The sequence below is a fragment of the Elaeis guineensis genome, chromosome 1 (assembly GCF_000442705.2).
Source record: "Elaeis guineensis isolate ETL-2024a chromosome 1, EG11, whole genome shotgun sequence".
NCBI classification, from domain to species: domain Eukaryota; kingdom Viridiplantae; phylum Streptophyta; class Magnoliopsida; order Arecales; family Arecaceae; genus Elaeis; species Elaeis guineensis.
Window position 1 is genome coordinate 16,839,016 of NC_025993.2, and position 72,089 is coordinate 16,911,104.

The 72,089-nt window shown below is 39.1% G+C and overlaps 2 protein-coding genes across 3 annotated transcripts; one reads left to right on the top strand and one right to left on the bottom strand.

Annotated features, from left to right (window-relative positions):
• Positions 1-22,078: 22,078 nt before the first annotated feature.
• On the top strand, positions 22,079-43,390 carry LOC105037978 (mitochondrial import inner membrane translocase subunit TIM44-2). 2 transcript variants are annotated; one of them, XM_010913623.4, is made up of 14 exons: positions 22,079-22,481; positions 23,505-23,611; positions 31,350-31,424; positions 31,564-31,639; positions 32,520-32,564; positions 32,659-33,096; positions 33,174-33,242; positions 33,374-33,438; positions 35,045-35,113; positions 35,208-35,280; positions 35,435-35,539; positions 39,616-39,687; positions 39,825-39,887; positions 42,893-43,390. In XM_010913623.4, exons 1-14 carry the CDS (start codon positions 22,419-22,421, stop codon positions 43,022-43,024), a joined length of 1,452 nt encoding a protein of 483 aa, XP_010911925.1. In that variant the 5' UTR covers positions 22,079-22,418; the 3' UTR covers positions 43,025-43,390. The 2 variants fall into 2 exon arrangements, with proteins under 2 accessions (XP_010911925.1, XP_073107121.1); XM_073251020.1 differs by lacking the exons at positions 22,079-22,481; positions 23,505-23,611 and having other exon boundaries at positions 31,358-31,424; positions 31,507-31,639.
• Positions 43,391-66,207: 22,817 nt separating this feature from the next.
• On the bottom strand, positions 66,208-70,263 carry LOC105037977 (uncharacterized). Its single transcript, XM_010913622.4, has 3 exons — positions 69,668-70,263; positions 66,766-66,956; positions 66,208-66,617 (listed from the first exon to the last, which is right to left on the bottom strand). The coding sequence occupies exons 1-3, from the start codon at positions 69,786-69,788 to the stop codon at positions 66,357-66,359; spliced, it is 573 nt and encodes a 190-aa protein (XP_010911924.3). The 5' UTR covers positions 69,789-70,263; the 3' UTR covers positions 66,208-66,356.
• Positions 70,264-72,089: the final 1,826 nt, after the last annotated feature.

The window sequence follows — 72,089 nt, forward strand, 5'->3', positions numbered from 1 at the left end:
AGTCAAACTGAATGCTTCTTTTGCAAGAAGCAGGGGCATTGAAAGAGGAACTGTCCTCAGTATATTGCCTCCCTGGATCCGAACAGGCAGAGAAAGAAGCAAGCTGTTGCTGGACAAGCTATTTATATGATAACTCCTTACAATTTTTCTATTTGTGATATAACCAACTGGGTATTTGATACCAGTAGCTCTTACCATATTTGCAATTCGTTGCAGGGGTTGCAGGTCAGTAGGAGATTCGAGCAAGACGAGAGGTTTTTCAACATTGGATATGAAAGACCAATTCCAATTCTAGCATTAGAAATCTTGAAACTTGTATTTGAGTCCCATACCGTTGTTTTTAATGATTGTCATTTCTGTCCCAGTTTCTTTTTAATTGTTATTTCTATAGGCCTTCTGGCCAAAAATGATTATGAAATTTCAATAAAAAATCAAGTTAGTAATATCATTATGAATGGTGTTACTATTTTTTATGGATATTTGAACAATGGTGTGTATATATTATCACAACTTGTTAACGTAGTCTATTCTACTGGCAAGCACCCTAGATTAGATAGTGTATCAGATATCTACTATGGCACTGTAGGCTAGGTCATATAAACAAGAACAGGATAAACAGGTTGACTCAAGAGGAAATTCTCGAAGTCGGTGATTGTGAATCACTTCCAACCTGTGAGTCCTATCTTCTTAGTAAAATGACCAAGTCACCTTTTATTGAAAAAAGTGAGAGAGCTACTGAGCTCTTGGGCCTAGTACATACTGATGTATGCGGGCCCATGAGCATAAGTGCTAGAGGTGGATATTTTTACTCCATCACTTTCACGGATGATCTATCTAGATATGGATATGTCTATCTGATGAAACATAAGTCAGATTCATTTGAAATGTTCAAACGATTCCGAAGTGAAGTAGAAAAATAAATTGAAAAGAGTATTAAAACTCTTCGGTCTGACCGAGGATAAGAATATCTTTCTGGTGAGTTTCTCATATATCTAAGAGAGAATGAGATTCTCTCCCAATGGACTCCTCCAGGAACACCACAGCATAATGGTGTGTCTGAAAGGAGAAATTGGACTCTGTTAGACACGGTCTGATTCATGATGAATTTTGCCAGCTTGCTGATATCCTTCTAGAGATATGCACTCGAATCGGCCAGTTATCTGTTAAATAAGATTTTAAGTAAGTTTGTAATTAAGACTCCATATGAGATATGGACAGAACGTAAGTCAGTATTTTCACATATTAGGATCTGGGGGTGCCCGATCTATGTCAAACGGTTAGTTACAGATAAACTTGGATCTACGTCTAACAAATGCACATTCATAGGGTACCCCAAAGAGACCAAAAGATATTTTTTCTACCATGCTGATGAACAAAAGGTGTTCGTCAGTCTTAAGGCAACCATTTTAGAAAAAGAGTTTCTTGATGAAGGAACTGTTGCATCTAAGGTTGAACTTGATGAAGTTCAACAGGTAGAAGGACCGACACCAATAGTTGGACCTTAGTAAGATTTGAATAGATCAGATTCGGAGCCCAATATACCTGCATCCTTAAGGCGATCCGATAGAGTACCGCATCAACCGGACATACACTACAGTTTTTTGGTCCAGGATGGTGATCCCATCGAACTCGATGAGAAAGATGAGAATCCAATCACCTATATGGATGCAATGCAGAGATCTGATTTTTAGAAATGGCTTGAAGCCATAAAATTCGAAATGGAGTCCATGAAGATCAACGATGTATGGACATTGGTTGACCCACCTGAAGGAGTTAAACCCATTGGGTGTAAATGGGTCTTCAAAAGGAAGAGGGGTGCAGACGGAAAGATGGAGACCTATAAAGTCCGTCTGATTGCCAAGGGGTATCATCAACATTATGGTATTGACTATAACGAGATATTCTCCCCTGTGGTAATGCTCAAATTCATTCGGATAATGCTTGCAATAGCTGCCCATCTAGATTATGAGATCTGACAGATAGACGTAAAGACAGCTTCTCTGAATGGAGAGCTGACCGAAGAGATGTATATGATACAACCTAAGAGGTTTACATCCACAGATGAGTCCAAGGTGTGCAAGCTTCAGAGATCCATTTATGGATTGAAGCAAGCTTCTCGGAGTTGGAACATACGTTTTGATAAGATGATCAAAATGCATGGCTTCGTTAAGAACGGAGAAGAGCCCTGCATCTATAAATGGGCATATGGTCCAGTTGTGGTATTCCTTATCTTATACGTGGATGACATTCTCTTAATCAGGAATGACATCCCCGCACTACAGAGAATAAAAGTTTAGTTATCATCGCAGTTCTCCATGAAGGACTTGGATGAAGCATCCTATATCCTAAGGATGAAGATCTATAGGGATAGATCTAAAAGAATGCTTGGGTTATCCCAGTCTACGTACATAGACACTGTGCTGAAGAGGTTCAGCATGAAGAATTTCAAGAATGACTATTTATTGATAGGTCATGAAATTTTTCTCTCTAAGAAGGATTGTCTGACAACTCCTGAAGAGAGAGAGCATATGAGTAGAATCCCATATGCTTCGACCGTGGGATCTATCATGTATGCCATAATATGTACAAGACCAAATGCGACATATTCACTAGGAGTAGTGAGTAGATATCAATCTGATCCTGAAAAAAATCACTGAAAAGTGGTTAAAACCATCCTTAAGTTTTTGAGAAATACTAAAGACCAATGGTTGGTTTATGGTGAGTTAGATCTGAAACTTGCAGGGTTCACAGACTCCAACTTTCAATCTGACCATGATAACAGCAGAAGCGTGTCGCGTTATATCTTTACTCTGAATGGTGGAGCCATCTGCTGGAAGAGTTTCAAGCAACATATTGTGGCAGACTCTGTTTGTGAGGTGGAGTACATCGCAGCATTGGATGCCGTGAAGGAAGCTGTGTGGATGAGAAAATTCATCATCGAGCTTAGAGTAGCACCCTCCCTCGATGGTCCGGTCTTGCTCTACTACGACAGCACTGGTGCCATAGCTCAGGTGAAGGAACCCAAAGCACACCAGCGGACGAAACACATTTTGCACCGCTTCCACTTGGTCCGAGAGATCATGGATCGAGATGACGTCGATCTTCAAAAGATTGATGGAAAGGAGAACTTGATCGACCCCTTCACTAAAGCCCTGACGATAAAGGAGTTCAACAACCACAAGTCGAAGATGGGTATTAAATACTGTACTGAGTGGGTTTAGAACAAGTGGGAATTATTGAAAAATATGTCCCAAAAGTCAATCATCAATCTGTTGATGGTTGAGCAACCTTGTATTGTAATTAATTTATTAATAAATAAAATATATTTTTATCATTTTCATCATATGTTTTCATCTTCTAATGAACTTCGTTGTTGTGATGAAGTCCTTAGGACTATTTAGGTTCAATAAAGAGAGGATTTATCGATTAGTCCTTAAAACTATTCACGACCAAATGATAGACTGTTAATAAGGACGACGGCTTCTATCGAGCATAGGTCGCTGTAGTCCATATGGGTTGGTTGTCCTCTTAATCAAGGAGTGTGGAGATACTGATATGGCATACAGGTGAGATGTAAGCATACATCGTCATTGAACGTGATCAACTACAGAGCATTCTGCTGTCGAGAATGTCTCTGATGGGATATAGGTATAAGTGTCCCTTAGATCTGAGATCGCTTCAGTGACTTGCAAGCAACTCACTGTACTTTGGTACTGGACTAACTGAATTTCTAATTCAGTGATGGAATACTTCTGGGCACAGTCAAGTACTTGCAAAGTCGGAGTGTGATCAAGATGGGATTGACCACTCTAAGAGTTGGAGAAGAATGAGTCGCTGTATTTCAATTTAGCAAAATCTTGGCCAGGATAATCCATCAGATGGATTTGATATTTTGAAATACAATGTGGACAACCTGATCAGAGTTGACAGTTGAACTCTGAGGTGTCCTATGAGCATTTTGGTCAAGAGGATGAATTATATGAAAACTATGTCCGTATGGGTTCTAAGGATGTTGTTCTATACATTCGACCTATCCGACCGTCGGGTACCATTGCTAGATGGTCACTTCGATTGGTACAAAAATTTATTTCTATACTACCGGCTTAGGTTCGGACCTATGAGATCATACACATTAGAGTTCACGATTCGATCGGATAGTTGATCAATGATTAAGAATCGTTCTAGGGTTAAACGATCAATACGATTGACATTTAACCTAGTGCAAGATTGCAGAAGGATCGATTAGCAATTCGATTGCTAATTGACTTAATTTGATTAAGCCAATGAGCTAAGATTAAGTCTAATTGAATATGATTTAATTAGATTTAGTTTGTACTTGATTGGATCAAGTCCAATCGGTTTATTGGATAAGCCAAGTGCAAGAAAAAACTAGTTCTAGTTCAATTAGGACTTGGGTCAACCTAATTTTTAATTCGATTAAAAAATTAAATCAGATTTAAATCTAATTTAATCTGATTAAATTAAGTTTTTAATTGGGTTAAGATCTATTTTAATTGGATTGATTTGGTTTTGGTTTGATTTGATTTGAGAAACCAAATTTGAATAAGTCATAGATTGAATCCTAGTAAGACTAGGATTCCACCTTGCGCCACCTTAGCCCCCCCACGTCCACTCTCTCTTATTTTATGTGATAAAACCTTCTCTCCCAGGCCTTCACATATGCTCAAATCTTTCCACTCTTTCTCTCTTACATGGAATGTGGTTGTGGACCAAGTCAAAGTAGGAATTAGTTTGGATTTCAAATTCTATGAGATAGAATTTTAGGAAACCAAAATTCTTTTCTTATGGCACTGATTTTATTCAGATTTTTTCTGAGATTGTCATGGATTTTATGGCACATATTGTGCACCCTTGGCTGGTGGTCCATGGTAGAAAAGGAAAGAGGAGGCGCCCATGAGTTGGGCACCCTTTGTCTTGCCCTATTTGGATTTTTCTTGACTAGATATTTGACCTAGACAAGGATTCTTCATATCTCATTATTTAAGATGAATTTCTTCTTGAGATTTTTGTGGATTATAGAGTATTGATAGACCTTTGGGATGTGTAAAAATTAGAGAGAAAGAATATTGGGGCATAGAGATATAATTGACACAAAACTAAGTGTCTAGGTGAGAGCAAAGAGAAGAAGAAGAGGGTCTTCTTCTAGGGTTGCTGAGTTCACCTCTTCTCTTCCTCCATCTATGAGTTTTCTGAGAGTGTCTCATATCTAAAACTCTTTCTCTTACTTCTCATCTTTGAAAGAATCCAAATCAAGAAGACGGCATCTGATCGACCATCGAAGAAGGATCAGCACAATACTAGCATATTGTACTGATTTTCTAGACCAAGACTTCTGATCGTGATTCGTGGGCTCGTGTGGACGACTCCTAGAGGCCGGACGCGTGTGTGGCTTACAACATCATCCTCAAACCTGGATCAGTAAAGTTAGAACGTCTAACTTGCAAAGTAATAGATCTAATCTATTATATTTTACATACATTAGATGTAGTATAGAAACATGTTGATATGATCAACATGTAGTTCTTGCTCTTTATATTTTAATTTCTGATTTAATACTATGTAATAATTATGTAATAGGATCTTAATCTAGGGATTCTCTGATTTTATAAGATAAATTTTTATTTATTTTAGTCTTCCACTGTCTGATCTTGAAAAAGTTTCAAGATCTAACCTTGAAACCCTAGATCTGGTTCCTTCATCCCCATCGTCACCCACCCCTCCCCGATCGACCCCCTCTTCGATTGACCACGGCCCCCTTCCCGCCCCCCTGTCACATCTAGCCACCCCTCGACCCCCCCTCCCCGACCACCCACGGCCCCCTCCCCGCCCCTGTATCGCCCCCAGCCACCCCCTGACCCCATCTCCACCGGCCGACCCCCTCCTCGGCCCTGTGTCGCCCCCGGCCGCCCACAGATGCCTCCCCATCCCCGTGTCGCCCCCGACCGCCCCCCGACCCCATCTCCATAAGCCGACCCCCTCCTCGGCCCCGTGTCGCCCTCGGCCACCCACGATCCCCTCTCTGCCCCCATGTTAACCTCGACTGCCACCCGACCCCAGCCCCACCCTGATGTCGCTCATGGCCCTCTCTGCCCCCAGTGGCCTGATCAACCAAAAAAATAAGTGTTGGAAGTACCCTTACCTCCGACAGACAGTGGATGGCAACAGCAACGGCGGCATCGGAGGTGGGGAAGGAAGAGGGTTTCACGGACGGCAACAGCGATTGGGGGTGCGGATGGCAACGGCGGAGAGGGGAGAAGGGTGCAGACGGCGGTGGCGATGGTGGAGAGGCACTCGTTGATGGGAAGAGAGGGGAGAGCATATGGAGAGGGAGAGGGGAGAAGGAGATCACGATTAGAGAGAGGAGAGGGGAGAGGGGAGAGGGGAGAGTGGAGAGGGAGAGGGGAAGGAAGATGGTTTTGTGCGAAAGGACGTCGAATTAACGTGCATTGAATGCAGAACTATTAGCGACGAAAATTTTCGTCACTAATACTATTATTAGCGATGAAAATTATTTTCATTATCAATAATTTCTATCAAAAAAGTTTTTTTCACTAAAATTTTTTTTTTTAAAAAAAAATTCATCTAAAAAAAATTATTGGCAATGAAAAAAAAAATTTATCATTAATAAATTTATTAGCAATAAAAATTTTATTTTCATCATCAATAATTTTTATCAAAAAAAATTTCTCACTAAAAAATTTTTTTCTATAAAAATTTCATCCAAAAATAAATTATTGATGATGAAAAAAAAGTTTTCATCGTTAATAATATTATTAACAATGAAAATTTGATTTCCATCACTAATAAATACTATCGAAAATTTTTTTTTCTCTTTAACAATTTTTCCTTCAAAAAAATTAAAAAAACTTATTTTTTCAATGAAAATAATTTTTGTGACTAATAATTTTTTTTTCAATTAATATTTTTTTATTCATAAAAATTGATTAAAATAATATTTTTAAAACATGATTATCGATGAAAAATATATTTACGTCACAAATATATATTATTTAAAATTTGATAAAAAATTTAAAAACTATTTACAATGAAAATTTATTTTACATTACTAATAATTAAATATTTTTTCAATAATAATTTCATAAAAAATTAATTTTAAATTTTTTCCATTGAGAAAATTTTCTATCCAAAAAATTTAACAACAAAAAATGACATTAAAAAATATTTGTGATGAAAAATAAAATTAATTTTTTTTAATCTAAAAAATTTTTGGTCTAAAATTTTTTTTCAAAATAATTTCATCAAAAAAAATAATTTTCTATTAATCAAAAAAATTTATATAAATACTTAATTTATGATTTTTTTCAAAAAAAAAATTTCTTTCAAAAAAATTATGTACATAAAGAATATAATTTTGATAAAAAAATTAATTTACGTCGCTAATAATTGTTATAAGAATAGCTCTTCGACTTTCGTAATAGAATAAACACTATGGGAGATCGATAGCTTTGAGATTTTTGATCTTCAAAGGGCTCATCTTCTTCTTGGAGTTTTCATTTTGGAAGTCGAAGTACGAGAATATCGTGGTAATTCTGAGATCGTGAGAGAAATCTATCAAGATTGAGATTTGGAGGATAGGATAGGGACAAAAAGTTAGAGGTCCAAAAGCTCATATATTGTATGCATGTAAGGATCGTGCTTGAGAAATTCGTCAGAAATTATGTGAGCATCCAAGATATAGCAATTAATCAGAATCAAAACAGACCTGTAGATAGTGCAAGTTGTGTTATAAAGCACAAGTTCATATTATGCTTTGCATTGCTAGGAAGATGAGTGCTCGTATTATTTATTTTCTCATGATTGGAACCCCTACAGAGATATATTTAAGCGTCAATCGATACAGAAAGTACGGTACCTTTCGAGATCGTGGAAGTCATACTAGAATGCGCTGCTTAACTATATAGTTTCTGCATAAAAGAAGGCTCCTTTCATGCAGCTTAAGATAGACACTCCATTAGAAAGATTCATTGATATCACTGGTAATAGTGACAGCGATGAACAGATAAATTTTACGTCACAAATAAATGTATAACTCATTTTATTCAAAAGGATCTATTCATTTTAATCCATAAATATCACCCACTTTCATATGATTTTTTCATACAAAAAGTTCGGTCTAGATCATAGCTCACATTTGCTTTTTTATCATGTAAAAGGATAAAAAATGTATACAGCTGCTACAAAAAATAGATGCAGTTATCTTACACAAAATCAAAAATTTAAATTTTATAATTTTTTAAAAATTTAATTTTTTTAATATTGATGATGAAAATATTTTCTTCGTAAATAAATGTATTTATAATGAAAATAAAAGTTTCATCATAAATAATCATTATTTACGATGAAAAATTTCATCACAAATAATAAGCAATTTTTAATTTTTTTTAAAATACTAAATTTTTTTAAATATTTATGATAAAAATAATTTCATCATAAATAATCTAGTATTTATGATGAAATATTTTTTTCATCGTAAAAATAATTTATTTATGATGAAAATTTTTGTTGCAAATTATAATCAATTTTTGATTTTTTTTTAATTTTTGATTTTTTTAACTATTGACGATGAAAACTTTTCATCGAAAATAGTAAGTATTTATGATGAAATTTTTTTTCATCATAAAAAGTATTTATTTATGATAAAAAATTTTCATCATAAATAATTAGTAATTTTAATTTTTTTAATTTTTTATTTTTTAACTATTTATGATGAAACTCCATAAATAATCAAGTATTTATGATGAAAATTTTTTTATCATCGTAAAAAATATTTATTTATAATAAAAAAAATTTATCACAAATAATGAGTAATTTTTTATTTTTTTAAATTTTTTATTTTTAAACTGTTTACGATGAAAATATTTTCATTGTAAATAAGAAGTATTTATGATAGAAAAATTTTTTCGTTACAAATACTCAATTATTTACAATGCAATATTTTCATCGTAAATAATCTGTAATTTTTAAATTTTTTATTTTTTTTCAAATATTGACGATAAAAATATTTTCATTGAAAATAATTTTATTATCGATGAAAAAAAAATTTCATCGTAAATACTTAAATTATTTACAATGAAAATATTTTTATCATAAATATTTAAAAATTTAAAATTAAAATAAATGATGTATTATTTATGATGAAAATATTTATCTCAAATAATTCGTATTTATGACAGAATAATTTTTTTTATCGCTAATACATGATTATTTGTGATGAAAAATTATTTTCATCATAAATATTTTATTATTGATGATCAATTTTATTTTTCATCATAAATACTATTAATGATGATGAAAATATTTGCATCGTAAATAATTCCATCGTAAAATTATTCTTTTCTTGTAGTGATAATTTTCTCAAAAAAAATGAGTGTTCAACCAAATATAAGCTACTTTGCAATAAGTCACTTTTTTTATGATCAACTAAATATATCAAAATTTTATTTTTAAAAAATAATTTCTTAAAAAAATAATTTTTTAAAAAATTATTTTCTGTAAAAAAAATTCTCCGTGGGTCCTTAGAGTAAACTCCCAGATAAAGAGGAGGCTGAGTTCTCTTATCATAACTGTTGCTTGGGGTTTGTGGACAGTGTGCAATGGAACGTTATTTGAGCAACATTCATGCTCGCCTATACATGAAATTATCTGGAGATGCCATTGTATAGTTTGGGCCCCGTTGGGCATTAGGCTATAAGAGAAAGTCTTTGTGCACCACACGTGATGTAGCAAAAATACATCATCCTATTTTATTGAACTATGTAATCATCATTTTTTAATATATATTTAATATCTATAATTTTATTTTTTTATTTGAAATTTTGAATAATGAAAATATTCTTCTTCTTTCGAAAAAATTATGACATTTTGTGGTATATTATGATATCCTGCAGTCGAATTATGACTTCCTACACAATAGCAAGCCGTAACTTGGTCACATGATGTCATAAGAAAAGGAGGAGTATTTTTATCATTTAAAAATTTTATAAATTTTTAATGACGAAAATATCTTTCTCTCTTTATGATTTCTGGAAGAAAATTATGACTTCCTGCTGTGTAGCATGTCATAATATACTTACAGAATATCATAATTTTTGTTACACCGTTTGTGGTGCACAAAGTATTACGCTAGGCTATAAATATAAATCCTAGGCTAAGACTGTCAGGATTTCTTTAGTGGGCTTGGACTAGCCAACCCCACTGATAGCTTTGGGATTGCGTTTCTACTGTAAGCTACGATGATAGATCCAAATTTTTGCATAGAGATTTATGTTCAAAACATGGCATTTTCCTCTTCTTGCAATGATGTATTAAGACACCTAAATTCCAGTATGATAGGTAGAATTTATGAGGGCCTCTTTTTCACCAGCAATTGCAAACTCTGCAGTCTGCAATATGCTTGAGTTCCACCTATTGGAGCATATAAGATGCCATGCATGCCATATAATCACGTCAATTAGCACTAATCATGTCGATGTTGGGTTAGGAGGGTGTTTGGGTTTCAAAGCAGGTGGTCAGCCATCCAACCGGATTAGATTCGATTGTCTATAGAGACCGGTGGATCAGGTTGGATCAAAAGTTGAGCCCAGTTTGGAAACCAGATTGTTTGGGTTTTAGCCCAACCCGCTCCAATTCCAATATCATATCAATGTTATATAAATCCCCTTCCACCTAGCTCTTAATATCTTTCAATTTATTGAATGAATATTTTAGGTTGGATCCGGAATATGTTAGATTGGGTCTGAGCCAAGCTTGACCCAAACTGACTGAGAAGATTGATGGCGAGTAATTGAGGTGCAGACCCAATGGCGAATTGAGATGCATTTTGACCGAAGTATCAACTTCTGGTGTGAACACCTGTCATGTAATTATTGACCATCTCTAAATCTAGGTTCGGATGGTAAATCACAGGAATAAATGTTCAATTCCAAAAGATGTTGACCCTTGCTTTGATTTTGATTACACCAAGCACTAAATCTACAGGTTATGACCCAAGTTTGCGGGCAAACTGGCGCTCCTACATGGTGGATATAGGGTCGTGGCTGGGAATAGCCCAACCTGGTCCTAAAGAAAATTGTGAATCTTGTGATCAACCCATAAGATCATGATCTAAAATGATGTTTTATAACATTATAAGATCCGTTATAATAGTTTAGAAGGAAGTCTGTCATATTATAAAATTCTATCCTATATTTTTATTAACTAATAAATTAATATCCATATAAATCTTCATCTTCGCAACCTCTTCATTTAAATTAAAAATATGGATATAAAAAAAATGTATGAGAGTACTATCGAATTGAAAAAGTTTCACAATAAATATAAATCAAAATAATGAAAGAAATAAGTGTAATATTTGAAATTAAATTATCTCCAATAAAATAAAAAAGAAAAGAGAAATGACTAATAATTAATGTATGTCATCGATTTTGCTCGATGTTTTTTTGGAGGTGTTTTGTAAAAAAATCAGTATGAATCTATTTTTCAGTGGTTGAAATTATATTTTTTTTTGAATATAAAATGAAGAAGGTTCATAGCCAGATTTTTTTAGTAAATCATTAAGCCCATATTCATTTTCTGAAAATATATTGGTGATCTTAAAATTATACATGCTATTATTGAGACTTTGTAAACTAAATATAATGTGAAATATGTAAATATCATTGAGGATATTTTTGATAATAACCGGTACACTAGATCTGTTATATTTTGTATCTATTGTAAAATTAAATATTAGGATATCAATTAGTTGTTGAGTTAATTTTTAAAAAAATATAAAGATCATTGTACCGATTTCATCATCAATAATATTGTTTAATTTATACCTTGAGATAATAGATATATTAAATTTTTTTTAATAAAAAATATATTTATTTTTAGCAAATAAAATATAGTATTAAAAAATATATTATAATTGTACCATCATATATGTGGCTGATCATTTTTATCGTATCGATCATATCAAAAAGTATCACTATAATTTTTTATTATAGTCTTGCAACTGTAGCATATTTTATATCACCATCATAAAAGACGTCAATTAATTTTAAACTTACTTGGCAAGTAAATTTTATTTTTTTAAAAATTAATTAAATAATTTAGATTTTTTTTGCATATGCAACTTATTGAACATAATAAAATATCATCTTGAACCTCAAATTTTATCAATCCAACTCTAAATTAATCCTATTTAAACCAATAATATATCTAAATCAAATTTAAAAAATAAACAAACTTCATATTTTAGTTCAATCTTGGCCATTAATTTTTTGAGCCTAAGCTCTAATATAATATTGAACCGATTCGGCCTACTATGTATTGAGCTGATGCAATCTCATAAATAGATTATTTATTACTAAATATTAAATCTTAAAATCAATAAAATATAATCTATAATTTTATTTTTTAGATTTCAATTTTTTAAACTAAATATATATATGTTGGTGCAAAAATCCGCTTGCGCCGGAGAAGCTGGAGTCGGGGAAGCCGCGGTCGCCGCCGGGACCTGCAAGGGAAGTCTAAACCGGAGGTGGGGTTGCTCCGGCAAGACCCTCCGACGCTCAAGTCAGTTCTCTGCCTCAACAAGAATGGAGTGCTCGAACGGAGAATTTAGCAGAGTTTTGAGATAAAGAAAATGAGCTTAAAGAATAACGTATCTGGGTCCCCCTTTTATAGGCGGAGGAGGCAACGGACTGATGGCGACGTTTGTAACCGCCTGGTAGTGAGCCGTCCATGGTCAGGGGAATTGATTGTGAAAGATAGTGGAGCGGACGCGTGGCCATCACCTCGGTCCGCCACGTAGAATCTGTTATGAGGGGCGGAGCAGCGTCCGTTGTCAGCGGATAGGAGAATCGCATGGTATCCGTCGCAGGAGGTGGAGCAGGTTCGTGGCCGTTACTGTGGCCTGCCAGGGGATAGTGGAGCTGTGCGGAGTCCGCCACAGGAAGTGGAGCAGGGTCGTGGCCGTTTTGAGGGCCTGTCAGGGGGCGTGGATCTGTCGATTGAAACTCGGCAACGGTCGGAGCCCGATTTCTGTTGAGGTCCGGGAGAGGTCCTCCTGACGGTTGGGGTCGTGAGCGGAGCCCGGCTCCCGTAGGAGTCCGGGCGGAGCTGCACTTGCGGAACCCGGCTCCCGTAGGAGTCCGGGCGGAGCTGCACTTGCTGTCGTCGGTGGAGCCCGGCTCCCGTAGGAGTCTGGGCGGAGCTGCACTTGCTGTCGTCGGTGGAGCCCGGCTCCCGTAGGAGTCCGGGCAGAGCTGCGCTGCAATCAAAGTTAAGGGTGAAGTCCGGCTCTGGTAGGAGTCCGGATGGAGCTTACCAGTAGTTGATACTGAGAGCGGAGCCCGGCTCCCGTAGGAGTCCGGGCGGAGCTGTTCTGATGTGGGCGGCGGAGCCCGGCTCCCGTAGGAGTCCGGATGGAGCTGCACTTGCTGTCGGTGGCGAAACCCGGCTCCCGTAGGAGTCCGGGCGGAGCTGCACTTGCTGTCGGTGGTGGAGCCCGGCTCCTGTAGGAGTCCGGGCAGAGTTGCACTTGCTGTCGGCGGTGGAGCCCGGCTCCCGTAGGAGTCCGGGCAGAGCTGCGCTTGCTGTCGGCGGTGGAGCCCGGCTCCCGTAGGAGTCCGGGCAGAGTCGCACTTGCTGTCGGCGGTGGAGCCCGGCTCCCGTAGGAGTCCGGGCAGAGCTGCGCTTGCCGTCAGTGGTGGAGCCCGGCTCCCGTAGGAGTCCGGGCAGAGTTGCACTTACTGTCGGCGGTGGAGCCCGGCTCCCGTAGGAGTCCGGGCAGAGCTGCGCTTGCTGTCGACGGTGGAGCCCGGCTCCCGTAGGAGTCCGGGCAGAGTCGCACTTGCTGTCGGCGGTGGAGCCCGGCTTCCGTAGGAGTCCGGGCAGAGCTGCGCTTGCCGTCGGTGGTGGAGCCCGGCTCCCGTAGGAGTCCGGGCAGAGTTGCACTTATGTCGATTCCGTTGAGGGTTTCGGCTGTGGGTATTTTATACCCAACACCAGTCCCCCTACATCCGAGTTTGAATTTCAAACGAAGGAAGTACACAGAGGTACAGCCGAAACCGTCCCTTCGAACCCCGCGCCCTGCCGCTCCCAGATATTTTGGGCATTAAGTGAGCGCGTGCCGGAGTCTTTTCGAATTGGGGCGGTACGAGGGGACGCTTCGAAAGCCCCGCAGGTACGCTGGCCTAGGTACGGCACAATTATGATCCTGCCAACCGCCAGCCGCCTTTAGCCGTCTGCCACGGGGAGTGGGACATGCGTCGGATGTGGACTGGCCTGGAGGGATTCGCGATCATTATGGCGCCGGATCCCAGGGTCTATTTAAACCCGTCCTCCCCCCTTCAGGCGTCCTACTCCATTTCTGATTTCTTGCTGGCATCTGTCTTCTCCCCGAGAGCCTGCTCTAGCGAACGCCCTCTCGAACCGTAGGCGCCTCCTGCTTCTCGCTCTCCAGGTCCCCAGAGCAAGATAGATTAGTGCCAACCTTCTTCTTCTTACCGCCTAGGGGCTTCTCCTCTTTTCATTTCTTTTGTGTCTTCTTCTGAGTTGGCCTTCGGCGTCTCGTTCCCTTTTCGGTTTGCCTTTCTAGGATCCTTTAGGTTCTCCCCCTGAAAAATGTCTTCCGACTCTTCTGCCCCCGTCAGTTCTGGGAGTTCTTCTGCTTCGAACCCCCAGGCCCCTGTCTCTGCGGACGAACCCGCGTCCGGGGCAGGGCCCCGCCCGGTTTTTGCACCGGGCGCCATTCCATGTTCGTCGACTCCGGACGAACTCCTCCTGATAAGGGCTCGGTATGGGGTTCCTTCGGAGTACGACCTGGAGCTACCTGGCCCCTCTGACCGGGTCAGCGCTCCCCCTCCTGGTCGCTTTTGTTTGTACCAGGAGGCATTCCGTGCCGGACTCCGGCTTCCGCTTCCTGTCTTTGTTGTCGCCTTCTTTCGCTTCTTAGACATTTCTCTCGCCTCTGTGGCCCCGAATTTCTTTAGGTTTTTGATAGGGTTTCTCTCTCTCTGCCATATAGCCGAGGTCCAACCATCCCTCTCATTGTTTAGGCATTTCTACACCTTCAAACGCCATCCTTCAGCGAAGGACTGATGGTACTTCTCCCCCCAATTCGGTAAGAAGGGGTTGCTGAAGGGCGCCCCTTCTTCGATTCACAACTGGAAGGGAAAATTTCTCTTTGTCTACTGCCCGACCCTGGAACTAGGTCTGCCCCCTTGGGGGTCTCTGAGGGATTCCGTCCGTCGGGCTCCCAGCCTGGGAGAGGACGACCTCCAGGCTGCCCAGAAGCTCTTGAGTTATCCCGCTCCTTCCCTTCCTAACCTTCTGAAGGAGCAGCTTCTTTTCAACATCGGCCTGAGCCCTCAGGATCCAGCAAGTATTTATCTTTCCTTTTCTTGCCTTCTTCTTCTCTTTTCTCTTTTCTCTTTTCTCTCTTTTTTTTTTCTTTTTCTCCTCTCTTTTTTTTTTTTTTTTGACTCTAGACTGATCGGTGCTGCTTCTTCTTTCTTCTTTTCTTTTCCTGTTTTCTTTTTTTTTTTTTTTAGCAATGGACGCCGAAGCCACGCGGATGCTCGCCAAGGCTATGAGAGCTCAGAAGAGGAAGGGCGCGACGACCTCCGGTTCGACGAAGAGGGCCAAGGTGGAGGAGACGAGCTTGGCCGCGCCCGTCCAGGCGATCCCGGCCATCGACATTCCTTCGGATGCCGAGCCAGCGGCCCCCCGGGCTTCCTCAAGGAGCCCACCGACTGGGGTCCCCGTTCCGGGGGTTCGCTCCATGGAGGCGCCCGCCACGGGGAGGAGGAGGAAATCGGTGGCCCGCAGGGTGAGCAGAAATGGTCGCAGAAGGTCTCCGACCTCCAGAAGCAGCTTCAAGATGCTGAGATGAGCCACGATGTGCAGCGGGCCAGCTGGCGCCGGTAGGTAGAAGAGCACAAAGGGAGATTCCGTCAAGCGGCGGACGAGGTCGTTCGCCTCCAGAGGCAGTTGGTAACTAGGGCGCAGCTTGCTAACGCCCAAGATACCGAAGAGCTCCTAGCCCTGAGGGGCACTGTCGAGGGGATTTCCGTCTCCCTTGGGGAGAAGACAGCCGAACTTCAGCAAGTGAAAATCCAACTGGCGCTCGAGCGGAAGGCCGTCACGGATGCGGAGGCGGAGTCTGAAGTTCTGCGGAAGCGGCGTCGAGAAGCAGAGGCAGAGAGCCGACATCTCCGTCAGATGCTCCAGGATGCGCTGCGGAAGAAGGAAGAACTAGAAGAAGCAGTGGAGAACCTGAGGCAGTCCTGGTTGAGGGATGGAGGTGATAACCCTAGGTCGGAGGGAGCAGGACCTCCTTAGAGTTCTTTTGTAGTCACCCCCTTTTTGTAGCTGCTTTCTTCTTATCGTTTTGTCCCTCTTTCCCTGGCCGTCCTGGCCTTGTAGTACGTATATCGGAAATGAAAAAAAAGCGCTTTGTGTTACCTTGCTCACGCGTAGCACCGATATTGTCGTCCGTTGACCCTTTCTCGTCGTTTGGCTTGTTTGGCTTAGATGTCGTCGTGGGAAGGGACCCTCCCCTTCCCTCCGATCTCGTCATGTGGCCAAGTCTCGCCACCATTTTTAACCCTTGCTGGCGAAGTAGCGGATGGAGTCTGACTTCCTTAGGAGTCCGGGCGAAGTCTTTCTTGGCGGCGGAACCCGACTCCCGTAGGAGTCCGGGTGAAGCTTTCCTGGGCGGCGGAACCCGGCTCCCGTAGGAGTCCGGGTGAAGCTTTCCTGGGCGGCGGAACCCGGCTCTCGTAGGAGTCCGGGTGAAGCTTTCCTTGGCGGCGGAACCCGACTCCCGTAGGAGTCCGGGTGAAGCTTTCCTGGGTGACGAAACCCGGCTCCCGTAGGAGTCCGGGTGAAGCTTTCCTTGGCGACGGAACCCGACTCCCGTAGGAGTCTGGATGAAGCTTTCCTGGGCGGCGAAACCTGACTCCCATAGGAGTCCGGGTGAAGCTTTCCTTGGCGGCGGAACCCGGCTCCCGTAGGAGTCCGGGTGAAGCTTTCCTGGGCGATGAAACCCGGCTCCCGTAGGAGTCCGGGTGAAGCTTTCCTTGGCGGCGGAACCTGACTCCCGTAGGAGTCCGGGTGAAGCTTTCCTTGGCGGCGGAACCCGGTTCCCGTAGGAGTCCGGGTCTTCCATTTTGCTTGAGCCGGCACGAGGTTCTCGTTATCAGCCTGGCTTGTGGGGGCGCGTTAGGGCACTGTAAGGCCTCTCCCCCCTCCGGTCTAAAAGAACCGGGCCTTCAACTTTGCTCATGTCAGGACGAGGTTCTCCTCCTGTTCCTGACATGGCTGTGGGGGCACATTAGGGCGTTGCAAGGCCTCTCCCCCCATCTGATCTAAAAGAACCGGGCCTTCAACTTTGCTCATGTCAGGACGAGGTTCTCCTCCTGTTCCTGACATGGCTGTGGGGGCACATTAGGGCGTTGCAAGGCCTCTCCCCCCATCCGGTCTAAAAGAACCGGGCCTTTGACTTTGCTCAAGTTAGGATGAGGTTTTCCTCCTATCCCTAACAGGGCTGTGGGGGCACATTAGGGCGTTGTGAGGCCTCTCCCCCCATCCGGTCTAAAAGAACCGGGCCTTTGACTTTGCTCATGTTAGGGCGAGGTTTTCCTCCTGTCCCTAACAAGGCTGTGGGGGCACATTAGGGCGTTGTGAGGCCTCTCCTCCCATCCGATCTAAAAGAACCGGGCCTTCGACCTTGCTCATGTTAGGACGAGGTTCTCCTCCTGTTCCTGACATGGCCGTTGTTTTTGGAGGGGTCATATCCAGTCATAATACATCCACGTTAAGTAGGAGGAGCATGTTAGCTAAAAAGAAAAGTAGATTCAAAGCGAAATAGTAAGCGATACATTTACAGTATTTCCGCTCCTTCTTGAGGCCCTCCGGTGATGGAGTCGATGGTCCCGATGGACGACCGGTCCCCGGGCTGCTCCTCCCTTTTCTGCGGTTCAGGCGGCGGGAGGGCTCTTGGCCGGTCTCTTCTATCCTCAGGCCTGCGGCGGATGAATCTGTCGAGTCGACCTCGCCGAATGAGCTCCTCGATCTTGTCCTGGAGCTGGATGCATTCCTCCGTGTCGTGGCCGTGATCGCGGTGGTAGAGGCAAAACTTGTTGGGGTTGCATTTCTCGGGGTGTGTGCGCATCCTCTCTGGCCTAGGGAGCTGCTCCCTGACCTCCATCAGCACCTGGGCCTTCGAGGCGTTGAGGAGGGCGTAGCTGCGGAATTTCCCTGGAGGGGAACCCCGCCGAAACCTGTTGTCCGGGCTTCTCTGCCTGCGTGTCGGGGGGGAGTATGGGCGCGCTTATGTCCAGGAGGGGATCGAGAGCGAGGCCGGGCTTCCTTTGGCCTCTTCTCGACTGTGGGCTTACTAGAATCTTCCGCCTGACGCTCCCTCGCAGTCTCTTCGTCCTTCATTTTGAAGGCCTCTTCCGCTCGGGCGTATCCTTCAGCCCGAGCCAGTAGATCAGCAAAATCCCTAGGGTACTTCTTCTCCAGGGAGTATAAGAGGTCATTCTTCTGAAGGCCACCTTTTAGGGCGGCCATGGCAACTGACTGGTCCAAGTTCCGGACCTCCAACGCCGCGATGTTGAAGCGGTTGACGTAGGCCCGTATGGACTCCCCTTCCCTCTGCTTGATGTTGATGAGGGACTCCGAACCTTTTCGGGGACGTCGGCTGCTGACAAAATGGGCCACGAATTGGTGGCTCATTTGATCGAAGGAGAATATGGTACCCGGCTTCAGAGCCGAGTACCAGTTCCTCGCTGCTCCCTTCAAAGTAGACGGGAAAGCCCGGCACAAGATAGCGTCGGGAGCACCGTGAAGCAGCATCATCGTTCGGAAGGCCTCCAGATGATCCACCGGGTCCGACGTCCCGTCGTAGCTTTCAAACTGGGGGAGCTTGAAATTCGACGGGATCGGTTCCTGCATAATCATTTGGGAGAAGGGAGGGTCAGTGCAGATGTCCTCACCATAAGCGGGAGGCGCATGGCGGAGTTCTTCGATCCGTCGGTTCATCTCCTGGAGCCTCCGGTCTAGGAAGTCCTCTCGACTCCGAGTCTCGAGGGTCCTTTGGCAGAACGGGGGCAGGGATCTCTCAGGGGTGGAGCCGTGGTCCGATTGAGGGCTCTCTACCATCGAATTCGCCTTCCCGGGAAGGACGGGGCGGCTGGCCCAGGTGGCCCGCCCCACCGCCGGGTTCTGGCATTCCGGAGATGCCCCCTCCGGATGCGCCGACGCCTACGATGGCTGCTGCTGCATTGCCTGTACGGCCTCGACGAGGCCTTTGACCTGCTGCACCAGCAAGTCAAACTGCTCCGCACCGACCGCCGTCGCCGGAGGGGGAGGAGGAGGAGGCTGAGAAACGGGAGGGGAGGCCGGAGCCTGAGATCTGGCCGCGGAGGCCGTAGACCGCCGGGTGGATGCCCTGCGCGGAGGCATCGGGTGTCGATCTTGCGGGGGGGAATTAGGAGTGGATGACGGAGAAACGGTCGGAGGCAGCTCCGTTGAACACTCCTTCAAGAACAAGGGTGCTGTGAAGACACAGGCCCCTTCCTCTAGCGCCAATCCTGTTGGTGCAAAAATCCGCTTGCGCCGGAGAAGCTGGAGTCGGGGAAGCCGCGGTCGCCGCCGGGACCTGCAAGGGAAGTCTAAACCGGAGGTGGGGTTGCTCCGGCAAGACCCTCCGACGCTCAAGTCAGTTCTCTGCCTCAACAAGAATGGAGTGCTCGAACGGAGAATTTAGCAGAGTTTTGAGATAAGAAAAATGAGCTTAAAGAATAACGTATCTGGGTCCCCCTTTTATAGGTGGAGGAGGCAACGGACTGATGGCGACGTTTGTAACCGCCTGGTAGTGGGCCGCCCATGGTCAGGGGAATTGATTGCGAAAGATAGTGGAGCGGACGCGTGGCCATCACCTCGGCCCGCCACGTGGAATCTGTTATGAGGGGCGGAGCAGCGTCCGTTGTCAGCGGATAGGAGAATCGCATGGTATCCATCGCAGGAGGTGGAGCAGGTTCGTGGCCGTTACTGTGGCCTGCCAGGGGATAGTGGAGCTGTGCGGAGTCCGCCACAGGAAGTGGAGCAGGGTCGTGGCCGTTTTGAGGGCCTGTCAGGGGGCGTGGATCTGTCGATTGAAGCTCGGCAACGGCCGGAGCCCGGTTTCTGTTGAGGTCCGGGAGAGGTCCTCCTGGCGGTTGGGGTCGTGAGCGGAGCCCGGCTCCCGTAGGAGTCCGGGCGGAGCTGCACTTGCGGAACCCGGCTCCCGTAGGAGTCCGGGCGGAGCTGCACTTGCTGTCGTCGGTGGAGCCCGACTCCCGTAGGAGTCCGGGCGGAGCTGCACTTGCTGTCGTCGGTGGTGCCCGGCTCCCGTAGGAGTCCAGGCGGAGCTGCACTTGCTGTCGTCGGTGGAGCCTGGCTCCCGTAGGAGTCCGGGCAGAGCTGCGCTGCAATCAAAGTTAAGGGTGAAGTCCGGCTCTGGTAGGAGTCCGGATGGAGCTTACCAGCAGTTGATACTGAGAGCGGAGCCCGGCTCCCGTAGGAGTCCGGGCGGAGCTGTTCTGATATGGGCGGCGGAGCTCGGCTCCCGTAGGAGTCCGGATGGAGATGCACTTGCTGTCGGCGGCAGAGCCCGGCTCCCGTAGGAGTCCGGGCGGAGCTGCACTTGCTGTCGGTGGTGGAGCCCGGCTCCCGTAGGAGTCCGGGCAGAGTTGCACTTGCTGTCGGCGGTGGAGCCCGGCTCCCGTAGGAGTCCGGGCAGAGCCGCGCTTGCTGTCGGCGGTGGAGCCCGGCTCCCGTAGGAGTCCGGGCAGAGTCGCGCTTGCTGTCGGCGGTGGAGTCCGGCTCCCGTAGGAGTCCGGGCAGAGCTGCGCTTGCCGTCGGTGGTGGAGCCCGGCTCCCGTAGGAGTCCGGACAGAGTTGCACTTACTGTCGGCGGTGGAGCCCGGCTCCCGTAGGAGTCCGGACAGAGCTGCGCTTGCCGTCGGCGGTGGAGCCCGGCTCCCGTAGGAGTCCGGGCAGAATCGCACTTGCTGTCGGCGGTGGAGCCCGGCTCCCGTAGGAGTCCGGGCAGAGCTGCGCTTGCCGTCGGTGGTGGAGCCCGGCTCCCGTAGGAGTCCGGGCAGAGTTGCACTTATGTCGATTCCGTTGAGGGTTTCGGCTGTGGGTATTTTATATCCAACAATATATATATATATATATATATATATATATATATATATATATATATATATATATATATATATAAAAGAAGCATATCAAATGAGAAGAGTGACTTAATATGAGATGTGAGAGAACATTATAATAACCCTTAGATCTATGTCAACAGTTTAGATAATTTGGATAGGTCGGATAACCGCATTCTCATATGGATCCTATTACGATGTCCTCTCATCTTTTACATTAAGCTATTCCTCTCATTTGATACGCTATATATATATATATATATATATATATATATATATGATTTGAGCTCTAAATCTTCGATGGCCTAACCATTATCTTAATGAATAAAATTATATCTATTTTTAAATTAATTAATGATATATTTATCCCGTTTAGACTCTTATATATAAATATATAGGAAAAATCAACAGAAAAAGATCGGAAGGCTTAAGCTTTCTCCACATGGATTGATATACGTTGTCTTTTTTTTTTTTTTTTGTTCATTTCATTTTCTTTCTCGGAGATCAGTGGGGAAGGAGGACATCTGAGAGGTGGAGGGATTTCTTAGGTTAGTTCTGTGCGAGTTGGTTCCTCGAGGTTTTGAGAGCTTAATCTTCGTAGAAGCATGATATTTTGTAGGGTCGGGATTTTTTATCGAAAGGATTCTTCTTGGGCTACAGAATTTCCATTTCATGGTTCTCTGCCATCCAACCGTTGTTCATGGGATCTCTGTCGTTTAACCGTGCATCCCATGAGCTGGACCATCGAGCCTTGAGTGTATCAATCCAAACCAAACCGGTCAATGAACCGGCTATTAAAAGATCCAGCATCCGCCCCCCTCTAAAATCGCAAGGATGCTATAAATCCCTAACGCAAACCATTCGCGTCTTCGAAACCTTCTCGCTCCCTTTCTCTCTCTTCCCCGAAGCGAAGCGGCGGAAGCTCTCTCCCTGTCGCGTCTTCCAAACCTTCTCGCTTCCTTTCTCTCTCTTCCCCGAAGCGAAGCGGCTGAAGCTCTCTCCCTCTCTTATACTCTCCGGTTAGGAAGAAGTCGGCGGCCGACGGCACCCTAATCGTTGCCGTAGGAAGAAGGGGATGGCGTGGGGCGCAAGCCGAGTACGTCGGGATTGATTTCTCTCTTCTGGAGCTCACTTCGCCCAAAACCCCCAGTCTCTTGCTTGTTTTCTTCTCCATACATGGCGACCTCTGCGCTTTTCCGGGCCATGAGGCGGCCTTCCACGCAGTCAGCTCTGAGATATGTAAGTTTTAGTCGAAATTTCTTCCTTTGCTCTCAGATATGGATTGAATTTTTCTCGTTCTCTCCCTCTGCAGGGGCCACGTAATTACAATGTCTTTTTATACATAACCTGATTTGTAAATTTGGTTGGGTCACGATGAAAAAAATGAATCTGATGCTATTGCGTTAATTGATTCCCTGTGCATGTTTATTTGATTTTAAAATTCCAAACCTTTAACTGTTCCACTTAGTTTATTTAATTGTTTGCATCATGGATAACAGAGCCCATATAATTTTACAAGTGAAGGATTTCCTTCCAGTTCTTTGTGCTTATAAAATATGGGTTTTTTATTTTCTTAAGTTGGTCTTTCAATCTCATCGGAAAGCATTTATTTAGTTAAAACCCTGCAAGTTCCCAAAAATTGTAATTTCTGCTTGTAAACAGGCATACATAAAGTAAAATTGATTTTTGGAGCTGCTGCCATGTTTTTCTCAAATATGGTTGTTCTTGGTGGCTACATTTATAAGAATATGTTTTAAGGCTGCCACCTTGTTTTATACTCTTGAAAATTATTGTTATATAATGGTTTTTCTCTCTTGGTCAATCAAAATCATGTTACCAAGCGTCATCCTCTTCAAATCATGGTACCGTGCCACATACCATCAACATTAACCTCTGGAGACATAGCATTGTGTATGCTCTATATGAATAGCAGGTCCTCTTAGTGGGACAAAAACTGGATGCTTTTAATTCTTATTTGTTAATACATATCTGGTTAAAGAAGGGAATATGAAAAGGAATAGGCAACAAGTCCTGTCCTTTTTTTGTTATGACTCTATTGTCTTGCTTCCATTATTCATTACAGTAGATGGAAGAGGTAATAATGCTTTTTTGTACTAATTCTTTGTAGAACTTATTAATTATAAATGTAAAAATAAATTGTTATTTATTATGCTTATTCATTTTTGTAGTTTGGATTTGTCCAAAGATAAATTCTTGGTCATAACTTTATCTGCTTACATCAGTATCATTTTTGTTGGTTAGGTGGCAAATATGCATTGTCGACCGGCCATGGTACATGGAAATTTAAGGGCTCGTCAATTTAGTGTCTTCAATGAGTTCTCAAAGCAATTGAAAGGAGAAGCTAAAAGGTCTTGTTGTTTTTACCATTTCAAAATTTCTTTTATATGAGTTATATAGCATTGAAGGCTATGCTATATGGAGAAAGTAGCTCCAAATAGCTCTTATTAAAGGTTTGTTCATAATTTATTTCAATGGCTTTGTTCCTTTAAGGAAAACATGCTTAAAGTAAATAAATCATATTTTTTAAAAGCTTTAATTTATTTTTCTATTGCTATTTGTTGTTCTTCAAAGATATAGTCGTTATTTGCAAATGATTTAGCTGATTTTACATATTTTCTCGATAATCCTTTAGGTGATAGGTGTCCATATTTTTAATATTCCAAAACAAACTTTAATAGCCTGTTTATATTTATTTGTTATTGTTTGAAGAGTCTTTATAAAAATTAGTATTCCGATGCAATATTTTCCTAAATGATCTTTTGCACCATGTCTTTCTTAGATTTACTTTAATTTCAGAATTAAGTGAAGGAAAGTTCTTGCTGTTAATGTTATTTATATTTGGAATTGCATATATCATGATATCCTACCCATCTATTGGCCTTTAACGTTCAATGACCTGCCTCTCCCATGACTATAGCTGCCTTTGCTAGGATTTTTTTCGTCATTTTGAATGGTTGACTTCAGATTGAAAGTGGATCGAAGATTGTACTAACTTTAATGAATCAAGGCTTGTTGGCTGGTTCTTAGAAGTATCAGTGTATTTTTAGCTCTGATCCACAGGCAAATGCATTAATGAATGCTTTGGTGCATCCTTTAGGTCAAAAGTTTGCAGTACAAATTAGCTTAATTCTTGTTTATGTTAAATGATTTCTTGTTTATTAGCTTAGTATTTCTCATTATAACAATACTTGAAATCTTGTTATTGCTATTACAGTGCTTGATTGTGTTGATGATTTGTAGTATCTTGGTATGGACCTGCTGGAACTCAATATTTTATTTCTTGTTTTGAGGGGGTGGGGGTTCTGAAGGTAGAGTGGATGCTTGATCAATTAAGTGTGGTGGACCTTCAAAACCTTATTGCCTTCTAAAAGTTCTTAGTTCCGTAGAAGAGATTTTTGAGATGTCATCATGAGATGGAACCAAGGTTTGCCATACCGTGCAGAACCGGCCGGTACACCCCATCTCGTACCGGACCGGAGGGGAACTGGCACGATTCGGCCGGTAAAATCAGTACACCGGCGGTACCGAAGAATAGAGAATGGAAAGTGAGAAAGAGAGAGAGAGGGGAGGGAAAGGAGGGAGGTGGGAGCCGTCGGAGGCCGGTGGTGGCCGGCTGCGGCCGTCGGAGGGCTTCCAAGCCCCGTATCGCCCGATAGGGCTTTCAAGAGAGCAAAAAAGAGAGAGAGAGCGCTCGGAGGGGGGCGGGGAACCTACCGAACAGACGGTGCCTCCGTTGCGAGGCTCCCGGTGGCCGACGAGCCGACACCGACAGCCCCTCCGCAGCTCCGCCCCCTTCTTCTTTTTCGAAACAGACGACGTCTGTTTCAATTTTTTCTTTTTTTTTTTATTTTAAACTTATGAAGTCGGCAACTGAGTTGCCGACTTAAGAATTTTTTTAAAAAAAACAAAAATCGTGAAGCTGGCAAATCGTTTGCCGACTTCACTTAAAACCATATTTTTAAAAAAACTTGCGAAACAGGGGCGATGCCCCTGTTTCACGCTTGCGGCGCCGCGTGCGTGGACGGCGCCCTCCGACGGCCACGGCGGCCAGTTGGAGGCCATCCGGTGGCCCCGCCAGCTCTTTCCCCTCCCTCTTTTTTTTCTTCCTCTTTCTCTCTCTCTATTTCTCTCTTTTTTCTTCCAGTTCAGATCGTCGGTTCGGTACGGTATGAAACGATACCGAACCGTACCACTGGCCGGCCGAAACGGCCGGCGGTACCGGTTCAGCAAACCTTGGATGGAACAATTATCTTATTCAACGGCCGGCGGTACCGGTTCAGCAAACCTTGGATGGAACAATTATCTTATTCAACTAATTTGAGGAATTTGAGGTATTGTAATTTCTTAAATTTTAATTTTCTTAATGGCAAGTCAATAAAATCACCATAGGCTATGATAATCAGTTATGGTGGAGTCCTAAAGTATTTTTTTTCCTTTTTTTGGGAGGGGTTGAGGGAGTGAGTTGGTGTGGTCTTGCTTAATTCATGAAATGTTTTGCTCCCTCTGTATATGTTTGTGGAGTTGGAATTAGATCACAATCAAATGATAATGTAAAAAAAGGTTAGGATCTCATCCTATGTCTCTCGTGTGCTTCCCTTCACCATAAATCTTGTCATGCATCTAGTACAATGCAAGAACATGTAAATGGCTTCATGCTTATGATGTGACAGACCTTTAAAATGGATGAGTGTTATTCCCTGTAATAAAATATATTTTGTGAGGTGATCAAACATTTATAGGGATCCTTTAGACAAGTTCTCAGTTTCAGCGAAAACCTTAAATAAAGCACTCATTAGACTCCATTGAGTCTATTACTTGATGCCCCTTGTTGATGGAAAAGAATCTTGCAGTTAGGATGCCAGGTTTGCGAGCAAAAGTCAGAAATGAAAAGTAAAAAAAAAAAAAAAAGGGATTAATCAATCATGGGGCAGAGTGGGACTGAATTTATTGATCTCCATTTATTTGATAAAATTTCTTAGTGGGATCATGTCTTTTATAGTCTAATGAGTGGTGGTTTGAGAATTTTGAATTTAAGATGCATATGAGATGTTTGATGAAATGGCTAAGAGCAATCTGAAGCTGTGGAACAACTTGATGTAGTCTTTTAGAATGAAGCTATTGGGTTGGAAAAAGTAGTTTTAAGTGATGTGTGGGTGTTGCTAGATCAGATGCCTGAGAGAACTAGCTATAGTTGAACCATACAAGAAACAAACTGATCATGCCTAATGGGGTTAGGTCTGGGTATAAATATAAGATTGGCTGCTGCATTGAAGTCATGATTTATGTTCGTGACATTGGATTTGGTATTAAATGTGATCAGGGTTTTAAGTGCTGGTGCTACTCATTTGTTGGTATGGTACATTTTGTGTCGTGCAAGCACATGTGTTGCATTTTCTTGGGACAAAAGAAAAGAAAGATTTAAAAGTCTTTTCCAATCTAAAATATATATATAAAAAAAGGAGTTAAATAGGTTCCTTGCTGACCCATGCTAAGTATTGGCACTGGCCTGATACATAATTGGCATATGAAACCATTAAAGCGATCTAGTGTCACAAAGAATTAATTTCCTTCTAATCAGTGTCATGCTATCTTTTTCTTTTTCGTTTTTTGGTTGCTTTAGTTGATTTCAATTTCTGCAGTCGCCGTACCACGTACCATATCGGTATCTTCTGGTGTGGTACGGTACAATATGCACCCATACGGAAATAGCTCTCTAACTATTTTTCTCAATTTTTATCTCGGTACGCCTCAATACAAGTTGGTACGTGCCTCGGTACGCCTTGGTATCAGGCTTGTACTGACTCGAAGTCGAGTTTTGTATCAATTTTCTCTTGGTATGGTATAGCATGCCTTGTATTGGCAGAACAGGCAGTGTGACTAACCATGGTTGATTTATTCAAAAAAAATCATAAGTTTTATTGAAATTACTTTTGAATGTAACCATTAAGAACAAAATATATGTTTCCTCCTTGTAGATACTTATCAGTTCCTCATAGGAAATTTTGATGCTGCCATTGACTATGATGGTGTTCCACTTGAGCTGGGTAATTGGATCTTTTTAGTTGAAATCTTCTAGCTGGGTCCTTGCTCTTGCTCCAGCACTTCTTGATGCTTTTGCCCTAGTTCCAATTAAACCTTTTTTCACTGTTATTGAATATATCATTAAAGTTCACGAGCAAAATAAAATCATTAATGTTATGATATTCATCATATTGTCATTTTTTATATTCCATTATCATGGACTTTTTTTAAAGATGCAACTCCTAAATAATCATATTCTGTATTTTATTATTAATTATTAATTTAAGCAAGCCGACAGTGTATGGCTGAAAAACTACCCAAACATTAGAATGTTCCATTCATAATAACCCTTGAAATTAAGATGTGGGAGATTTTGGTCTATCGCAATATGTCACTAAAACTTCAATACTACCAAGACTTGAAGCACTGGTTCATAGCAGCCTACACCAAGTGGATCATATAATATCAACAAAGAATCAATACTTGGTAGCATGGCTCGCCAAACTGCCCCAAATCCGGTTTGGGGCTTGTCAAACCATACCAATGGCTAACTGGTGCGGCTCGGACAATTGATTTGGAATGCCAATGAAAATGGATGGAGAAGGAAAGAGAGGAAGATAGAGGAGGGGAGGCAAGGAAGGGAAAAGGCTGGCTGCGGCTAACAATGGCCCACCGGGGTCTTTGGGGCTCTGCAGTCCTCCACAAGATGCGAAGAGAGAGAGATAGAGAGAGGGGGAAGGGAGAGAAGCAGGGTGAGGAGAAGGAGGCGAGGAAGCCGGAGGACGGCCCAAAACCACCCATGGCTGCTGCGGGTGTCAAACAGGGGTGAAGTCCTTGTTTTCTCATGTTTTTTAAAAAACACGATAAACAGTGAAATTGGTAATGGGTTTATTGTATTTTTTAAAAATATGACGAAATAGGGATGGACCCGTGGTGGTCGTGGGTAGTTTTGGGCCATTTCGATGGCCACGGTGGCCATACAGCGGCCTCCACGCTGTCTTTCCCTTATTCCTTTTCCCTTCCTTCCCCTCCGTCTCTATCTCTCTCTCTTCTCATTTCCTCTCATAGAAGATTGCGAAGCTCGGGAGGCCTTGACAGCCCTTTGAGGGCCTCTACGGCTCTTTGGTGGCCACCGCCAGCCTCCTTTTCCTTCTCTCCCCCTCCCTTCCTCCCTCTCTTCTCTCTCTCTCTCTCTCTCTCTCTCATCCCTCATTTCTGTATCGGTTCGGACCTGGTACGGTCCGGTATGAAAGTGTACTGATTCGTACCATTGCCTGACTGGCATAGGGTCCGGTTTCGAATTGATGATCCTTGTTTAATAGTCTCTCAATATTTCATATCTTATTGACACATTGTAGTTGGTCTCACCTTTGGTATGCCAACACCAACTACCATACCATGTGTCACCATTGGATAATATGTATAGGTTTCGAATTTTACTAGTTTCCAACCAATACAAGTACGACTACCTTTATTCTACCATTGCATATTACCTGTCTCTCTCTCAGTTTTCTTATGCATGATATAGGTGCTTGAATATGATGTTGTGGGCATTAGGTGAAATGTGGGGCAAATGTGCTAATGCTGTATCATTAGTTATTCATTATTAGTTAGTATTTTACTTATTTAGACTTCGCTTAAATTAACAAATATAATAGGTCTCTGATTTCAAAATCTTGGAGGCATTTTATGCTAAGCCTAGTGTTACCCTATGCCAGGTGTCTAGGAATCCCCAAGTTTTGGATATTTAATTTCAAAAAATCCTGAAATATCACTTTTTATTGAGGAAAACTTACATCCATGCCGCTATAAAACTAAAAGGAAAGAATGGAAATATATATGGTGCTCGACTAGAAGATTTGTGGATACTCTGGATGAACATTTTTTTTGTAGCAGAATAGTTGAGAACATTTTTGAGTTCCGTGGAGTGTTATAATGAGCAGCATCCAGCTGTCCGAAACTGTTGGTGCCTTAGAAATTCTAATGATTGAAATATCCAGATAGCTTTTGCTAACTCTTTGTTGAATAAGGGCTGTACTATAAAGATGGAAGTAATTTATAAACTAGTATATTGAGATAGTTGATGTATCTTTGTTGATTAGATAGGGACACTCCCTTTTTTATGGGATGCACTACTTTGGAGCTCACTACAATAATAATGTATAATGAATGAAAGAAGAATATGCATTTATATATGTATATATATGTATTATGTATGTGTGCGCACACCCCCCCCCAAACACACACAGATTAAAATTGTTTTAACTATTAGAAATGCAGAGATTAAAATTAATCAAATAATGGGACTATAAGAGACAAAATTAACTATCTGTTACAATCGTTACTAGTGGAAGAAAAAATTTAGCTATTCATATGATTTACCTGGTAGCTTATTGTGGTACCAAATGCATGTTATTGCAATTATTAATGGTTTATGACTTCACCTTGTAAAACAGAGAAGTTAGTGGTTTATGCATAGTGGAATAGCATACAAACTGGTTTCAAAATCAATTCTTTGTTGGAGATAATGAGAGTAATGTTCAATCGGTAGTTCATGAGAGGTTTGTTCTTGCTGCAGATCCATTAGGAAAATAACATACACAAAAAGTAAGATAATAGGAGGATGGCATATCTTCATACTAATGTTGGGGCTGTTGGTCTTATAGAGGGAGTGGTGCATGGCATAGTCAATTTTGTACTCCAATTTACAAAGTGACAGAGTGATGAATATCAAGATTTATGATATCCAGAATATTTCGACAAAATGATTTGCTAATGTGTTAACCTGAATTGGGAATTGAAAGACATGACTTGGATGACACAAATAATTCGTGTTCATTATACGGTTAAAATGTAGCTCTAACTTAAAACACTTTCTAAAGAGATTTTGATGTGTTGAATTTATTGATTGTCTCGAAGCAAACTCACTTCATTATTGGAGGCTTTTTAAATAATCCTTTCAGCCAAGTTCTTAAAATTAGAGTACAGGCCAGCTTGGTTGCTGGACGATATACTACGCAATGCATGGTCACAGGGTACTGGTTGGCAGGACTTGAATTATTAAAAAATGCAAAAATATCTCTAAGCTTGGTGTGGAGCTGTATGGGTCAATAAGGGGCCAGTTCTGGGTAGTTCCAGCCAGTTTGCCCACATTTTGTTCCCTAGGAGGTGCTAGGTACTGGTTCTTTGCTGGTTTTGTATGTACTGTGGTTACCGGTCAGCACAGGTGAGGTATTTTGATTTTTAGCACCTGCTTTCTAGAATGACCATCAACTTATTGTCGACTCTACCTGTTTTATCTGCCTCACGAAAGGTGATTCAGACTGTTCTTGACAGTATAATGCTGAGATCAGGCAAAGGTTAAATGCTAGTTCGAGTTAGTGAGGAAAGGTGGTTCCTGAACATCTGTAGCACAAAATTGAGGTATATGAAATCCAAATTTATAGGAAATAAATTGCCATGAGGCCCTGAATAAAGTTAATAGCCAATAGATGCTATGCTTTGATAATTAAAGAAGATTATCATGCTACTCTTTCTTAGTTCATTATCAATGAGGGCATGGAAATAAGTCAGCTGGTGTGGAAGATCAAGGCATCATGTTGTCTTTCTTAAATACAACTTTACCAAGTTGCAACTATGTGAATTGCTTAATGGAAGAACTTCTATTAAAGAGTTTTGTGGAGGTAGAAGTTGCAGAGCCATTATACTCCAGATTATCTGTGGATTTTGCTTCTTATATTAAATTTGCTTCCTATTACAAGTTGCAATTAAAGCTTCAGTATCTAGAATATTTTGTCTTTGCTTATTTTTGTTATTTTATGCTATAATAGTTCTACCATTTTTCAGTCTGTAATTTTATGATGTGTTATCTTTTAACATGAGGGGAACATGACTAACTTTTAATGTCGGCATTAAAGGAGGCTATTTGCTTTCTTTTGCATCTACATTATCTGTAGAAGACAATTTTTTCCCCCAAACCATTTTCTTTCATACAAGTATGCTATCTGAGATTTTTGATGCTTCCTTGTTTTTTGGGAAAAATTCACTTGTTTGAATTTTTGACAGCAATCCAGAATTCCAACAATCTGTAAAGGAGCTAAATGAGAAAATAGGGGTGGTGAAGGAAGATTTTAAAGTAAGGTCAGTTTAGATCGAAATCCTTGTCTATCTGTTGCATTTTGCTTTTCTAGTAATAGGTTGAGACATGCATCGTATGTCAAAGGGTTACAGATGTTTCAAAAGGAGCTGATTAGATGATATGGGTGAACTGGCTATGCAGAACAAAAAAGACCTCAGAGAAGTTGTATAAGAGCATGGATGATGCTTTGTCGGAAGCTGAAGTAACATCAAAGAAGGTTGAGTTGAAGACCTTTTGTATTAAAGCCTTGAAGATCTTTTTTCTTGTTCTTTCCCTCTGCAGGCGTTTTCTTTTTTGACAGTATTTTGAAATCCATCTGTCAATTAGCTACTTAATTATAACTTGTTTTTATACATAAAGCATTGTGAATTTGGTTGAGTCATGATGGAAAAATGAATCTGAAGCTATTGCATAAATTGCTTGCCCGTGCATGCTTTATTTGATTTATGAAATTCCAATCTTTAATTGTTCTATGATTTTGTTGGTACTTAGTTTATTTAATTGTTTGTGTCATGGATAACAGAGCCCTTATAATTTCACGAGTGAAGGATTTCTTTCTAGTTCTTTGTGCTTATGACACATGGGTTTTTTATTTTCTTAAGGTGGCCTTTCAGTCTCATCCGAAAGCATTTTTTTTATGTTAAAACCTGCAAGTTCAAAAAAATTGTAATTTCTGCTTGTTCTTGTAAATAGGCATACATCAAGTAAAAGTGATTTTTGGGGCTGTTAGTGAAAAAAATGCCATGTTTTCATCAAATATGATGGTTCTTGGTGGCTATATTTTACTTCAATTGAGTGTGTAATCAGTGTGGCTGTGTAAACTTCAAACTTTCACTTGAATCCTTTTCTCTATCAGCATACCTGTCCTAAGTATTTTCTTTCACCCAAAATTTGGTAGCTTGGAACATAAGTCAATTTAAATAAACACCAAAAGGATTGTTTTTAGGATTCTGGAGAGAACGAAAAAACAATGAGTTTGAGACAATGACTTATTCAAACCGGGGCTCTGCTTCTAGAGCAACTTTTATGTTCTGTATCTTGTCTGTTCATTTTTTAGATTTGCTTATTGTGGAAACCATTTTACTTCTTTTTTTTAGGTTTCTGCAAGTATGAAAGAGAAGTTGTCAGCAGCTAAAGAAGAGGTAATCATGATGCTATTTCTTTCTGTAGTATGCCTATGGTAGCTTTTCTTTTAGCCCTTCAGTTAGATGCTTTCTTTTTCAATCGTCTGTTTAGGTCAAAGAGACCTTTGGGCTTGGAAAACAAGAACCTTCAGAATCTACATGCAATTCAACAAAAACTTCAGCAGCAAGTGATGGAAGCAATACCCCACCTGGAGAGGAGAAATTTCAAAATTTTAAGGCTGACAATTGTAAAGAATCATCCGGACAAGCCGACACACTATATAGCAGGTTCAGATCAACACTTTCATCTGCTTCTCCAAGAGTTTCTGTGGCGTTTGAGAAATTGAAGGAAGCAAAAATCTCAAACTTAGCAAAGAAAGGATATGATATAGTAAAAGATGAGCTAAGTTCTAACCAGACAAGGAAAAAGCGAATGCAGTATGCATCTGCTTCTGCAACTTCTGGACCAACAAGTACAAGAACTGATATTGTTGTTGTGCCATCTAAAAAATCACTCTTAGGTGAGAAGTGGGAAGCATTCAAGAAGAAGGTAGATCAAGCATTCATGAAATCTTCTCCATTTGCTTTGCAGTAATATGTTGTTTTTAAGTACATTTGTCTTCTCAGATGGAAGATCATCCTATTTTTAAGCGAGTGAGTGGCTTCAGCCGACCTGTTGTGGATATGGGTAATGAGGTGGGAATCTCGTTATATATGTATATGTGTGTGTGTTTTCTGATTGTGAATATTTTTCTACTCTGCATTGATTCTGACATGATTAATAGGATTTTTTATGATATTCTGAAGCTTTCATCTTTTGTTGACAGATTGCAGAGGATGTGCGAGAGCGATGGGAGACCAGTGATAATCCTGTTGTCCACAAGATTCAGGAGTACTATAAAACATCTCTTCTTTTAAATTTATGCATAAATCATTGTTACTACTTTTACTTTTCACCCTTCATTGTTTGGTACTTTTTGGTCTTGGCATAAGGATTAGTGTCACATATTGAAGGACTTGGATGTGGTGTTGTTGATTTCTGTCAAACTCTTAATTGTGCATCTCTGCTGAAGAGGTAGTATTAGATATTTTTACCACCAAAGCAAGTTGGTCCCATGAATTTTATTTTTATGTCTGCTTCAGGGCCACTTCTCTAATTCCCAAAAGAACTTGAATCATCGTTTTCTGCAGCATTGTAGTTTTCATACAGAATGATACTTCGATTTTTAAAATATTTTTTAAAAAATTCTCTGACCAACTGCTCATTGCCATTGTGTTCTTCTTGCCTACAACTGACCATTGTCATTTTCACCACTTATCAGCATTTAACTGCAGTAAGTTAAGGAAAGGGAGAGGATATCCTGGGTCAGTCGTGGATTGATTCTGAGTAGAACGGCATTGCGTCCACTGACCAAATTCACAGACCCAGAGGAACAGAATGTCATGTCACTTAATTGGTCATCTTTTTGATTTAACTTAACCTGGCTATTTGGTCAGCTTGACTGTATGGTTGAGGATGTATTTGCATCCTCAATGATTGGTTGTCTTGTGCTTCTGTAGATGAAGGGTCTGGAGGGAAGGGTTACATGAGTTGCTTGTGCATTGTTACGAACATCTCTATATGTAAAGGAGAAGGATTTATGGCTCAACTAGCATGCCATGTAATTTAATTTAATTTAATTTATTTTTTTTGCATGTCTAATCTCACTTCTCCATCACTTTATGAGTATGGGAAACTGCATCCACATGCTTGCTAGCATGGGAAAAGTAGGTGTTCATATTTTAATATTTTTTGAATCTTAGTTTGAAGAGAGTGATCACATGCATCCATCTTTCTCTCACATGCATTTCCATCTCCAACAACAGTTGTTTAAAATTGGGATATGGCTGAACCTGGTGAGAATTTGACCCCTTTGTTTGCTTTACTTCTAGTAGACCCTTCATCTATTTCTATTAGACGAAATGCTAGTAGAGAGTTGGACCATATGGTAGTTTGTCAGACCTATATGATGAGAAACTATTGGTTAGAACAGTTCTACCACGTGTACCTTGGACCATCCAATAACAAGCCAGCACACTATCCAAGAAAATTAACTTCTCCCATTCAAAATAGTAAAAATTGTCGGCTGGCCAATTGTAGTTAACAGTGAAACTTTTTTCATTTAAAATTTTTAATGAAGCTTAGATAACAGTGCACCTTTTTTCGATAATAGATGATGTGCTGGCTTGTTATTGGATGGTCCAAGGTACACATGGTAGAACCGTGCTAACCAATAATTTCTCCTATATGACAGGGTTTTCAAGACCTTTTATGGAGGCTTTGGATTATTTTAAAATCAGAGGTTAAGTCTAGAAAATGTAAGAAATATCTTACTTTCACAAATATTTAACTCTATGGCATATAATATTGTTAACTTTTCTTTTTTGGCTATGTTCTCTTGTTAAAATCTCTGGGGTAGAAACACACAATATTTATGTGTTTAGTTAAATATTTGCAGCTTGAATGAAACTGTTTTTGGAGAAAATGCGTCTGCTTTATGTTTCAAGGAAATTCGACGTCGGGACCCGTAAGATACAAACTGTTTATAAACTACTATCAGTTAACTTATAAAATATTTTTTACTGAAGTGTTGATTCTCTGTGAAACTCTGCATGTTGCAGATCTTTTTCTCTGCCAGATTTTGTAGCTGAAGTTCAGGAAATGATCAGGCCTGTTTTGATTGCATACTTCAAAGTAATTTTCATCATTAATTCAAAATTGATATGTTTAACTCATTTTCTTACCATTCATATCTGCAAGCTGTTTATGTGAGCACCTTGATTATTAGTTGTGCCTTTGATTTTGATTTTCTGAAAATGGTGCATAAGCAACATGTTGTGATGTGCAGGCTGATGTGGAAACTTTGAAAAAGTATTGTAGCCATGAAGTGATTGAACGGTGTAAAGGAGAGCACATGGCTTATGAGAGCCAGGGCATGTTTTTTGATAACAAGGTAGTAAGGATGAGTCGGAAATTATTTATATGTAATTCAAAAAAATTGTGTTTAAGATGCCAATTTGATCTTGCTTTTTGATGAATGATCCATGTAATATAGCTGATTTTATGCTCTTTTTTTTTCTGATTGAAGAATGGGCAACAAGCCTGGATTAAAAAGGTTGATGCCGGTGGTAAAAGGCATATGAAACCATGAATAGACCTAGATACTTGAGGACAAGGCTTGATATTCATGGTTATGCCTGTTGTGGTTGTGATGAAAATTGGCACCAAAGAGAGTGGCATATAAATCTCTAGATATTCATGGTTATGCCTGTTGTTTGTGATGAAAATTGAGCACCAAAGAGAGTGGCATATAAATTTCTAGAATAAATTAGGAAACCAAAGAAAAGACCACATATAGGAAAATCCACAAGGGTACTTGTGTTTTAGTTCTAATATATGTCCCATTGTTATTAAACCCAGATCCAACCAAGAGGACGAGTCACTTGTTGAGTGGTCCGGCTGTTGGGTCAAACTAGTTGGCTTGGATTATTTTAAAACTTATGGAAATTGTAAAAATACTAAAAAATTATATAATAACTAAAACTTCGAATTTTTCATCAATAGGTTATATTTCATTATACCTTGTATGATATCCCAAGTTCCAAATAACATAATTATCATATTTTATCATACAATATTAGCAATTCATAAGATTAATGCTGTTTTGCTCAAAAAATAATCATTGATGTTTTTAAAGAAAAAAGATAAATAGATATATAAATATTATATCTAGATAATGCACCGTACCTTTAATTGAATCATAAATATAAAATACTATTCATCATTTATTTTTTTTGTAAAAATATAAAATATTACACATTAATTATAATATTACAAAGATATCAATTATATGAACATATCAAGGAGGAAGAAGGAAGAAGAGGGAAAGGGATATCAAAGCAAAGAGGGAAGGGGGGAATGGCATATGGCCTGTGCTGCTTGTTGTCAGCCATGATTGCAGGCCACATCCACAGGGGCGGTCAAGAGGAGGGATGGAGAGGGGGGTTGGCGGGTGGGGGGGGGGCGGGGGGGGGTGCCAAGCAAGCCTCTGTTTCTAGGCACCAGGCAAGGGAGGCTGAGGAGGGGAACAAGGAGAGAGGAAGGAAATGGAGAGGGGTGGTAGAGAGGGAGCGATGAACATAGATTGGGAGAAAGAGAGGGAAGGCTGCCTGAGAAACCACCAACATCTGCCACCATATCGTCACAGGATCATTGGAGAGAGAGGAGCCATCAGACAGCGTGTAGAGAAGATAGGAAAGGGGATCGGGCTAGATGAGGGTTGAATTAGGCTTTTTTTCTATTTTAATTTTATTAATATGAAAATATGTAAATGCTCCTGATTTAAAGAAGAATTGAATTTAAAAATCAGGGGCAAAATGGTCCTTTGATTGAAAGAGAAAACTGGCTAGTTTCCAGTGAATTGCTTGGTTCACCGTTTTTCCTAAAACTGGCTAGGATGGCAATTTTTTTAGATGGTTTGACTATATCTTCGGTCTTTTTGGGGAACCAGGCTGGCTTGGGGTCCAGTTCAGCGGTTTTTTGGTTGTGCTGGCTGGTCTACCCTGGGTTTTATAACTGTGATGTGTTCAAGTTATTGATAGTATAATCAAGAATATCAGTATTTGCAGTACTGACATGCACTTACCAGTATGACGCAGCATATTATACTGACCTGGTAGAATACTGGTATGATACAAGGGCTTAGTATGCCCTTATAGGAGCATGGTACAGCTACTGTTTTGACTCCAACAGTGTACCATGTGTCTATACAGGACTGTACCTTACTGACCTAATCTGTTCATGTGAGTTGTATATAGGGTATGGTACTGAGACTAAAAAGCTTGAAGAAAAATAATATACTATGGTTTCTTAGTAAAGATGAATTTGTCCCATATGTGTAATTGCACATACTCATGCCTTTTTTTGGACAGTGGCTAGGAAAACCAGGTATTTATCTATTTCTATTGGCATGATATAGAGTAAGCATGCGGTTAAGGCATTTTTAATATTATATTTTTTCCAGCCATCATTAAGAGGAGATTCCATTTCATGACCCTATGCTTGTTGTGCTATAAGGTTATTAGTTCACTTGTTAGTAGATTACTGCGAGAACACTAGTGTACTGCAGAACTTGTTCATCCTTTACATGGTGGGTCTTCAGCATCATAATTTTTCTGCATGTTGATAATATTAAGAAGTTATTGAATTTTCTACCGTTTCATATTTGAGCATACGTTTTGATTGAGATGAACAATGGTCTCCTTAATCTCCCCAGCCTCCTGTTGTTGTATTTTGTATGATAATTGTTGCTTTGACAATGATTGACATATGATTGTGGTGCCTATACTTGTCTAGTGCACTTCTGTTAGTGCAAGAAAATGTTATTTAAGCTTCTTTCTGCTAGTGACAAGCCTCTTGAGGATCCTACAGATTGTCTCTTATTTATTATCATATCCATGTCACTATCTCATGCATTGCACATGCATATCATGTCAGAGCCAATCAGGTGGTGCCTTGTGCTTTGTCCGCAGAGCATTTTGCCATTGCTTGCTTATCATCCACTATCCTTTTCTCGAGTTTAAAGCTCATAATGATGCTGACATGCCCGGTTATCTTGTTGGTCAACACTTCAGTTTTGTCTTTACCATCTTTGTTGAAGTCCATAATGTATTTTGTGAAAATAATAGTATTATTGGCGACATTTTTCATCATATATATCTGTACACTCATATTCTTAGACCAACTCTACCAAGAAGTTCTCTTGGTTTTATGAAGATCTGTAGCACTGTGAGCTTTGACTATTAATTGGTTGTGGTCTTTGATTAACTGTAAATGAAGGAAGATTTTGTAATAAATGAGGTTTTACATTTGATATATCACATTTGTGTATGCATTGAGCTTGTCATGTGATATGGTGATATGGTGCATCTGAGAACAGTACAAATTGTAAGGTGCTCATCCTTAGCTGGATTGTGACCATTCACATGTACGTTGCATTTTCTCCTTATTTTACACTTTTAAGTTAGAGACTGGCATTAGAGCTCAATTTCAATAATCAAATGGTATATAACCCATGCGATGTGCGGGTTATGATCCCCCCCCCTCCTTTTTTAACTGTTATTGAAATGCAATATAACAATGTAATAAGTTTTGATAAATAGAAGGTTTCAATAGCCAAAATTTTCTTGCACTTTAAGCAATGAACTTTAATATGGCCGACCAGAAACTCCTGTCGTTAATATTGGCCCTGGCAGTGCATGGGTATGGTTTTTTTGTCTCTGTTTTTCAACTGTTTTTGAATGCAACGTAACATTGGAACAAATTATAATAAATAGAAGGCTTCAATAGCCAAATTTCTGTCACATTAAGCAATAAACTTTAAGGATGACCGGGCATATTAATACTGGCATCATTGATATATTTTGCATATGAAGCAATGAACTTTAATGAGTGAGCATATTTATATTGGTGTTGTTAACACTGGCGTCCATGTTGTGAATGGAGAACTTCGCACAAGCTGAGCCTTCATTTTAGAAATGTATAAAAGATATAATAAGATGTTGGATGTCCTTCATTTTCTCGTTTATGGTCGGAACCTAGTCATATAAGTCTCTAATTTGTTGCAATGTTCTTGAATAATTCACAAACTTGAACTTTTCATTCATGCTTTTTCTTGAGTATAATTTAGCCTAGCAAAGAAACATAATTTCACAATTTGTAGTTAATTTGAGAATGTTTTATGATTTTTTTGTAATTTTCCTAGATACTGTTGAGCCCTCTTTTTCCATGCTACATTGCAAATAAAATAAAAAAAAAATCAAAAAGACTCCAACTCTTTTGTTTTTCTTCACAAATTTTGCAGAATTATGAGTTTTTAAAGCTCCAAATTTACTTTCTGATCAGATCTTGTTGATGTCACAATGGTTGGAAGTTACATTCTAGTTATAAATCTGACAACTTTGTCAGGCCCTACTACCATGGAGTACTACATGCCAGTCTGATTCTTTTTTCTGTTTGATGCTGCTGCAGATTCTACATATTTCTGAGGTTGATGTTAGAGAAATCAAAATGATGGGATCTACTCCCATTATAATCGTAGCTGTAAGAATTCTGCATAACTTTGTTGCACTAATTAGTTGTTAAAATTTCTTCGCATGCTTCTATTTGGAAAATCATAACTGACATTGGGAACCCTTTCCTTGGTTGTTGAGCTGTTTTTCGTTCAATTTGAATTGCAGTTTCAAACGCAGCAGATCTACTGTGTGCGTGATAGACAGGGATCAATAACTGCTGGAGGGAAGGTAAAATAAATTAAGTGTTGAAGATTGAGATAAGCTGCATCTATTATCATTCATTCATTTCACATGCTTATCTTCATGTGCTGAGATTGTATACTGTCTGTACAACTAACTTCAAACCAGATCAAAAGTACCTTGTATATTGAACATCTAGTAAAACATGGGCTTTATGAGAGTGCTTGCTTGCATCCACCGCAATGCTCAAGGAGGTTCAGAAAATATGTCTTTTATTCCTTTTAGTTACAAAGCTTGAAAAAGCATAAAATCTCTCCAAAGTGTTAATATCTTTCTTCTACCATTTTGAGCACACATATCTTGCTTTCCTAATCAAATCTATATATTCTTATATTGCTAATGGTTTTTTTCAAGAGATTAGATTTATTAGTTTCGGATTTAATCAAATCTATTAACAAACATTCCATCGGACCTCTGGAATTCTGTTTTTAAGTTTTCGCATCAACTAAGTTCACTGTTTGACTCAGAGCATCAATAATCAAGAACAAGAAATTAAAAACCACCATGGAAACTTGTGAGTATAGTTCTTATTGGATATGAATGATATCTTTGAGGGTTCCCTGATAGTCTTTGGTACAGATTCAGCCTTTGAAAGCAAAAAGAGTGGAATATTTAAATCTTAATAGTTCTGTGGTAATAAAGAAAAAATTATGTTGTATATGAAGTAATTTGGAAGAGGCTGCACTCCTTTTGCCTATTTGAGGGGGCATATCTCCTTATGTGATTCGTTTCAGTGATCTTCTATTTCCTTGTAAACTTTAGATGTTTAACCGTTTCTTTATAATATATTGCTATACCTATGTATCAGTATTACTGTTAGGAGATACATTTAGTATGTTTGAATTTATCAAGTCCAGCCACACGTTTCATATCTCATGATTTTTTTATGAAGGTCCCAACAACAGAACATAAAATCTCTGATTTACAATTTCTCAAGATAATAAAGTAAAAAGTGGAATATAAGACTTACAAATGAGTAATTTTCCTTTTTGCTCACACTTGTTCACATGATGTTGGTCTATACATACCTCTGGATAAGGGGGGTATTTAGCAGTAAGTAAAAGAGATGGGCTTGAATCTAGTGTGCTAAAGGGTTATGTCGTGTTGATCCATGTTCTGAAATCCTGATACTAGTTCTGAGAACTATTGCAGACAGGTCTTCTACTTTGTACACCACAGTTTAATATATGGTATTCTTCACTCATGTTAAAAATATGAGGAAGCTTTATTTTGGATCCTCATCGTAGGAACAAAAAAGCTTTCCTTTTGCATTCCTCCTGCACCATGAAATATTCTCTTCAGATAGTTCATACTGCAGTATGACAAAAGCCAGCTTATTTATATGGATATGAAGTTAATTTTTGTGGGATTTTCATGAACTATATGTAACACATTTAAATGAACTTCAAACCATTCTTTGCACATACAAACATTTCTTCTGTGTTTATGCACATGAGCATGTCCTACATATATGGAAATCCTTGCTCGTACAATTGCAATTTTGGTACCATTTTTTGTGTATCCTAAAGTACTTAAATGAGGAATAGAACTTCTGCGGGAATATTATACGTATGTTGTTTGGTTCTTGGATATCTGTGGACTCTCTTCTGCCTAAGTTTTCCATGTCTTCTGCTTTTTTTTTTAATCCTTTTTTTTTTTTGGGTATACAGAGATTGATTTCGTAGATGTTGTTTGTGTCCCTCTTGTATTGTCACGTGACAGCTGCAAGGTTACTTACATAGACACATTATACACAAGTGAGATTTACTGTAAACTACATTCTTTTTAGACCATAGGATGGTAAGGGACTGATTAGGTGACCTAAGGCTCGTCTATGGGGATCCAAAGGTAGACGGTAGGTCATGTCTCGCAAATTGTCCTTACATAGATTTCAGCCCCCCCTCCCTCCCCACTTCATGGATATAGAGCTCAAGCTGCCCATCTTTCTCCTACTTTTACTGTTCTATTATTTTTTTCCTTCTCTCTCCCACACTATTTCTGTTCCTTTCGTCTTCAACTGCGCTGGGGTTGGCTTGGTTTCCTTCTAGCCCCTTCACGACCTCATCTTTGCTTGCCCCCTGTCAAGTGCAGTGATTTTGCCTTACACGGAAAGGTTTCTTAACCCCTTCTCTTTCTCCATCCAGATGTGCTTGCCTATTTTTTACCATAACGTCATATGCATCCATGTTCATTGTTCTTCCCTTTCTATTGACATCCTTAGGATAGATTTCATTGTTTTTGGTTGTGTTTCTTTTTCCACCTATTTAGGATTATAGGTTTCTTATTATTTTGGGTTATTCAGTTTTGCTGTGTTGGTGGTGGTCTCTTCTAGATGGACTCCAGAAAGCCCTTTGTTATTTGCTTTTTAAACCAAACCTTACTGTTGCGAATCGAAAGTTTTGCATTGCTTCATAGATGCATTATAGAAAGTCAGTCATAATTGTCAAACCTAGTTCCTGTGCCTTCAAAACCTAACATGTTTAAAGCATAATGGATCTGACAAGTTGACACAAGTACCATAGTAATGAGAACTACCCTGTCTTCATAAGATTAGCAGTATGCAACCTTTTCCTTTTATCTTATTAGCTAAATTTCACTTGTGAATATATTTGCTTGGATGAGTTGCATAAACTGATAGAGCAAAGACCAATGTAGCAACGGGATGCAGGATGAAGATTTGGTCAGGGCTAGGAAACAACAGGGGCACCAACATATGTTGAAGGGGAGGAATGAGATTGTGGGCTTATGATAATATGGATAAGCTTAAATGATTTGTTAAAATTCATGAGAATGGATGTAGTGTCTAATGAAAAGATTGCCTGATGATTCTTAATTCTTTTTCTCAGATTATTGGCTTGATGGTGGATTTTAGAAATTGGTGTATACTGATCCAGTCATTGATCTATTTGCCATCTCTAGCATGGGTTCTAATGATCTTACAAATGATGAAATCTTTTCCTTCTGAATCAAATTATTTGGTGTTTTTTCTACAGGATACAATCCATACTATATATTATGCTTGGGCTATGCAGCAAATGGACGTCGAGGAGCTTGGAGAGGGAGCTTATTACCCTGTGTGGAAATTACGAGAAATGCAGCAACTTGGTGTTCAAGCTCTGATCTAGAGTAGGCCATTTAATTCATACTTGGGCCTGGATATGCTTGTTTTTTTGGGCCATCATTGCATCATCAGAGAAGAGCTTGTGACCATTTTGAGAGTAGCTGATATTTGGATTCATTTTTTTTTCCATTGATATTATTTTTCCCTAGATTTTCCTGTCAGCTAAAGCCTCCATCTGTTGTTGGAGATTATTTATACATCCTTTTTTTTTTCTTCCTCAAGTTACAGTACATTACTCCTGAAAAGAGCAGGTGGTCTTTTTGCTGTGTCTGAATAACATGCTTTGATTGTCAATCACTAACATAAATGTATAATTTTTGTGTAACAGTTAATGTTGAGCTGTTATAATGAACATTCATTTGAAATGCTACTTGTTATAGCTGTCTGTTTTCTTTTTCTTGGAAGATGTTTGATTTCCCTCACACAAGACAATGATGGCCTGGAGCTCGCCCTGAGCTTCCAGAAACTTGTAATGCTATGCATCAGTATTTTCTTGTGTCAGCTGCTACTGAGCAAAATGCATGTCACTTACATTTGTATGGTATCGTAAGGTGGGGAAAATGAAGAGTCATCTTTGATGTAGTCATCGTGAAATCTTCCATCATCACAAATTCATATCAGCAGACTTCAGATTTTGACAATCCGTTAGAATTGATCTGCCTCATCATCTCCCTATATTCTTGGTTAAATTGGGAAGTAAAAAATTTTTAATAACAGTGTTCATCGTCTTTATTCTTTTTTTGCATAGTGATGGCTGGAGTTTGAGCGCATAGTTTGAAGCCAGCGGACAACTGCTTACCATCAAATGATTTTTGTTTCTTTTGGGTCACTAATGATAATTCTGATTTCCTTGAAGATCAGGTAGTGCTCTCTCTCTCTCACACACACATTGTGCATTATTACTGCATGCATTTGGAACTCGTTAAAGCAGTGTTTGTTACTTGATTCGAAGGATTTGGGTCCTTGCAAGACATTGGGACCGGGTATCATCCCATATGTTGGGATAGGACCGTTGCTCTATTGTCGTTCTGATTGGCATGTCTTGGGATATCCCTTGTCTTAAGTATTGGGATTAGGCAGGATGGTGGTGCGTTCTGTTCTATGGGAAACCGGGACAACCCCATCTTATGGGATTTAAAAGCTTGCTTGGTTCTGTTTCTGTTTATTTAAATAAATCTTCTTCATGACAAGTATCTTATAGATCTTTTGTTAGCTTGTCCATTTGTTCATAGCCACGTGTTGGCTCACTTCTCTTTCCTGATGGATGTTTTTGGATTTTTGATCTTTTAGTTTCGTTTAGATATGTACCATGTGTTTATGAAGTTCTACTTTCATAGTTGGCTTGTGCTAACTTTTTTGACCTTTTTATTTTGTACTGTATATGGTTTGCTGCATGGTTCTGGTGGTGTGATCACATGTTTTTTCTTTCGGTTTGTTTTCTTGAATGTTAGTGTTCTGATGTTCTATTTTCGTTTAATTTTGGGTGGAATACCTTTTTTTTTTGTTTTTTGATGTGCCAATAATCTCAGATTTTACCATCACACAACTCTTTGAACATATGTTTGCACTGAAGTATCCTGAAGCATGAAAGGATTTCAGATGGGATTGGTTCACAACTGTGTGAAATCACTGTCATGAAGAAAGATAATAGAATGAAGGAAACTCGGACAATGATTATCACTATATCTTGGGCTATGTTCCAGGTGTGTGAGAGAGAAAGGACTGATGACTTAATTCAAGTTCATTGCACACCAAAATGTTGATATAATCATGCATGCTAAAACATCATGCTCCTTTGTCTCAAGGCTAACAAGAAGTGCAAAATAGAAGATGAGGAATTAGTGAACATGGCTTAATTTAAAAACATTTTTAGACGTACCTACCTGGCTGCTTTCATTGAATTGCACATTTGGAGGTTGGTCATTTGTTTTATGGCATATCTATTGTTATTGAACCTTATTTTTGATAATCATATTATAAATATGTTTTAAAAATCAACATAATCCTAATTTTACAGATTTGTATGGTAGCATCATTCAGCATTGGCTGTTGTGATAATTACCTAACCCCTTTATAACTGTCAATTTTGTATTCTACTCTCATTCATATGTTGTTTTGTGACTCTTTTGTAACTGTCAAGTTTAATTTTTAGGAAAAATTACAGAGATATAAGTTTGGGTCATTTACACTTAACCCCAGAACTTTAAAATCGATGTAATGTAGCTCAGTCATCCATCTCCATTAGAGAACGTTATCATGTGAGGATTATTTGATAAGTTTAATTTTTATGAACTTTCATTACTGCCCTTCCCACTAACTTAGCAAGGGGCTCTTGTTTTGGCATGAAGTGAAAGAGAGGGGAGGAAAGTAGCACTTTGAGATTTATGCAGGCAGATAAATGACAATGGAGTGTTTTAAGATTTGTGCAAGTATATGAATGACAATAGACGGAGTACATTGAGATCTACGCAGGCAGATTATGACAAATGGAGAGCTTTACAATTTGTGTAGGTGGACGGATGGTATAGGATGAAGTGTTTTGAGATCTATGCAAATAGATGGATAATAAAGGATGGGTACTTTGAGATTTGTAAAGGTAGATGGATGGCTAAAGATGGAGCACTTTGAAATCTATATAAGCAGATGAATGATAGAGGTCGGAGTGCTTCGAGATTTGTGCAAGTCGATATATAATAGAAAATGAAGTGATTTGAGATTTGTGCAGATGGATGGATGATTGATTTCGAGATTTATGCAAGCGGATAGATGATAGAGGATGGAATGCTTTAAGATTTATGCAGATCCATGAATGATTGAGGATGGAGTGCTTAAAGATCCGTGCAAGTAGATGGATGATAGAGGATGGTGTGTTTTAAGATTTGTGTAGACAAATAGATGATAGAGAATAGATAATAGAGGATGAAGTGCTTTGAGATCTTTGCAGATGGATAAAAGGTAGAGGATGAAGCATTTTAAGATTTATGCAAGCGAATAGAGGATGGAGTATGTATGGTTTGCCAAACTGGTCCGAATCAGACGGTTTGGGGCGTGTTGAACTGTATCGACGGCTAATCGGTGCGGTTCGGTTGTTGGATTCAGAATGCTAGCGAAAACGAAGCAAGGGAGAAAGAAAGAGGAGGGATGAAAGGAAAGGGGGCGGCTGGCATTGGCTTGTTGAGGCTGCCAAAACTCCGGATCTCCGCGATCCTTTGTGAGAGATTGAGAAGAGACTGAGAGGGGAAATGAGGGGAGAGAAGGGAGGGAAAGGCGGCGGAGAGGCCGTTAGAGGGCTGTTGTGGCCATCAGACGGCCCAAAACCCCCTTGTGGCCGCCATGGGGTTCAAAATGGGGGCTTCATCCTTGTTTCGTTAGATTTTTTAAAAAATCTGATATAATGAAACCGGCAGATCCATTGACAATGGGTTTGTCGATTTCACTTTTGTATATTAAAAAATCTGACGAAACAGTGAAGCCGACAATGGGTTTGCCGGCTTTACTATGAAACAGTGCCGGCTTCACTATATTAGTTTTTTTAAAAAAATCGAACAAAATAGGGGCAAAGCCCCTGTTTCGAATCTTGCGGTGGCCGTAGAGAGGTTTTGGGCTGCTCGACAGCTATGGCAGCCACCTAGTGGCCTGTCGATAGCCTCCTCACTGTCTTCCCCTCACCCCTCTCTCCTCTCTCTTCTCAGTTTCTCTCATGGAGGACCGTGAAGCTTGGGAGGCCTTGGTGGACTCCACGGCCCTCCAGTGGCCACCGCAGGCGTCTCAGTTGGCCATCCAATTGTTCCCTCCCTCTCCCTCCCCTTTTTCTCTTTCTCTCCTTGATTCATCCCCCGTTTTTGTGTCGGTTCGGGCTTGATATGGTCCCGCTACAGGGGCACACCGACTGGTACTGCCAGTAGGCCGCCACGGGGTCTGGTTCTGAGTCGTTGATGCTTGGGATGGAGTGTTTTAATATTTATGTAGGCAGATGAATGATAGTGCTTTAAGATTCATGTAAAGTGGATGGATGATATAGGATGAAGTGCTTTTAGATTTATGGGCAAATGGATGATAGAGGATCGAGTGCTTTGAGATTAGTGCAGTTGAATGGATCGTAGATGAAGCATTGAGACTTGTATGGGCAAATGGATGACAAAGAATGAAGTACCACGTGGATAGATTATTGAGGTTGGAGCACTTTAAGATCTTTGCTGGCATATAAATTACAAAAGATTGGTTGCTTTAAGATCTGTGTAGATGGATGAATGATAGAGAATGGAGCACTTTGAGATTCATGCTGGTAGATGAATAACTAAGGATGACCTCTTTGAAGCAAGGATATTTTTTGTTTTTTTTTTTTCCTCATTCCATTAATGGTGTTAAGATCTAGATAGACGATTGAGTCATATTGCTACAAATTTGAAGTTTTGGTGGCTAATTGACACTTTTTAAAATTTGAGGGTCTTAAGTGTAAACGGCCCAAACTTGAAGGGTGTCTGTAATTTTTCTTAATTCTTATTTTAGTTTTATTGCTGCACAACCAACTTTATTCTGTGATAGTGTCTGTCACAATATCATTTTCAACATATGATTGTCTATTAATAGGCTTATTGTTTGTGTTGCTTATTTTATCATGGGCTGTTCGCCTAAAAACTGCAGAGTGATCCCTAATTACGTTGTTTCTATAGTGGCCATAAACTTTGCCAGAAATTGTGGACTAATGCTATGTTTGTAGCTTTGTCAGGTGAAGAATGACTCTGTATGCTTATGTTGACTAAGAGATATGTATTGTGATAAGTCAGGCATGGTATTAGATGTATCTAAATGGCGTTATTATAGAATCATGCTCTTCAAAGATCCCTGACCTTGAAGTTGTAGTATGTGATGGCTAGATAGCTGTGCTGTCTTCTGACTAGCTCGATTTTGTTCTTTATATGTCCCTTTTATGCTAGAGATAGTTGAGCGGCAATAATTTTATGGTGGTTTTCAGGCTTCGTGTTATTTAAGGCCATTCCCCATCGCTGCGGCTGAGTATCTTGCGCTGTTTTCTTGTATAGGTTAAACTTATGGAGAACTGTTGCTAAAGTTTAAGTGATAGGCTTGTACCAGTTTCATGTCTTGGTGAATGTAGACCTTAATTTTGCACTATGGCTGAATTTTCTTGTCTGATAAGCTAAATACGCTCTTCTTGATTGTCTCGTTATTTCTGCAAGCGATGACACATCTATTTATTTTAGTTAGTGCATCGGTTGTCAGATATCAGCACATGATTCTCCTAAGAGTCTGCTGATGCAGTACAGAAGATGTTTGCCTTGTAATTTTGGGACAAAGTTTCTATGACAGTGGAAACAAGGAGTGGTATCAGTTTATGCTTGTGTAGAACTGCTCCATTTTTCAGATGTGCTTGCTCTGTTTTTTTGCATGTGAGCTTCATGTTTTCATTGTTCATTTGTTGCTAATCTTTATAGGGGAGAGTTTTGCTGTGTCTTTTTTTTTCTTTTTCTTTTTTTAAATTTTATTTATTTATTTATTTATTTGGGTAAGAAGAGTTTTGCTATGGTTAATCAGAGTTAAGTCGACTCCAATGGTAGAGCCTTATTATGGGGATCTAGCACAATCCCCTTGGTATGTAAAATCATTATATTACGATGCTGCACTTAATAATCTAAATTTCAGCACTGAATTTTAATTATGTTTTCTCTTTTTGTGGTTCTTTTTCTGTGCTAGCTGTTGCGGCTGAAAGATGCCAATAGCAACTTGAGTTTCAAGTGTCATGGGGAGATCACAATTTAGTTGCCACTCTAATTGTCAACCTTGCAAAGGGGGTCTGCTGCTGGATTTCTGAAGTAGTCTACAAAGGGGAGCTCCATGATGGCAGTCAGGCGGAGTCAGGACGGATAAAAGAGGTTCTTTTCTTTCTTTTTTTCTTTTTTATTTTCAGGAGCCAGAGAGGCAAAGAGGTAAAGAAGGGGAGACTCAAGTTTCATATGCTTGGTGTTCACCAGCCAAATTTGAATGCAGAGGTTAACCTCTGGCTGCTAAACAGAGAGACCTTACAACTGGCGCAAGATACAGTTAGTATTTTCGAGTATAAGATACAGTGATTATCGGGCAACAATTAAAGGCTGAAATTGGCATTGAAAGCAATATCCATCATGTAAGTCTGCTCGGTTTCCATGGGTTTTGTTTCTACCACTAGCAAATCATTAATTTAAGACCAATCCAAATCCATGTCATAGTAATGATTTGCTAAATTATTTTGAAGTCCCTAAAGTATCACACCCAAGCTTTTAATAATTATTATATGCAGGTGTGTAAATTACAAAGTAGGGCATCTTGGTTTTCATTGGGCGAGAATCAAGTTGTACAGATTCGGTTTAAAATTAACCATTATTGCTTTAGTCTTCCATCTCCTCAGAATAGATTATTTTATGATCAGCTGAGATCCGAATCAAGCAATGATTGAAGAGACTGGCAGACTAATGCGCAATATGATAACACGACCCGCGAGACTTTTAGGACCAACGCTGCTTTTCTTGCTTGCTTTCAACTATAGTTTATACCAGGTGGGGACCCATAGTTTCTCTTTAAAAAAATAAATAGATGTAGCTAATCATAGGATTAGCAAGAGATTATCTGTGTATGTGCGCTCTTTCTATGCACAACTTATGAGGCCAAAAGAACTTCTGAGCGGAAGAACCACACAGGTCCAAACCTCAAAGGCGTTCAAGAGAACAACATGCATGATACAAGCTTAAAACACGGAAGTGGTCGTTTCTTAGCTTTCTAAGCGACGTCAGTACTTCCCCCTCCAATGTACTGCAACTTGAGAGTTAAAATATGCCATTTCCTTTGACCGTGCTCGCAACCATTATCATTGGTGCAGTTTACCTATATTAAAATATAAAAAAAAATAGTCCTCTTCATTTCCGACGAACTTGAAAAAAACTAGATATTTATCATCTTAATCCAAAGTTTACTGACCTCAATGAGATGAATGGGACCAAAAGGACAAAGAAGCCAAGCCATGTTGGAGCGGGAAGGGGAAGAAAAAATTAGATGGTTAAAAAATGAGAATGGCTTAAGGCATGTGGCACTGTTACTTTTCTTGAGACTTTATTTGTCTCTACCAATCAGATATGCAAAGAGAATATATGATAAGACTTTAAGATATAATGAAGCCTAATATTTGATCATATTTTATATTAACAGGTCAAACTAATGAGCGTTCATCATAGCATTTGGTTGTAGGGTGCTATCGTGTTGTTCTGATATAGGGTTTAGGTCAGCTATTAATAGAATCTTTTAGGATAGACTTGGACACTTCCCTTCTCAAATACAGCAGATGGATACATCTTTTGTTTGAATGAAGACTAAATCGTGACTTTTTGAGAAAAAAGCCTGCCCACCAACCATTGCAACGGTTGGTTGTTGAGATTTGAAATAAAACATTAAACTTATATTATTCTGAAAATATTCAACAGGCCAATTAGATCTTGCAGTGGTATAAGATCCTTCACAACGTCATCCATTGAAGGCAGTGGTAGGCTATTTGGGCAACCTTTTGCAGTCCTTTAATTGAATAATTGACCTCTAAGTTGGTTAAAAAGCCTTCGCATATCCCCTAATCGCCAATGCGTCAAATTTTTGCTCCCTATTAGGTCATTTTTTGTCCATAGATCTTCAACCAGTTAGAATGTCAAGTAACACAACATCGAAACAGGAGACATCGATGTTAGGTTCCTTGAGAAGTCTTTTGATGTGGTATTTTTTTCAGTCCTTTAATTGAATAATTGACCTCTTAGTTGGTTAAAAAGCCTTCGCATATCTCCTAATCGCCAATGCGTCAAATTTTTGCTCCCTATTTGGTCATTTTTTGTCCATAGATCTTCAACCAGTTAGAATGTCAAGTAACACAACATCAAAACAGGAGACATCGATGTTAGGTTCCTTGAGAAGTCTTTTGATGTGGTATTTTTTTCCTTATGAAAATCCATTTTCTTGTATCAAACGAAAAAAAATAAAGCATGTTGCATATTCTAGTTCTGCAAAAATGAAAAGCTTGTTGCATATTTTAGTTGTGCAACGGGCTTACTAGTATTTGATAAAATTGGAATCAAAAGATGTAGATGCAGGACCACAATCTAAATGATTAAACTTCTTTTATACTTTTTCAATATGGAGAGTTTGGTATAAACTTAAGCTATCATTATCTCTATAAATTCATAGTCTTAACATAACATCAGATGCACACATATCCTTCTTAGCAAAATTACTAGACAAAAACTTTTTAATTTATCCAACTTGTTCTAGAAGCACCAAAGATTAATATATCATCCACACATAAACAAATAATAACATATTTTCCATTACTAAATTTAGTGTGTGTGTGTGTGTATCATTAGATTAATTTATTCTATCGCCGGTATCTAGTGTAACTTGATCAAACTTTTGATGCCATTTCTTTGGGGCTGGTTTTAATCAAAAGACTTAACAAGCTTAAAATATTCATATTATCATTGAGAAATTACAAACCCTTTGGGTTGTTCCATACATACTTTATCTAATTGAGAATTTAAAAATATGATTTTCACATGCATTTGGTGACTGACCAAGTTTTTTTTTCTTTTCTTTTCCTTTTTTTTTGAGGAAGGTGAATGACCATGTATTATAAATTGATGCAAGTGCAACTAGTACTCTCATAATAGCAATCCTAGCTATTGGCATATATGTATTATAGTAATCAATTTCTTGTCATGTGTTATACCTTTAGCCACTAATATGGCTTTGAACTTATGAATAGTTCCATCCACTTTCATTTTCTTCTTGAAAATTCATTTACAACTTGTTCATTTAGAACTGGTGGGAGGTCTACTAATTTTCATGTATCATTACATATAATAAGAGTCTATTTTTCTATTAGTAGCTTCTTTTGAAAAGCAGCATCTTGAAATTTCATTGCCTTCATATAAGTCATACATAGGGTTTGATTGTATTTAAATAATATAGTACATGCTTACTGATAGAGACTCTTGTCCCTTCTACTAGGGATATAAAGAAATTCAATCCAAAGACTTTGGCCTTTCTAATTCTTTTGCTTCTTCTAGGCTCAAAGTTTTCTTGTTTGCTATTCTCTAATTATTCCATTTATAAAATAAGGATTTGTCCTAAATCATGTTCTTTAGGTCTAAGAATTGAATTAACCTATTTTCATTAAGTATGACGTCTCTTGACTCAATCACAATATTGATTGCCACTAAGTTATTAGGTTCTTACCATGAACCCTTACAATAACTCCACATTTCCAAACTCTTACATAGTTTAGATTAGGCTTTCTTTTCTTCTAGAGTTTATATTGGTTTACATTACTCTTTTTTATTAGGAATTTTATTAGTAAGCCGTCGACAAGCTTCATTACAAAAGCCTTGTTCTAAACCAGAGTTAGTAAGCATGATGCTATATTTTTTTATTTTGCCATACTATTTTGTTGTGGTGTATATGGTGCAAAAATTTCATGTGCAACTCTAACAGATTCAATAATTAGATTCATAGTATTCACTTTTTCTGTAAGATCTTAAAATAATTAAGCATGTCCGACTAGGAATTCCTACTTTAGATTTATAAGTTTTAAATTTTTCTAGTACTTCATCTTTAGAATGCAACAAATAAACATAGTAGTACCTAGAGCATCATCTATAAATGTTATAAATTAATTGCTTCCTACTTCGGTAGAAGTATTATGCATGTCATACACATCACTATGTACAAGTTCAAGCAATTTTGTACACTTTCAACTTTAGAAAAAAAGGATTTCCAATAATCTTAGTAAGCACACATATTTTATATTCATCAACAATTTTTGTAAGTATGGAATTAAGTTGTTATGCACGTCATATCACTATGTATAAGTTCAAGCAATTTTGTGCACTTTCAAATTTAGGAAAAAAAAATATGGTAATCTTAGTAATCACATATGTTTTATATTTATAACATTTTTTAAGTATAGAATTAAGTCTAATTTAACCAATTTATGCATCTTTTAAAATTTTTATGTGCTAAATAATTATTTTATGAATAAGAAGATTCAGTAATATAAATAGAAACAACAACTTTATTCTTATTAGTAATAGTAAGCTTGAATATGCCCTTATATATATAGCCTTTCCCTACAAAGATTCTTCCCTTGATAGAATAAACTTATCTATCTCAAATACTAATTTAAACACAAACCTATAAGAAGACTACCAAACATAAGAGTTTTTCTAGCTTTTAGTATATAATATACATCATTAAGAGAAAGAATTTTTTTAGAAGTGAATTCAAATTTTACAATTCCTTTCTTCTTGGTTTTGCAATGCATAGATACTTCCATCTTCTACTGGTTTATAGATCATGAATAGACTCTTTTACTTGCACACATGTCTGGTTGTACCAAAATATATACACAAGTCCCATCATCTTCAAGAACATTAATTTATGATATTATTATCACAAAATTTTTCTTTAATGCTAGTGCACCTTTTTTTTGAGAAGATGACATTTTGTCTTATGGCATTCATTTTTTTTATAATGGAGGTATGCACTTTTCTTCTTCTTTTTAATTTTTGTGAGTATCGACAGATTGCTTGGCTCTCTTCTTTATCAGTTTGCTTGATTAATTTTTCTATACACTTTAGAGGAAATAAAGACTACCAAGCATTTTGCTCTTTGTTTTCATCATGTTTGCCATATTTCTCTTAATGCACAGATAGTTAGACAAGTCTTCAAGAGATATATCCTCTTTCTTATGTTCAAGACTTCTTTTAGAGTCATTTTATGATGAAGTTTATTAATAATAATGATCATAATTATGGATTCATCCATATACATATTATAAATTTATAATTATTAGAAATATCCTTAATTTTATATAATTGTTCCATAATAGATATATCACCAACTATTTTATAATTATTAAATATACTAATAAGAAATTTCTTATTGCTTGCATCTTTGCATGTATATTCCCTCTAATTTCTCCCAAAGCTCTAATGTAGTAGCAACATTCTAGTATGTATCAAGGAATGTATTGGATATTTCATCCAGAATACATTATATATAGTCATCATTATCCTACTTCTATCTAATGCTAGTTTCTACCATAGTTCATTTTTGTTCTTTTCTAGCCTTGGTGTATTGAGGACATATATAACCTTGAGAGTTGTAAGAAAGAAGTATATCTTATTCAGCCGTCTAAAAATTTTCTTGATCAAAACATTTCAGTTTAACAAAGTCTCTGCCCACCTTTATAAGTATTATAAATGCCAATTTGTAAAACAAAATAAAGCCTTAAGAATGTCATAATAAATAGGAGAAAAATCAGAATTCTACTTTCCTTAAGGATTCATTCTTCTCCACCAATCATATATGCAAAGAAAATATACAATCAACCTTTAGGATATAATGAAGCCCAATGTTTGATCACATGTTACACCAACGAATTCAGAACACTAAGCATTCACCAATGTTTGATAGATATTAAATTTTGATATAATAGACTAATGTGTGTGTGTATATATATAAAGCTAGGCTAGAATCAGGTCAATCAGATTTGGACTCAGATCCGATCAGATCAAAACTCTATAATAAGGATTATACATCAATGATTCAAGTCGTTGAATGTAATCTACTATCTCAAAATTATTTACATACAAAAAATCATATAATTTGGAGACCTCTAGCCTATGCATCAAGTAGTCAAAAATTGAACGGCCTAAATAAAATTAAATTAGATATATTTTTTGATCACTTGATGTATAGGCTATGAATTTTCAAATCATATGATTTTTGGTATGCAAATAGTTTTGAGGTAGTAGATTATATCCAATAGTTTGGATCATAGATGTAGGATATATATATATATATATACATAGAGAGAGCCAGGCTAGAATCAGATCGATCCGATTTGGACTCAGATATGATCAGATCAAAATCTTATAATAGAGGTCCTACATCAATGCTCCAAGCTATTGAATGCGATCTACTACTTCAAAATCAAAGTTTTCTGTATCGGTATCGGTGGCCGGATCGACCGGCCGGCGGTACGATAGGCACGTCTCTGTTCCGTTCCGAACTGAGACGAACCAACGATGGAAACTGGGAAAGAAAAAGAGAGAAAGAGAGAGAAATAGAGAGAGAGAGAGAGAGGAAGAAAGAAAAAGAAGGAAGGGGATTTGCTGGAGGGGTCGTCGGAGGCCCTCCAACGGACAGCCATGGCCGTCGGGCGGCGGAACGGCCTCCCGCGGCTCCGCGCGGGGAACAGGGGCGATCCGCCCTTGTTTCTTAATTTTTTAAAAAAAAGTTTTTTCAAAATAAAGTCGGCAAGTGGTTTGCTGACTTAATTAAGTGAAGTCGGCAAACCACTTGCCGACTTCATTTTGAAAAAGCTTTTTTAAAAAAAAAATTTCGAGAAACAGGGGCGATCCGCCCCTGTTCCCCGCGTGGAGCCGCGGGAGGCCGTTTCGCCGCCCGACGGCCACGACTGCCCGTCGGAGGGCCTCCGGCGGCCCCTTCGGCGGATCTCCTCCCTTCTTTTTCTTCCTTCCTCCCTCTCTCTCTCTATTTCTCTCTCTTCGTCTCTTTTTCTTCCCGGCAACGGCATGTACTGTTTTGCATGTCAGAACCGTCTCGGTTCTCCGTCGGGATGGTTCTGCACGCCCCATACCGGGCGGTTCGGTCCGGTATGGCAAACCCTATTCAAAACTGTTTGCATACAAAAAATCATATAATTTAGAGACCTATGGCCTATGTATTAAGTAATCAAAAATTGGATAGTTTTGAATTAGATATATTTTTTGATCACTTGATGCATAGACTATGAGTTTTTAAATCATATAATTTTTGGTGTACAAACAGTTTTAAGGTATTAGATTATATTTAATGGCTTGAATTATTGATGTAGGACTCCCATTATCTAGTTTTGACCTGATCGGATCTGAATCCAAATCCGATCAATCTTATCTAAGTTTGCCCATATATATATATATATATATATATATATATATATATATATATATATATATATATATATATATATATATATATATATATATATAGTGAATAGACACATCCCAAAAATATGTCTTTCTGAATAGATACATCATAAACAGCTTTTATTAACTTAATCCTCCTTGAAGTAAGTCGGTAACCTATCCACAACTATAACATTTTTTTTACATATAAAGCTATATTTCTCTGTATTTTGAAAACATGTAATGATGCACTAGGTCTTTAGTTTCTTCATATGTGTTAATTATTATTATAGCTAATTATGATTCTTGAATATAGGAATGAGGAGTGATCATGATGTGGGAGTATTACTAGAGAAATTTTTGCAAGAGTAGATCGATCCATTTTCAATCTTATACGGGAGTGTTAGAAGAACAAGACATTATATGTACTATCACGCCTCCATCCCTAAATTTTAAAAAAAAATCAAGAACATGAATAGCTGCTGTATATCTATAGAGAACTATCTTTATAGGCATATAAGACATTCAACCTAGCAAATACTTTAATATAATATAAAAGATAATAAATATTCTTGACATAGATGGTTGTATTATCAGAACAACTAACTATTATATTTAATATTTCTAACTTTAACCTTTACAACCTTCCATATCATTTTTATACAAAATATTGTTATACATTGACTAATCCAAGAGACTATCCGCTTTCTATAGGTCGGCCTCAACTCTATGTATAAACTCAAAATGCCGATGTCTGAACCCAAAAATTAGGTCCCTCAATCTAAAAACAATGGTGTAGATTTATGAGCCACATAGCTCAGTATGTAATAAATATATTTATAAAATTAATTTAAATTATGTTACCATATAACTAATTACATCATATAATGTAGGACACCAATCTGTTCAGTATCAAGATCATGTTATCAATGATATTCAAAACACAATCATATGCTAACTTTTATATCACATAAAAATTAATAAATAATATGAAAGTCTATTATATAGTCAATTTTGTAATACTATAATTAATACGGGTACCAAATTCTTTTAGTTCTGCAGTCTCTACTGTGGTATATTTATACCCATGCAGCTCAAGTATCACCATGATTGCCTCGTGACGGGGATCTCAATATCACTATGATTGCTCTCGTGGTAGAGATCTCAAGTAATCAAGTCTGGACATCTAACACAGTAGTATTCAAAGCCAAGTAATACATATATAAATATATACATAATTTATATATATGTATTTTTTTCGATACAACTTTGATATAGCTTTAGTACAGCTTTGATACATCTTCGATACGGCTTTGGTACAGCTATGATTCATATAATTCAATAGACAATAATCAAGATTTTGTAAGAATACCAGGCATTTCAATTTGTAGAATTTAATTTACTAATCAATTATTCATAACTATAGAAATTCTATGCAAAATTCCATGCACAATTAAATCTGAATGCAATTACAACTATTTGTATCATTTCAACAAAGAGATGAGATAAATTCTCATTTAATTTTGATTAATTATTATAAAATATAAATGCCACCTTTATCAAAGATATCAACAATCAAACAATTTGATCACTTTGCTGGGGTTCTTCAGGATCTGATAATCTAAAGTCACAAATATATCAAAAAGCCATATCAATATTTTAAACTAATTTCCAAAGATTTCTCCAAAATTCTTTTCTAGGGGTGGCAATTTGGTCTGACTTGTCAGGTATTCGATCTGAATGGGGCAAGTTTTATCCGATCCAATTAAAATCTAGGGTGGGCATGGGTTTTAAGAAAAAATCCGAAGCAGGTACAAATCGGGTAGATAATAGTATGCTTTGACCCGAATCCAACCCCCGATATATATATGTATATATCCAATACAAAATTCTAGCCATCTAAGCTTCCTGTATTCGGTCGCTCCACCTCCTCTAAGCTTCTGTGTGGCTGCTTCAAGCCTCCCACCCGATTAGAACTCCTGAAGTTGGAAAAAATAGAGAAAAATCGAGAAAAAATACTCCCCATAAGCTTTCCGATTTGGCCAGTCCAAGCCTCCCATCTACTTGGGGCTTCTAAGGATGAAAAAAATAGAGGACAAACGTGGAGAAATGAAGGAAAAATAAAAAAAAAATCAAAGAAAAGTGAAAAAAATTAAGAGTTATGTCCTTTTCCCACATAGATTGTCATTGTTTTTCTTTTTGCTTTTTTTTTTTCTTTTCATTACTTTCTCCTTTTTCGGAGATTTGTGAGGAAAAGGAGAGCACCTATGGGAGATTAGAGGGGTTTCTTAAGTTTCGATGGAATTTAATTCCTATTCAGCCACTGCAAGCCTCTCACTCGATTGGGAGTGTTGTGGATGAAAAAAATAGAGGATAAATTGAGAGAAAATGAAGGAAAAATCAAAGAAAACAAAGGAAAAATAGAAAAAATTGAGAGGTAAGACATTTTCCAACATAGATTGTCATTTTCTTTTTCTTTTTGCTTTTTTTTCTTTTCTTTTCATTATCTTTTCAGAGATATGTGAGCCAGAAGAGTACTTGAGAAAGATTAGAGGGGTTTTCGAGGTTCCGATTGGGTTTTCTTCCTTCAAGTATATGAGATTCTATTCGAGTTGTGGCAGCATGAGTTGGTTCCTTGAGGTTTTGAGAGCTTACTCTTTGTAGAAGCATGATATTTTGTAGGGTTAGAGATTTTTGATTGAAAGGATTCTTCTTTGGCTATAAAATTGTTAGGCTTTATTCCATTGTAATTTTTTTAACTATACAGAAATTTTGGGTATATCCTATCCGACCAGACCCATTTTTAGAGCCCAACCCAACTCGATCTGAGATGGGTATGGGGCAGATATGGGTATGGGTTCTTTTTGGTAGGGCTGATACGAATATCGATTGACCTGACCTATACCCGACCCGTTGCCCCCCCCCTATCAAATTCTCAAAATACTGCTATCATAGTGGGGAGAAGAATAAAAGAGGTGAGAGGGTGAAACAACATCTTCTTTTTCCTTTCCTTCACAATTGCCCCATTCCACTATTTATTTACTTTACAAAAAAACCATCCAAAAATTCTCAAATTTTGCTCTCGAGTTGACCCATGAGCTAACAATCTCTCAGTAAATTTTCAGTTTAAATTATCTAGCCATTAGAGAATTAGAATTCATGCATTAAGATAGCGTAGAGTCAATCCACCCCTAAAAACTTAACATCAACCTTTCCGGATCATTCTTTCTTCTCTTAACATCCTTTTTCTTAATATTCTCCCCCCTTCAAATTCTTCTCTATCCCAACGTTTAAGCTTTCTACCTTTTACCTCTCTTGCCACCCCACCATCTAACAATTAACTCTTATTTTGAATCAACTAAGGCCAAGAGGGTTTAGAGCTTACCCACTCTGATGAAAAAGAAAACCAAGGCAGCAGCCACACCAAAGAAAAGAACAGAAGAAGAAGAAGAAAAGAGAAAGAAAGAAAGAAGAAGAGAGGCTGTGGTGGTGAACAAAGAGATGACAGCAAGGAGAGAGAGAGCACACCCAGTGGGAGAAAGTGCAGGGGAATGGAGCAGAGTGTGAGAGGGATAGAGAGTGCGCACGCAAGAGAAGGCTCGCTTGGGGAAGATGCAGGGATTTTTCCCCCCCTGTTTGGTGCCAAGAAGAGGCGAGCACTGCCCAATAGATGGGCCTGAGGATGGTTGGGCAGCTGGCAACCCAGGATGTGACATCTACATATCCCATTAACCGTACTATAATTATCCATCCTTTCTCAATTATGTTAGATTTGTATTCAAACATTTGCAAAAGTACATCAAAAATAAAATGGCAAGAAAAAAGGTTTTTAGAGTTCTAGATTTGATTGAAAAATCTTAGAGGAAAGTGAATTATATAATTGCTGTAGCAAAATCAACTATGGATTGGAAGAGAGGACTAATAACTGTTAGGATTTGATGCCTCAAGATTCGGTCTATATTGAGCACACAGTGAGGTCCTCGATGAAAAATGGAGTCCAACGAGACCAAGATTACTCCAAACGAAATCCGGATGGTCGAGATGTGAGTGATTGAAGCTGGCATGGAACCCAAAGCAGCGGAGGACTGCCGATGGCTGGCGGTAGGCCGGCGGAGCGGCGGCGGTGTGGCCATGCACGGCCTAGGCATGGCAGCCCATGGCTGGGCACGGTAGGGTGCGACAGGGCACGGCCCAGCGCACGGTGCCCGGCCCAGGCTCGGGCGCGCGGGGTGCGCCCAAGGCCCAGGCACACAAGCATGGCCCAGGCCCACGCACGGGCGTGGCCTAGGCCCACCCGACCTGCTGGGAGCCTGTAACCCGGTCCACCGTGGATCGGATGGTGCACAGCCCACTGCGTGGACCGCGTGGGTATTTTTCACGTATTTCTCGAGGTCCACGGCACTGTTTCGTGGACCGACGCACGATCGGAGGGCGTAGGTTGATCTCGATCTTGATCCAACAGTTTGGAAAGTTTATTTGGGCCTGATTAGGAGTCCTAACCCTAATCTAACACGAAGTTAAGACTTTTTAAGGCTGATCTGGTGAACAGAGGATAGGTGGTGCAGCGTGATTTTGGTGTCGTGAAGACGGCTTCGTGCAGACCCAGGAAAATCGAGAACCCGTGGAAGAGAGAGAGACGTGCGGCACTGTAAGAAAAAGGAGCCGGGAGACTCCTGGACAGCAAACAGCGATCGCTTCAGAGGTTCATAGGGATCTTCTTAGAGAGAGCTTTTGTGAGGGAGAACTTCCTGTGAGGGAGAAATTGGGTGTATAAGGGTTGAGGGTGAGATCTCCTCTTGTAATATTTCTTTTTCATAGTGAAGTTTGCATGCTCCATGGAGGCAAGCTTTTTTTTGACTGATCCATATATTTAATTATTTTTTTTTATTTCTTCTTTCTTCCTGCTGCATCACGGGATATCGAAAAGATCCTGAGAGGTGGTGTCCTGGCCAGACATCCACCCTACAAATGGTATCAGAGCGAGACGGTACAAGGACGCAGATTACAGCGGTGGTGAGCAAGACTGAAGATGGAGAAGACATGATCAATCAAGATGGAGATCAAGTTTGATGGAAAGAGCAATTCTCCTTGTGGCAGGCAAGGGTGAAGGATGTGCTCATCCAATGAGGATTGATCGATGCTCTCTTATGTAAGGAGAAGCCGATCACCATGGAGGTGCAGGATTGAAGACGGCTACAGATGCAGACGGTGAGCACCATCCGCATGTATCTAGCGGATAAGGTGGTGATTCATGTGCTTGGCGAGACTTCTCTAATGGTGCTGTGGTCGAAACTCGAGGAGTTGTACATGGCAAAATCTCTCACCAATACTCTTTTTCTTTGGAGGCAGTTCTACCAGCTGCGGATGGCTGAGGGACAAAGCATGTAGGAGCATCTAAGACACTTCCAGAAGATCCTCACCGACCTCCTCAGCATTGGCGAGAATGTTGAGGAGAAGACCAGGGTGTTGGTTTTGCTAGCATCGTTTTCCCCTTTGTATGAGTCCTTGGTGACTGCTCTTCTAATGGGGAAGAGCACCATCAAGATCGACGAGGTCACCGTGGTGATTCTCTAGAATAAGGTTCTCAGGAGAGAGAACCCAGCTTCGGGCTTAGGTGGTGATAGCTCAGCTTTGGTAGTTTCTAAAGGAGCAGGAGGCGGTAGACGGAGCGACAGAAGATCACGACAAGGGCGGTCCAAGTCTAAGATAAGGGATTTGAGCAAGATCAGATATTGTCGGTGTGAAGAGTTGGGATATCTAGCCAGAGATTGTCCTCAACTCAGGGATCGGACGATTGCTACTGTAGCAACGGCCAGTAGTGATTCAAAGGGAGATGTCCTGGAGATATCTGATGAGGTATCTACTTCTTTCCAATAGTGAATTTTAGATTCTGTATGTACTTATCATGTATGTTGTAGAGAGGAGCAGTTTGACTCTCTGGAGAGCAGTGAGGGCACTTTATCTGCCAGATGGATCGAGCTATGCGATCAAAGGTATCAGGACGGTCAGTTAGAGGACACATGATGGTGTAGTGAGGAGATTGGGAGAGGTCCGATATATATCCGATTTCAGGTAGAATCTTATTTCACTGAGCAGACTGGATTTAAGAGACTACAGGACGATAGCTGGTGGAGAAATCCTGAAGGTGCTTTACGGCGATAGGATTATTCTGGAGGGAAAGAAGGGAGGAGAGGACATTATTACCTGACGGGGAGCCCAGTGTGAGGTGGAGCTTCAAGAGCCAGGAGGAGTCCAGAGCAAGGTGGAGCTCCAGATGGAGGTAGATCAGGCATGAGACAGGAGACTTGGAAGGATGAAAGCCGATATCGCAAGGTGAGATTCCTATTGCCGCAGGACGATGCCCCGAGTAGGTCTCAGGTCAGGAGGAGCACAGCATATGATGGAGATGGGATCGAGCGGCCTGGCTCGACTCTCATGTTTGTCCATCCATGATCAACAAGCAATTGCCCCAAGACATGGGGGTGAGAAGATCCAAAAGCTCTCAGAGTTAGGAGAAGACCGAATATCTAATCGAGGTGGAGATTGTTAAGATTTGACGTCTCGAGATTCAGTCTACATTGAGCCTACAGCAGATTTTGCGATGAAAAATGGAGTCCAATGAGACCAAGATCACCTCAAATGGAGTCCGGATGGCCGAGATACGAGCGATTGAAGTTGGCACGAAATCCAAAGCAGTGGAGGACCGCCGGCGGCCGCGTAGCCGCCCGCTGCCCAGGCACGGCAGCACGCGGCAGGGCGCGGCCCAGTGTACGGTGCTCAGCCTAGGCTCGGGCGCACGAGGCGCAGCCTAGGCCTAAGCGTGCGGGCATGCGGGCCGGCCCAGGCCCGAGTGCGTGGGGCACAGCCCAGGCCCACGCACGGGCGCGGCCTTGGCCCACGCGGCTTGCTGGGATTCTGTAACTCGGTCCACCGTGGATCGGGCAGTGCACAACCTACTGCGTGGGCCGCGTGGGCATTTTTCACGTATTTTTCACGGTCCACGGCACTGTTTCGTGGACCGGCATGCAATCGAAGGGCATGGGTTGATCCCGATCTCGATCCAATGGTTTAGGAAGTTTATTTGGGCCTGATTAGGAGTCCTAACCCTAATCTAACATGGATTTAAGCCTTTTTAAGGCAGATATGATGAATAGAGGATAGGTGGTGCGGCGTGATTTTGGTGTCGCGCAGACAGCTTCGTGCAGACCCAGAAAAATCGAGAACCCATGGAAGAGAGAGATGTGCGGCGCTGTGAGGAAAAGGAGCAAGGAAGCTCTTGGACAGCGGACAGCGGTCGTTTCAGGGGTTCAGAGGGGTCTTCCTATAGAGAGCTTTTGTGAGGAAGAATTTTCTGTGAGGGAGAAATTGAGTGTATGAGGGTTGAGAGTGAGATCTTCTCTCATAATATTTTTTTTTTATAGTGAAGTTTGCATGTCCTGTGAAGGCGAGCCCTTTTTTGACTGATTCATATATTTAATTATTTTTTATTTATTATTTTTTTTCTTTCTACTTCATCGCGGGATATCGAAAAGGTCATGAAAAGTGATGTTTTAGCCATCCACCCTGCAATAACAAAAGCTTGGCATGCCTCAGAAAGATGTAAGATCCCAACACTGTGTTAGTTAACCGGCATTTGCGAGAGCATTGGCCTCGTCAAGAGCAGCTCCATTGTAATTTTGGAGACTAAAATGAATAATAAGAAAGATAAATGGCATTATCTCCAATGGAATACTAAAATTCATTCACTACTGGCATCTGCTTGCTACAAAATTAGTGCAGTATCTAACAACTTGATTTGCAAGTTTTTACCTTGCCATTTCAACCTCTAATAGTGATTATCCAAATAAAAGTCAGTATTGAATTATTCTGGATGATCACTAATTTAGACAAATGAGTAATTCCTTCTGAGATGAATTAGAGAAAACTTGCTCCCTCTCACTACAATCTATATAAACCCAAAGTCACTCGCTGTCTAATTCATACTTCTGGTGGTTCTTATCTGCTGGTCTGTAATTTGCCTTTATGCACTGGTCTACAATTTGCCCCGCCTGTGCAGTGTATGATAATTGATATATGTGCTCCTTGCATGCCTGGGGCTTTTGGTATCCTCTAATCAACACAAAGAAAGTTCCCTGACTCTTTACCAAAAAAAAAAAAAAAAAAGTTCCCTGACACAGATGTTCTTGAACTTTTATGTCAGAAATGAGAATTATACTATAGGGAACCTTCTTCATGGAACCAATATTTCAATTGCTGGTGGTCTATGCTTTATTTAGTCGCACAATGATGTTTCCCGTTTGAGTGTCGCCAACAACTTTTGGACTACAAATGGGTATTAGTCTCAAATTTCCGTACAACACTCTCTAGCGGCTGAAGACGAACAAAAGTCATATGAGGTGGGCATCACAGAAAAAATTATGGGATGGATTTCATAGTTTGATATATTTCTCTTGACACTAATATTAAAGAATAAACTTAAAAGTCAAAAACTTTTCTACTAATGGAGTTACCAGCTCTATGATTAAAAAAAGAAAAGATAGCATTCTCTTTCTTCCTCATTTCAGTATATTTTTTTACTGGTACATACTATATCGACATATTATACATACTAAATAAATTAATTATCAAACAAATCAATACATACCTCCAAATAAATCGATACATGATTTTCAAAATATGAAGTTTATTAGTACACAGTATATGACTAGATAATATATACTTAGCAAATTAGTCTTTTAGCAATCCGATACACACCTTCAAGAAAATTGATGTATAGTTTTTAGAGCATTATATTCATCAATATATATCACATGACCTAGTGATATATACCTATTAACTTTTTGATACATACTACACACTTCTTTTATATATATCTAATAATAATCTAATATATATTTTCTGATAAATTGATATACAGTTTCTAGATATGTATCAAAGAAGCTTGCAGTATGTATTAAATATTAATTAGTAGTATTACTATACCATATAGTATATATTGATCGATATAATATTATGAAAACTGTGTATCTATTTATTTGTAGGTGTGTATTTATTTTTTAAATGACTAGTTTATTAAATGTGTATCATCCGGTCGTATACTATATATTGATGAACTTCAATTCTGAAAATTATATATTAATTTACTTAGAAGTATGTATTGGATTATTACTAGGTGTATATCAAAGAAGTTTGTAGTATGTATCAAGTAGTTAGTAAGTATGCATCTGTGTATCAATGAGCATAATATTTTGAAAACTATATATCAGATTGCTTGGAGGTATGTATTGAGTTACTAAATGACTAATTTGCTAAGTATGTATCATTTGGTCGTATACTATATATCGATAAACTCTATATTTCAAAAACTATGTATTGATTTATCTAAAGGCATATATTAACTTGCTTAAAGATTAATTTACTTGATGTGTATCACTTGGCCGTATAATATGTATTGATAAAAAAAATATATTATGACAGTGAGGAAGAAAGATAATATCATATTTTTTTTATTTTTAATTACGAGACTAACAACTTCATTAGTAAAATAAAATTTTGACTTTTAAGTTTTTTTTTTTAATTAGTATCATGAGAAACATGGCAAAATCAAAAGTCTGCCTCATAAATTTTTCTACCATCTCATATGATTTTTGTTCGCTAAAAAGAGACTCTTTTTCAGGATATCGCCCACCAAAGATTTGTTTATTGTATGCTCAAAGTTTCAAGACCATCTACGCATGAACATTAAGTGATGTAACAATTAATATAAGACATGTTAAGCAATCACTACTGGTCAAGCAAAAGGTTCCAGCATATACTGTGCTTCCTTAAAAAATGACTGACTCAACAAAAGAAATTTGTGCATATATTTGGAGGGAACTTAACGTCCGGTCCTTTCTTTTAAGGACTTTAACATGCAGTCCCTTGACCATTATCATTTAATTTTTAGTCTTGCACACACTTACAATTATTTATAGACACCTACATTAGTTCTTGGATATAGTTATATTCTCCCTGTACACAGTTATATTATATCTATACACATTTATATTTGTGTGTTTATAGTTATTTGTAACTTGTACATATTGGAGAATAAGTGTGTAGAGCCGCTAGGGACTGGGATTTAAAGAAACTTTGAAACTTGAGCCGGACACTAAAGTCCCGATCAACAGGAACTAAAAATTATGGTCCGGTTATCAGTTTATCGTATATTTATTTGGTCACATATATACAAAATTGTTGACAAAACTATTAACAATCTAGGTTGGGCCCATTTTGAGAAGACAAAACCTCTTGCAATTGCAGCAAAATATCTCAAAATAAGAGTATTAGAGCCCGAGTTTCCTAGAAAACATCGCGGTCAAAATTTCCTGGGATGGTGGAGCTCTGCAGAGCCTGTTTGAGTTGCATTGCTAGTGTGTAATTGTTTAATTCGAGTGTCCTCAACTGTTCCTGATTCTGTGAGGCCATCTGTTTCAACTCCAGCAATTCTTGGCTCCCTGCTTCGCAATCTTTCTGACGCTCATTCTGGATTGCAACTGCACGCTTCAATATAGTATTCTCACGAAGCAATGCATCAACCTGTTCCTTCAGCTTCTTATTTTCCTAGCCACATTTAGATGCAGAACAATAAATATATTTTCTTAGTAAAACCATTAGATATGTTGGATGAAACATTAATTCATGATGCAATGCGAATAACTGAGAACTCCTTTCAATTTCCAGGCATGAGATATTAAAGAGCATGAAATACCTCTTGAAAGCTATATGCTGCTTCAGCACCCATACGAGCCTTGATGGATTTCTCCAATAATTCTAGTACTCTGGAAGCACGAGATCTTGCATCATCCATGTGAGAGGCATTCATCATTTCTCCAACAAATAGCTCTATCCATCCAGAGCCATTTGGTGGGAGGTTCTCCGCAGAAAATGAGTTCCTGGCTGCTGCATCTCCATTACAATCAACCAAAATACCAATCAAAGTTTTGCTGGTGAAGAACACTGTATACACGTTCCGCGGTGCAAGTTAAATAAAGAACAGAGAAAATTTGCCTTTGAGGCACTAATTTGAGTCCTTGGACTGGATGCAGCTTATAGAACTAAAACTTGTGCTGATGAACATTGCTTTTCTTCATAATTGTTGAACATCTATGATAATTTTGTAAGAGATGGTGGTTAGGTGAAGATGGTAGCCCACTTGAAATAGCGCATACCACCCATCAAATGTACAGATAAAACCAAACAGATGATCTAAAATAATTTAGAGACAACAATGAAGATACTGAGAAAGAAAACAAACTTAGTCACATATAAATTTGTTCCCAGCTCCTTCTGATTTCATATTTTTTTCCAGACTGGAAATAATTATAAAGTGATATCATGGAAGCATAAAATTAGCAAAAAAAAATTGCTGGCAATACAATAAGTTTTAGCAGAATAATACTAATCCAGGAATGTATTCTTTTTCTTTCAATGTTCTCAAAGCTATTTCCTTTCATTCACAAACAGGAAATGTTTTAGTATCAGGTATAGAAGAAACCTGGCAGATTTAGGTTGACTGCATCATTCTCACTTAACAAGGACATCAGCCATTGTTTATTTCTTTGCAAAGGTGCTATATCATATAACCTTTGAAATCAGTATGATAATCCCATGAATTTGCAACTAGAGGAACCAACTTGGTCAGCTGCTGTTTTTGTTTTCATGGCTTTGACTAAAATTTATGAAACAGATTCTAAACCAGAGCTTAGCAAACAATTTGTTTAGCAGTTTTTTTTTACTTCTAATGCTATATCTGGGAGTCTGTTCATCTTAGTGACTAACTTCAAGAATAAGCCATTCATGACAAATTCATGGTTACCTGATGTGCCTGATTAGATATAAATCCATTCTTAATATAAGGGTTGCTATCTGAAATATTTATGGTCTACAACCTTGTTATTTTAAATACCTATGCCTAACTACTAGCTAGGTCAATTATGGTATCCAAAATCTATACTTTGACCCACAAATGTGGTGCAATAATTTCTAGCTCTAGTCGCTCCAAAATCCACAGTTTTATCAAATATGAATGAAAGAAGTTGGACATGCATAACCTTTAGTCAATTAACTCCAATCTCACTCTCTAGTTTTAAATACATACATACAGACATACAGACACATATATGTCCGTGTGTGTGTGCATGCATATATATAAATATAAATATATATATATATATATATATATATATATATATATATATATGATGCGTGTGTGTGTGTGTGTGTGTGTGTGTGTGTGTGTGTGATTGATTAATCGAGTTTTACCATGAAAAATAGACCTCCAACCTCATTGTTCTCATGCTTTCGGATAACAGACAGATTGTAGAAAATGGCTTTGGCTTTGGTTTATATGCTCAACCAACAAGAAACATATGGAAAAAAGGATAGGCTATGAAGTCTAGATTTCAACAGAGGGGATTTTAATGAGGCATAAAGCACTTTCAATATGAACAAGCATCAGGATCCAAACACTGTGCACAAGAACTTACACCTACACTATGAACTGATCAGCAAGGATGGATCTTGCTAATCCATGAAAAGAACCTGCACCTACGCCATAAACTGATCAGCAAGGATGGACCTTGCAAATGATGTGAATGATATATACAAAGACTGTCATGACTGAACCTGGAGTACCAGGCTTTGAGATGTGTTGTTTCTGTAAGGGGACCTGTGTGATCTACAACAAAATGGGCAGATCACATAATATTTCTGAAATTACTTGGCATATATCTCTTCCATCAAAGTAAACTGCATCAAGCTATATAATGCAATTTGCATATATGGAGAATTTATTACAAAAGAACATCATAACAAAAGAACATCATAGCAAAGGAACATCATAACCAAAAAGTGCAATGCCCTAATAAGCTCAATGATTTGCACTTGTATATGTTATTTTAGATTCAGATAACCGCAACAGCTCATGCATTGTAAATTACTTATTTGAGTTAGAATTTTACTAACTAGCACCAACACCTAAGAGAGTACTTGAGATTCTAGGTAGGTCAGATGACTCCTCTTGTAGAAACATTCTTGAGCCATTACTAATTTGTAATTACAAATATATCTATTGAATTGAATTTCTACTGCAAACATACTCCTTAAATTATTGTTCAGAATTCCATTTGTATCAGTAGAAAAATAGATAAGAGATCACATTTCTTCATTTAACAACAGGGATTGATGGTCTCAACCTTAGTTATTGATCTGAGACGACACATTAGGCCATGGATTCAAACACTGATTCCATAACTCTTCAACCTCTTAATCTTTGTCATCCTTCTTTTATTAAGTGACAGAAGAAAAAAGGAATGCTTAGGTCAGTAAACTATGAAATTTTCTACCGGATGATGTCAGAAGGAATGAGAATCATTTTCCATAACTTCTGCTTGTTGAACTCTAACCCAAGGACACCATAAGGTTGAAGAACATTTGGAGAAAAACTCAATCTAATGTAACAACTTGGGGGTGGGGGGACTCAAATAAAAACGTTAAATCTTTTAAAAATCAAGAAGATTATAAAAAAGTATCTACTCAGCTCAAAGAAAGCCTACAAAAAATAATAATAGACAACATGTGACCCAACTAATTTCACCAGCTTTAGATCATACCTTCTGATGACAAGAGAACATTTGTGCCCATTTTCACTGAAGTTTTGCCTGAAGCAGAACAGAAATTTCTCTCTGCAGCTCGTGATTGAAGTTCATTAAAACTCTTGATTACTGAATCCATATTACTGTTACATGCTTCAAGGGCTCTTTGAAGAACCTGGAACAGTTCAGTTATAGATTATTGGACGAACTTAAATGTGGTATGTCCTGATGGCTCAATCAAGGTATATTTTGAGGGGTTCAACAAAAGCAAGCAGTCTTCTGACTTGCAAAGAAAATATTTCACAATTAAATGAGAATTTTCAACATAATGTGCCAAAATAGACTAGAAGAATGGACATTAGGTATGCCACTCACCATTAAAGAATGAATAAATGAGTGAAAACATGAAAGAATGGTAAAAAGAAATATGATAGCTGCTAGTTTTCCATGTGTAAAACTCAAAAAAGAAAAAAGAAAGAAAAAAAAGAATCTGCTAACTGCTTCTTCCCAATCACCACTACTGCTGTTATCTTTGTTGAATGAAGGCTACTGTGAGTGCAGGAAGCCGCAGAAAGCATGGTCAAAGGAGGAACGACGACCGTTCTTAGAGAGAGTGTGAGGACTGGGATCCTCAAAGTTGTTGGAGAAGATGGAAAAGCCTTTCTTCAAGCTAAGGATTTATGTCCCCGTGGGATATCCCGCGGGACATCAGGATGGGGTACCATCCCATGTGTCAGGAGAGGACCATCTCGCCATCGTCCTAGCATTCAAGGATTCAGGTCCCACGAGACATCGAGATAGAGTACCATCTCATGTGATGGGATAAGACCGTCCCGCTAGCATCCCAGCGTCTCGATTGGGATGTCTTGGGATATCCTTTGTCCTAAATATTGGGACGGGGCAGGACCGCAGCGCGTCCCATTCCATGAAAAAATCAAGACAGCCCGATCCCATGGGATTTAAAACCTTGCCAGCAATTAGGATGCCTTAGATCAACTCCTGTCCCAAGTGTCAGGATGTGGCAGAACAGCAACGCATCCTGTTTTATGAAAAAATTAGGATTGCTTCATCTCACGGGATTTAAAAGCTTGCTTCAGGCTACTACAATCTAACCATACCAGTGCCACCATCACCACGAACAACAACAACAATAACAACAATATTATTATTATTATTATATATTATTATTATATTTTCATTGGTTGAGACTTGAGAAAGAAGAAGAAAGGGACAAGAGTGGTAAATATAAGAAGCAGCAGTGATGGAGGAGGAATTTCCAATTTCGACACTAGATTAATTGGTTTAAGGCTCCAACTGAACACCTCTCTAGACAACTCATCTAAACATGTGACTCGAACTCCAACCCGAGCTGACTGATCCAAGTGACTCAATCTATTTTGTTGAAGCATTAAACAACTAGTAATTAAGAAATGTACTAACCAGTTAGCTTGACCTGATTTAAATTAGATGGGAATACCACAAAGACTTGATGCAGAATACTCCACCCTCTGGTCCGAGTATAGTAAGGACATCCAACCCATGCTTGACTCGATTAAATTCTAGTTGTATCCACTCTAATTGGAAATGCCCTTAACCCTCACGAGAGGTCATAATGTCAAAAGCACCTGCTCAACATTGGGATCTTTCATATTATATATATAGTGTACACTAAAACAATAATTATTATAACCATTTTATATATAGGGAACATTAAATGCGTAATAGAGCTCAGCTTAAGTTCATCTAACTGATTTGGCTTGATAATCTTAGGACGATTACTTGTGACCATCGCTTTTAAACAGAGGGCTTTTTGGTTATGATGGTCGTTGTTCTTATTATGGTGATATCTTGTGTTGTTATTATTATGTAAATTTCTCTTAAGCCTTCAGTTTCGAGTGATGAATACTGCCACCAGTGCTTGTGCATTTTTATCCACTCTTCATATTCTTATTATGAATAACAACAAAATTTTCTCCAGACTTCATGGTTTAAATTTATTTAAGAAAATTCATGATTAAAAACTGGAAACAACTGAATTGTTATGTCAAATCAGAATATGACAAGGGACACTCACTTCAATTGTATACCAAATTTTCAGTAACATTGTCATCCCAGTATAACTGACCTCTACCAAAACCATTCTTAATTATTACAATACTCCTATAGAGCCCAACACATGCTATGGAAGATGTTGAATTCTTCTTCTTGTTTTTCCTCTAAAAACAATGGCATCATCAATTTTGGAAGTCCAACATCTGTTGGACTCTAACCTATTTTTCAGATGCTGATGAGAGGTCATAAGGTCAAAAACATGCTAAACTCTGGTGAATTTCCTGTTATATATAGGGTACATTAAAACAATAATTACTATAACCAGTAACCACAGCTATAACAACATTATATTGAAGTAAAATGGAAGAATAATAGCATTATTATCTAA

What these genes read in the sequence shown, in the direction of transcription:
- LOC105037977 (XM_010913622.4), bottom strand. Translation starts at nt 69,788, where the DNA reads ATGGATTCAGTAATCAAGAGTTTTAATGAACTTCAATCACGAGCTGCA. An exon ending in TGTTCTCTTGTCATCAGAAG is followed by an intron (nt 66,957 to 69,667) that starts GTATGATCTAAA and finishes ATGGAGATGCAG; the next exon opens with CAGCCAGGAACTCATTTTCT. An exon ending in CAGCATATAGCTTTCAAGAG is followed by an intron (nt 66,618 to 66,765) that starts GTATTTCATGCT and finishes AAATGTGGCTAG; the next exon opens with GAAAATAAGAAGCTGAAGGA.
- LOC105037978 (XM_010913623.4), top strand. Translation starts at nt 22,419, where the DNA reads ATGGCGACCTCTGCGCTTTTCCGGGCCATGAGGCGGCCTTCCACGCAG. An exon ending in GTTGTCCACAAGATTCAGGA is followed by an intron (nt 33,439 to 35,044) that starts GTACTATAAAAC and finishes AAATATTTGCAG; the next exon opens with CTTGAATGAAACTGTTTTTG. An exon ending in CAATAACTGCTGGAGGGAAG is followed by an intron (nt 39,888 to 42,892) that starts GTAAAATAAATT and finishes TTTTTTCTACAG; the next exon opens with GATACAATCCATACTATATA.